This window comes from Triticum urartu, chromosome 5A (genome assembly GCF_056163025.1).
Source record: "Triticum urartu cultivar PI428250 chromosome 5A, HENAU_Tu73, whole genome shotgun sequence".
Lineage (NCBI taxonomy): Eukaryota > Viridiplantae > Streptophyta > Magnoliopsida > Poales > Poaceae > Triticum > Triticum urartu.
The window spans coordinates 455622878-455694966 of NC_141877.1; positions in this window are offsets into that span (position 1 = coordinate 455622878).

Here is a 72089-nt window from a genome sequence, read left to right on the forward strand (position 1 = left end):
CATACTACTCCGGAGACCCATACGGCTTCGGAGTCTAGTGAGCGACCCCCTGTAGGGGAAGGGGGAGTGGCGTCCTCTGTTAATCCAGAGGCGCCGAATACCACGGCGGACATCCTACAAAGTGCATCCGTCCTGGATGAGCACTGCATCCTGATGGGTACGGTGGCTGAGAAGATTCAGTCCACCAAGAGCGGGCTGAATGAAGCCTTCTCCAGCCTGCTAGCAAGCTTTGAGGTACACAATGTAATATTTTTGATCATTTTTATGAGAAATATGCATGTATATAGACAGTAGCCCCTGAGACTCTGTTCGGTTGTTTGTAAGAAAAGCGAGCGGAGGATCTATAGTCAGTTGTCAGGTGGTAACATGCTATTTTATTTGGATTAAAACATGCCTCCCTGTTAGCAGCGACTGTCCAGTCAGCAGAAATTTCCGAACTCAAACGGAAACTAGAGTGAGCTGATGAGGATCTAGTCCTTGTTAACAAGCGGCCCGACCAGGCGCAAGGTACGAAATACTCTTATTTTATGCCTATTTATGTCCCTATTTTATGGGATTTCCAGAGCTGCAATGTGTGTGTTTGTGTAGATGGTGCTGCCGTGGTTGAAACCCTCAGGGGCGAGCTTACCCAAGCCAAGGAGAAAGCTAGGGTAAGCAAGGTGGCCGCTGATAAAGTGGCTGCGGATTTAACGGCCGAACAGGCCGCTCGACACCGTTTTGAGGAACGGGTGACCGAGGTGGAGCAAAAGCTCAAGGACATCGCCCGCAAGTGCGAGTCCTTAGAACATGAAAATAAGGCGAAGGGGACCGAACTCGCCAAGGCCCTTCAAGATGCCAAGGAGGCGCGGTGTGAGTCCCGCACGGTGTGCGAGGAAATCTGTCAAGAAGGACAGATAGCGGCCAGTAAGCCCTTTCCGTTACAGGCTAAATTTGGGGATCGGGGGTATGCCATGCTTAATCGACTATGGAGTTCTCCAAACTGAAAGTGCTAGTGATCGACTAGAGGGGGGGTGAATAGGCGATTTTTATGAAAGTCTTCAAACATGTAATTTTCGAAGACAAACGATAGAAATAAACCTATTACCATGCAGCGGAAGGTAGATTACACTAGGCAAACCATAGTCAAGTATTCAATGAAGTGAAAGCACAATGACTAATAGCAGCTAGGCAGTAAGGATCAGGTAGGAATATATTGTGAAGCCAATCAGAACAAGTAATCACTCAGTGAAGCCAAATGGTGATGCAATCGTACAATGACTTCACAAGGACCAATAGTAAGTAAAGGGAAGGGAAGGAAGAAACCAGTGACTCGTTGAAGACAATGATTTGTTGGACCAGTTCCAGTTGCTGTGACAACTGTACATCTGGTTAGGGAGGCTGAGATTCAACTCAGAAGACCTCGTCTTCACCTTATTCCCCTTGAGCTAAGGACACCCAGTCCTCGCCCAATCACTCTGGTAAGTCTTCAAGGTAGACTTCCAAACCTTCACAGACTTCGTTCACCGGCAATCCACAATGACTCTTGGATGCTCAGAACGCGACGCCTAACCGGCTGGAGGATTCACAGTCCTCAAGTGTAATAAGTCTTCAGATCACACAGACAGGAAGACTTAAGTGATGCCTAACACTCTTTGGCTCTGGGTGGTTAGGGCTTTATCCTCTCAAGGAATTCTCTCTCAAAGGCTTCAAGGTGGGTTGCTCTCAAACGACAAAAGCCATGCTTTAACTCTGAGCAGCCAACCGTTTATGGTTGTAGGGGGTGGGCTATTTATAGCCACTGGGCAACCCGACCTTATTTGTCCGAAATGACCCTGGGTCACTAAGGAACTGACACGTGTTCCAACGGTCAGATTTCAAACACACATGGCAACTTTACTTGGGCTACAAGCAAAGCTGACTTATCCAACTCTGGACAAGATTTGCTCTCAAAGTCTTCACTCGAAGACATAGGATTTTGGTTAAGCATCACTTCAGTCATTCTGACTGGTTCTCTTGGACCCTACTTAACAGTACGGTGGTTCCTATGACTCAACAAAGAAAAACACAGAATGACGAAACTGCTAAGTCTTCGCGCTCCATAGTCTTCACGCGATATCTTCTCTTGTCATAGTCTTCAATGTGAATGTCTTCACATACCACCTTTGACTTCAATGTCTTCATACATTTTTACGGGTCATCTCTGGTAGGAAAACCGAATCAATGAGGGACTTCTACTTGTGTTATCCTGCAATTCTCACAAACACATTAGTCCCTCAACTAGGTTTGTTGTCAATACTCCAAAACCAACTAGGGGTGGCACTAGATGGACTTACAATCTCCCCCTTTTTGGTGATTGATGACAAACTAGTTGAAGTTTTCAACGGGGAATATACTATGTGAAATTGTAAAGGATAGGGAATTGTCTTCATAAGTTGCAAGGGCTCCCCCTAAAGATGTGCATATAAGTAATTTGCTTTTGGAATGCAAATGCACATGGCAGGTTGTACTTGTGGAGATCCTCTTCAACTTATGATGACAATTCATCATGCATGAAAAGTATGTGAAGATAATGACATGCATAATGAAAAATGGACGTCTGCAAAATGATCTAAGTGCGGAATTTATCGTCGCACATGCGGAATTTATCATCGCATCACAGAATAGCAAATAAGTAGCAGACGACCATCGAGTTTAAGTGTTACAACTCAAAGAACCAAATGTATCAAAATGAGAGATGTAAACACTAGGCAAAACATAAAGCAACCGCCCATATGGACCCGCTTGAAGACTATCAAACTCATATGCTTCTCCCCCTTTTGTCAGTAAGGACCAAAAAGGTTTGAAGACATAGAGCATCTACTCGTTCCCATGAGGAGTAGGTGAAGCAGCAAGGTCGTCGGTGTTGTTCGGTGGTGCAGACGAACTCGGGGCAGTGTCGATGCATGCAGAAGTAGTGAGCGGTGAAGTGGCATCGTCTTCGTCCTCGATCACTCTGGCATTCACAGTTGCCGCGGAGGAAGAGAACTCAGAGTCTTCATGAGACGGAGTTCGTCGCAGCACAATCCTTCTTGGAGGTGTGGAGTCAAACTTGAAACATTCAGAGAAGCCATCCTCTTGAAGATCATCCTCAAAACACATAAGCGTCAGCCCTTTCCATGTACGCCGACAGGTTTCATGGGCAACAAAGGCATTCTTGGTGGCAAGATTGCGAATGCGGTTGACATCCACCAAGAGGCTTTGCATTTGGCGTTTCAGCCAGTCATGATGCCTATCCTGTTTTTGATGAAGGGCAACCAGAAGCTCTCGGTCATTGAGAACACGAGATCGCTTCTTGGGCCGTTGGGCAATAGTGCTTTCAGTGGCTTCAGTGAGGGCACGATGAGGTGCACGTGTAGTACCAGCCAGAGGATAAACACGAGTGACTGCTTCAACTCCTTCAATGTTTTGAGAGAAACTTTGATGCTCAGCATTCAGAAGACTAAGAGGCTCCTTGGCAGGCTCTAGATAGATGGCTTCAATGGACATATCAACGTCAGGCAGAAAGATCCGACGATGGCGAGCAGAGGGCTGATATGAGACAACTGAGTGTAGTTTGATCAGCCGCATTATCCATGGAGCGTAAAACTTCAAGCCAAAAAGATCAGATCCTGATGCAGCAAGTTGGCAGATGAAGAAGTCTTGTGCATTGAAGCATTTGCCGTGAAGAATATAAAAGACCAAAGTCTTCATTGCACCTTCCAGCTTTGCATGCGGAGAATGTCCTTTGATGGGCTAGAGAGTTTGCCTGATAATGTGATAGATAGTGCGTGGGAGATACTCATGGTCTTCAACAAAGAACTCCTTAGGATATGTAGCATCTGGAGGCAAAGGCTTCATCATGCTAAGCGTCTGACTCATGTTCGGTTCAGGCTTCTGAAAGATGCTCTCTATAGCTGCACTGTGAAGCTAACAACCAGGTTCATAAAGATCTCCATGAGTGGGCAGACCAGTGAGCTCAATGATATCAAAGGCTTTGGCTTCGTGATGAACATTGCCGGTCATCCACTCAAGGACCCAAGTCTTCAGATCTCTGTTGTAGCCACGAATGAGAAGAGTGGCATAGAATTGGAGCAGCAACTCTTCGTTCCAGTGCTCTTGGTCGGTGACGAAAGGCAACAATCTGGACTCTTTGAAGCAATCCAAAGCTTCTTCCAAGTAGGGCAGACCAGTTATGGCTTCGGTGTCAAGACACATATGAGGGAAAATGCGACCTTGATTGTACAGAATGCATGAGTAATAACTTCGCTGCGGATAGCTCCAGAACCGATCAGAAGAAGGTGTTGTCTGCTTTGAAGCCGTTGACATTAAAGGATCTGGGCGCTGATGCAGGACCTGGAAACCTGGGCAACCTTGGCATTGGCTTCTGTACCTGAGGCTTGTGCTCAACGTGATAGTCAAACTGAGGACCAGCAGCAGGCGCAGGAACAGGAGCAGTAGCATCATTGGCTTCACTGACTTCTAGCACATTGGTTGGTGCAGGCTCCACATTTGCTTCAGCCATGACAACGTCATTGGCTTCATTTGTGTTGGTGGTGGCAGCCTCAAGATTCTCAACCTCCACTTGATGAGCTGGAGGGTCGGGCACAGACACGTTCTCCTCGAGAACAGCTTCTTCAGTAATGGGGGGAGTAGGGACATGTTCTTCTTCTCGTGTGTCGTCGGCTGATGCAGCCGGAATGTCTTCAGCAGCTTTAGCCTCAGACTCGGAGACATTCACAGTAGGAGTGGCATCTGGAAACACTTGATGTGCAACAGATTGGTGGGGAACTTCTCCTTCTGGAACGCTCGAAAGAGGGACTTGAGACCTTGGTCCTTTGCGAAGCCTGTGTAACGCTGGCGACGCCTCTGGAGACGGAGTTGGCTGGGCCTCAAAGTCATCTTCTTCTGCTTGCCGGGGTAGTGTGACTTGTTGTTGTGGGTGATCAGCCCATGATGCATCCTGAGCAATTGGCGTCAGAGGACGACCAATGCTGATGAGTTCGCTGTGCGTAAGCACAGGCGATGATACCAAGTTGTGCTCGATCTGAGGAAGAACTACATCATCTTCAACATTGTCATGGTGACCAATGTCTTTAGCAGCGGTGGGATCAGCTGCTGGAATGTCTTCAACTTCATGAGCCTCTGTGGAAGCAGGCTCATGGACAGTCAGTTGGCGCTCTTGATGTTCAGCTATAGGGCGAACCATGGAGATAGGTTCAAAAACTAAGGGCTCTGTGGGAGCAGCCTGATCCTTCTTGGTCTTGCGCTTCTTCTGGGAGGGAGCAGCATCAGAGGCTTCAGGATGTTTCCTCTTTCTCGCTTCAGCCTCAGCAGTCCTCGTCTTCTTCAGTTCTGAAGCGGTTGACCTGACCTTTGGCTTCGAGCCAGTCATGCTGGCTGGGAAGACAATGGGATGTGCTTCCTGCCTTGGTGCTTCGGGTTCAGCCACAACTGCCTTCTTCTTCTTCTTCTTCTTTGCAGCCAGCCTGGGATCGATGCCAGGACGACCAAGGGCCTTGTGCTTCTCAGCCTCATTGTAGGCTTGCACACACTTGTCAGCCAGGCTCTTCATGCGCTCACGAGAACCTTGAGCTTCTTCACGCTTCTTGAGAAAGGCTTCTTTGAGTTCGTGCAGCATGATCTTGAAATTTTTGACCTCTTGCACGCTGAGCTTGGCCATGTGCTTCTTGAACTGAGCTTTCTCAAAGTCGATCTTTTGCTTCAGTTTAACGATGCGCTGAGCTAGAGCTAGCTCTGAAGCAATGGCGTCATGGAAGGTGACACTGAGGCCAATTGGAAGTTGCAGATCTTCAAAGCTGAGGTTGGGCGTGTCAAACCACTCATCAATGAAGTTGTGGATGATTGCCACGTCAAAGAGAGGCAAATCATTGAAGATTTCTGCTTCTTCTTTGCTCTTGATCAGTTGCTCAAGTGCGTCATCTGCAAGATCTTCATCGCTGGACAGATCAATGGCATCGTTGCGCAGAATACCAGTAGCAGTCAGTTCTTGGCTGGTGTGTTGCAAAGGCATCTTTACTCTTGAGGGCTTGGAGATGCGTGACAAATCTTCAGACTGCACATTGTCTTCAGGAGGTGCAGTAGCCAGTGGCTTCGCCCGTGAGATTTTTGGTGCTGAGGCAGGCATTGAAGCTTTAGGCTTCTTCAGTTTCTGTGGCTTCGGTGGTGCAGGCGCTTCATCAAATTCAGCGTCATCTGCAGGCTCATCCAGGGCTATCCCTTGAACCATGATATGAGTGATGAGACCTTCCAGGTTGTAGAAGGGCCCAACAAGATTGGGTTCAGCTTCGCGGGTGCCATCGGCACGGGGAGCAGAAGGGCCAGGGTTGAAGTCTAGTCCCAATGACTTCTTGTTTTGCTTAGACGAATTCTTGGCAAATTGGAAGTTGCATTTGAACAGATTGTCATCACGACACCATAGCAATGACGATGGGTGAGCATCCGCAGGCTGTGGTCCACGGACCATGCAGGGATAGAAGCCTTGTTCAATGGCTTCATCTCTGGACCTGGGTTGAAGATTTCTGTATAGGATGTCTCCCCAAGGTCGCTTGATGGCATTTTTCTCAGCATATTCCTGGGTCACAAACCGGTACTTGAACCATTGTTCTGCCCAATATCTTCGAATCCATTGGATTCGGGTCTTGCGCTGATTGTAATCCTCTTCAGGATCTATCTTCTAAAGCTCTGAGAGGTCATCAGGCAAATCTCTTGACATTCCCCCACGTTGCTGTCTGCCACCCTTCCTTACTGATTTCTCTGCAGCCATGAACTTCAAACTGAATGGCTTCAACACGTTCAAAGGTTTCAAAGGCTTTCGCTTGCTGGACAAATAGGAACTGGCTTCGGGAGAATTTATATGATGCTGTAAGAATTCCGCAAATGGATGCAGACTATGAGAACCAAGGGATTCTCCCACGGACATGTACCTGTGACAGCATTAAGGTGCGAGGGAAGGGGAAGAGGTCATATGCATTCTCAGAAGATTTTGAAGATAAATCAGTTTAGAAGACTTGACCTCATCGTGCGAAGACATTCACTCATAGATAAGGAGTTGGTTCCAGATTTGTACGAATCCACAGATCAGTACAAGTGAGGAATCTAACTACTTTGTGAAGCATAAGTGAACATACTAGGCATATTATGAGATGCAGTATGAAATAGATCCAACTTGTGTGAACAGAAACTGCTTGTGGTAGAAAGTGATGAATCTATAGGATCAAAGGGGCCATAAAAAGGAAGTTTTATTTACCACACGAAGAACTGCTAGACGGAGTGGAAGAGGAGGCCGAGTAGTTCGATCGTCCATGCCCTAACTTGGCGACAGAGGACATCTACGGTGATGGCGGAGAAGACGATGTCCGCGGCCGACGTGAAGACGGCGTCAGAGAGGTCGTGGCAGCTTAGAGCTTCGTCGCCGGCGTCGTTGAGGGCTAGCGGTTGTCGCGACCCGATCCGAATGGATCAAGCGCTCTGTGCTCAGGTGTCATCCCTGGATCAGTAATGCTGACACCACACAGTACATCAAAGGATTTATAGCAGAGTGGCAATCACACACTTATTACATCGTTGTCTCAAAGAGAACTTATTACAATAAACATGGCTTAAGGCCATCTAATAACGATAACAGCGGAAGACTCGGAAGATAAATGGGTCCATCAACTCCAACGGCATCACTGAGTATAGAACCACGACCTAAAACACCTTACTCGTTGTCTGAAAAGTCTGCAACATGAAAGTTGCAGCCCGAAAACGGGTCAGCACATGGAATATGCTGGCAAAGTAACACATAGAGAGTAATGGAATGAAACAGCTATACTATATGCATATATGGCTGGTGGAAAGCTCTATTGTTACAATTTTGCATAAAGCCAATTTTTCCCTACTGCAAAGGAATAAATTTATTTAACTATCATGGTAGTTGTTAAACATCGAGAATGGTTGACAGCATTCCAATCCCAATTAAGTGAACAATTAAACCCAACAATATTAATTAGAAGTAACATGATGAGATTCACATGATATTCAAGTACTAGATACTCAAGTTGTCCATAACCGGGGACACGGCTAATCATGATTAGTTTGTACACTCTGCAGAGGTTTGCGCACTTTTCCCCACAAGAGTCGATCGCCTCCATTTGGTTTCTCGCACTGTAGGGTGTTTGAGAAGACGGATGACCGAGACACAGTCTTTCAGAAGCGCTAGCACCTTACATGTGGGTAGACCGGTACACCTACTTTCCCCTACATCTGCTAGTCTACCCGTAAGAGTTTGCACGACTTAGTCAACTATGCCAGAGCCCATAATGGCTTGTGGCTGCACACGGAAGTTTCTAGCATGAAAGATCTTATGATCCCTTTGAGCCTGGGTGGCGGTCCGAAATAAAAACAGGCAAGTCCTGATAGACATCAGGTGCCTCAATCCACCCAGATGTGTGTTTAAGTTGCCACCTTAGATAAACCATTAAAATTATCAACTCACATCTGTCATGGATATCACTCACCCAATCCACGTCTACTAGCATAGCATGGCATAAATAGCAAACGTAGAAGTAACTCCCAAAGGTTTGATAATAATACAGGTAATAGGTACTACCTCATCTACTTCCCATCCCACAATTTAATTAGATCCTAATCATGCAATGTGTGAGGATTGATCTAATGCAATAAAACATGGGTTGTAGAACAGGTATGATCAAAGTGTTACTTGCCTTGCTGAGAATCCGCGAGTCCTAGGGTTTCGAAGTAACAAGCGGCGCAATCCGGGTGATCTAGCGCAGACAAACAACAAGCATACAATAAGTACTCATCTAATGCACAGGTAAAACTCGAACAAGAGAACGAACCAGAAAGTTCAATTTAAGAACTCTGGTTGCGAACAAAGAAACGGAAAACAAACGGCGGAAGAAAACAACTCGGTTCTAGCAAGTTAAATCTTGGTCAAATTTTACCGGGGCAAAAACTTGTTTAAGTTGATTAGACGGAACGGCGGTTTCGAAACGAAACTCCAGGCGCTTAGATCACCTGATTCTGATAAACGAGCGAGAAGAAAGACTAGAACGAAGATCGGATCTGAGATCACGATCGCGGAATAAAACCGACGAGAAAGAAAACGAAGAGCGGTTAAACGAACGGACGTCGTTAACCGGGAAAGAATCGGTGATCACGTTCGTTGAGACGAACGGTCCGAAAGAAGAACGAAAACCGATCTAGGGTTTTCGGAAAAGAAACGGAAAACCGATCTAGGGTTTCGGAAGAAAACCAAAACAAAAACCGGAAGGAAAAGAAAAGAAACGGGACGGTTCTTTTAAGAAAAACTGGACCGGGGAAAAAAGAGAGGCGCTGCTACCTCGGGAGGCAGGCTCCGGGCGGCGGCGGCGGCTTAGGCGCGGGGCGGCGCGGCTAAGGCAGCGGCTAAGGGCTGCGCGCTGTTGCTTAGGAGGAGAGAGGCTTGGGGTTTTGATGTGAGGAGAGGGGGGGGGGTTGGGTATTTATATAGGAGGGGGGCTAGAGACTTGGTGAAGGGGCAAGGGGCAAGGGCGGCGGCGGCCTGGAGTCCTTCCAGGACTCGGGCGAGGCTGGCGGCTGGCGCTGGCGCGCAGGGCGGCTGGCGGCTGGGCCCTTGGCCCAGGCGGGGCGCTGCTCCTTTTTTTTTAAATAGTTCCGTGCGCAGAAAAACAAAGAAAAGAAAAACTAAACGAACTCCAAAATTTCTAAAGTAAATTTTCCCCGACTCGTGACAACGAGTCGAACAAAATGAACTTTACTCCGGGCCTAAAATGCAATTTTTGAAAACGCGCATTTTTCCCTATCCAAAGAAAACAAACAAACTCCGGCAAAATCAAATTTTGATTTATTCATTAAATCTTCATTTTTCCTAAATTTGGGAAAGTCATATTATTCCCTCTCTCATATTTTTGATGTTGGAAAAATAATTGAAGATGAAATAAATAAATCAAATGATCCTCTTTTCAAATTTGAGAAAACTCTCAAATATGAAAATAACGAAATCTCCAACTCTCTCCGAAAGTCCTTGAGTTGCGTGAAATTTCTAGGATCGACCAAAATGCAAGAAAATATGATATGCATGATGATCTAATGTATAACATTCCAGATTGCAAATTTGGGATGTTACAGCGGTGGCGCTAGGGTTCGTGCGAGAGCGGAAGAAAGGATAATGACTATGGTGAGGTGTGTATTTATAGGGATAGGGACGGCACAGTGTTATTACACAGGTGCCCCTGGCGATTCACATCTGAAGGACACGTGGCCATCATGCAACATATCGGAGGTTGTTCCACGGTCCCACGCACGCCTGGATTGTCGGGTGGTCATTCCCACTTCTCCGGTTTTCAGGTGAAGGAATTAGCATTGAAAGCGGACTTAATGTTTGTCTCTGTATCTTCTGTTGACAAGGACGCAGAGAAGACATTCGACAGTTTCAAGAGAATGCATATGATTTGGAGAGATAGAGTTTGAGATAGAAAGCATAGAGAGGTTAGGGTCCGATCACATTCACTTAGTTCAAAAGATTCAACAAGAAGACATAGCTATAAGTGAATGTTGTAGAGGACAGAACACTAGTATATATATATATAATCAACATAGTGAAGATAATCATGAAGACAGGTTTAGATTGAAGCCAACCAAATGTGAAGACATAGCAAATGCAACGCATGGGTGCAACACTTCAAACAGAAGAATTTGGTGGTGGTGTTACCTACCATATAGGAAGTATTAGACCCAGACACAGCGCACAATTATCGTGGTGCTCCAAAGTCAAATTCCACATTAATGTATTCACACTTAGAATGTATGACTTCATTGATTGAAGATATACTTTACTTCGTGTATTGCACATCTAGGTCATCAATATGCATAAGTGTTAGGATGTGTGCCTGATCACAGGACATTTGAGGATTCCAAGATATTTAGCTCACACCGTAACTTGCAAAATCTCTTCTCATCCAAGGGCTTGGTGAATATATCTGCCAATTGCTCTTCAGTGTTGACGTGTATGATATCAATATCTTCCTTCGCAACATGATCTCTGAGAAAGTGATGACGAATTTCAATGTGCTTTGTCTTTGAGTGCTGAACTGGGTTGTTGGCAATCTTGATGGCGCTTTCGTTGTCGTAGTAGAGTGGCACTTGCTTCAGATGAATGCCATAGTCTTTGAGTGTTTGCTTCATCCACAGAAGCTGAGCGCAGCAAGATCCAGCAGCAATGTATTCAGATTCAGTAGTGGAAAGAGATACACATTTCTGCTTCTTTGAAGACCAACATACAAGTGATCGTCCCAGAAAATGACATGTGCCTGATGTAGACTTGTGATCCACCTTGTCACCAGCATAATCAGCATCCGAGAATCCAACCAGATCAAACTCTGAGCCCTTTGGATACCATAATCCTAGTGTTGGGGTGTAAGCCAAATATCGAAGAATTCGCTTCACAGCTAAGTGATGCGATTCCTTTGGTGCCGCATGGAATCGAGCACACATGCAAACACTAAGCATAATATCTGGCCTAGATGCACATAGATAAAGTAAAGAACCAATCATGGAGCGGTATACCTTTTGATCGAACTCTTTACCATTATCATTGGGACCCAGATGATGTTTGGCTGGCATTGGCGTCGTGAAGCCTTTGCAGTCTTGCATACCAAATTTCTTCAGGCAATCTTTGAGGTACTTCTCTTGAGATATGAAGATGCCATTGCATTGCTGACGTATTTGAAGACCAAGGAAGAACTTCAGCTCACCCATCATGGACATCTGATATTGCTCTTGCATCATATATCCAAACTCTTCACTTTATTTCTGATTGGTGCAGCCGAAGATAATGTCATCCACATATATTTGGCACACAAACAGTTCACCATCATATGTCTTCGTGAAGAGAGTGGGGTCGAGCGAACCAGATTTGAAGCCTTTGCTCTTTAGGAAGTCTTTGAGTGTGTCATACCAAGCCCACGGGGCTTGTTTGAGGCCATACAGTGCCTTGTTGAGCTTGTACACCATGTCAGGATGTTTTGGATCTTCAAAGCCAGGCGGTTGTGCAACATACACTTCTTCTTCAATCTTGCCATTGAGAAAAGCGCTCTTCACATCCATTTGATATAGAAGTATGTTATGATGATTTGCATAGGCCAGCAGTATGTGTATGGCTTCAAGTCTAGCCACAGGAGCAAATGTTTCATCGAAGTCAATCCCTTCAAATTGAGTGTACCCTTGAGCAACGAGACGAGCTTTGTTTCTAACAACTTGACCATGCTCATCTTGCTTGTTGCGATATATCCATTTGGTGCCTATTATATTGTGTTTGGGAGGATCAGGACGCTTAACCAGTTCCCATACATTATTCAGCTCAAAGTGTTGAAGCTCTTCTTGCATAGCTTGAATCCATTCAGGTTCCATCTAGGCTTCTTCAACTTTCTTGGGTTCAGATACTGAGATGAATGCGAAGTGCCCACAGAAATTTGCTAGCTGTGTTGCCCTTGAACGAGTGAGTGGACCTGGTGCATTGATGCTATCAATTATTCTCCCAATCTGTGCTTCATTTGCAACACGAGGATGTACAGGACGAAGATTTTGCTCTTGCTGATCATTGTCATCGTTAGAGGGATTGTCTTCAGGCTGAGCATTGTCTTCAGGTTGATCAGGTGTGGAGATGATAAGTTCCTCTTCAGGTTGAGCTTCAGACGGTATGATTTCTCCAGTTCCCATAAGTTTGATTGATTCACTGGATGGAACTTCATCTAGCACATTTGGCAGGTGCTCTCTTTGTGAGCCGTTCGTCTCATCAAACCGCACATCCACTGTTTCAACCACTTTATAGTGAAAAAGGTTGAAGACTCTGTAGGAGTGTGAATCCTTTCCATGTCCAAGCATAAAACCCTCATGTGCTTTTGGTGCAAATTTTCAAGTGTGATGTGGATCCTTGATCCAGCACCTGGCGCCAAATACTCTGAAGTAACTGACATTTGGCTTCTTGCCAGTAAGGAGCTCATAGGATTTCTTGTTCAGAAGCTTGTGAAGATAAACATGGTTGATGATATGGCATGCAGTATCAATGGCTTCCGGCCAGAATTTTCTTGGAGTCTTGTATTCATCAAGCATCGTCCGGGCCATCTCAATAAGTGTTCTGTTCTTGTGTTCGACGACGCCATTCTGCTGTGGCGTGTACGGAGCTGAGAATTCATGTGTGATGCCTAAGGTATCAAGATATGTATCTAGGCCAGTGTTCTTGAATTCAGTGCCATTGTCACTTTTGATGTGCTTTATCTTGGCGCCATAGTTGTTCATTGCTCGACTGGCGAAGCGTCTGAAGACATCCTGCACTGCAGTCTTGCAGAGGATTATATGCACCCAAGTATATCTTGAATAATCATCAACAATAACAAAGCCATAGAGACAAGCAGTAGTAGTAAGAGTTGAGTAATGAGTGGGACCGAAAAGATCCATGTGGAGCAGTTCGAAGGGTTGAGTCATTGTCATGATTGTCTTCGAGGGATGCTTGGCCCTCGTCATCTTTCCTGCTTCACAGGCACCTCATAAGTGATCCTTCTTGAACTTGACACCCTCGATGCCTATGACATGCTTCTTCCTTGCAAGGGTGTGGAGGTTCCTCATGCCAGCATGCCCTAGCCTTTGATGCCAGAGCCAGCATTCAGAAGCTTTTGATAGAAGACATACTGCAATTTGTGGTCCTACTGAGAAATCTACCACGTACAAATCATCTTTCCGATACCCTTCAAACACTAGAGACTTGTCAGATTCCATTAGTACAAGGCAACGATATTTTCCAAACATCACAATCATGTTTAAATCACAAAGCATTGAGACAGACATTAAGTTGAAACCAAGGGATTCAACAAGCATGAATTTATCCATGTGTTGATCCTTTGATATTGCAACTCTACCTAGACCCAATACCTTGCTTTTACCAGTGTCAGCAAATGTGATGTGACTTTTGTCAGATGGACGTAAAGTTGAGTCCATCAGAAGGCCTCGCTTGCCAGTCATGTGATTTGTACACCCACTATCAATAATCCATTCTGAAGCAGCTGGTGTCATACCCTACAGTGCAGTTAGGGGGATAGGCTTCACGAACAGAATTGTGAAGCAAAAACATTTGACGAAGCAGTGGATTATTAAAGCTTAGATCGAGATTAGGACTGATAGGGCAAGTAGCAAGCGATTCAGGAACAAAGTACATAATAAGACCATTTGGGCATTTGATCTTGCGCCCTACAAGATGTTTAAGGTCCCCAGCAATAGTGTCAGATGATTTTGGTTTTCGGTTGTGAATGTGCGTTATATCGACTAGGGGGGGGTGAATAGGCGATTTTTATGAAAGTCTTCAAAACGTGGGAGTTTCGAAGACAAACGATAGAAATAAACCTATTACCATCCAACGGAAGGTAGACTACACTAGGCAAACCATAGTCAAGTATTCAATAAAGTGAAAGCACAATGACCAATAGCAGCTAGCTAGTAAGGATCAGGTAGGAAGATATTATGAAGCCAAACGGAACACGCAGTCAGTCAGTGAAGACAAAAGATAGTGCAATCATACAATGACTTCACAAGGACCAACAGTAAGTAAAGGGAAGGGAAGGATGAAACCAGTGACTCGTTGAAGACAATGATTTGTTGGACCAGTTCCAGTTGCTTTGACAATTGTACGTCTGGTTAGGGCGGCTAGGTATTTAAACCTGAGGACACACAGTCCCGGACACCCAGTCCTGAACACGCAGCTCAGGACACCCAGTCCTCACCGTATTCCCCTTGAGCTAAGGTCACACAGACCTTGCCCAATCACTCTGGTAAGTCTTCAAGGTAGACTCCCAAACCTTCACAGACTTCGTTCACCGGCGATCCACAATGTCTCTTGGATGCTCAGAACGCGATGCCTAACCGGCTGGAGGATTCATAGTCCTCAAGTGTAATAAGTCTTCAGATCACACAGACAAGAAGGCTTAAGTGATGCCTTAACACTCTTTGGCTCTGGGTGGTTAGGGCTTTATCCTCGCAAGGAATTCTCTCTCAAAGGCTTCGAGGTGGGTTGCTCTCAAACGACAAAAGCCGTATTCTAACTCTGAGCAGCCAACCGTTTATGGTTGTAGGGGGTGGGCTATTTATAGCCACTGGGCAACCCGACCTGATTTGTCCGAAATGACCCTGGGTCACTAAGGAACTGACATGTGTTCCAACGGTCAGATTTAAAACACACACGGCAACTTTACTTGGGCTACAAGCAAAGCTGACTTGTCTGACTCTGGACAAGATTCGCTCTCATAGTCTTCACTCGAAGACATAGGTTTTGGTTAAGCATCACTTCAGTCATTCTGACTGGTTCTCTTGGACCCCACTTAACAGTACGGTGGTTCCTATGACTCAACAAAGAAGAAAAAGAACTACGAAAGACCTAAGTCTTCGAGCTCCATAGGCTTCATGCGATGTCGTCTCTTGTCATAGTCTTCAATGTGAATATATTCATATACCACCTTTGACATCAATGTCTTCATACATTTTTAGGGGTCATATCTGGTAGGAAAACCGAATCAATGAGGGACTTCTACCTGTGTTATCCTGCAATTCTTACAAACACATTAGTCCCTCAACTAGGTTTGTCATCAATACTCCAAAACCAACTAGGGGTGGCACTAGATGCACTTACAATCTCTCCCTTTTTGGTGATTGATGACAAACTAGTTGAAGTTTTCAACGGGGAATATAATATGTGAAATTGTAAAGGATAAGGAATTGTCTTCATAAGTTGCAAGGGCTCCCCCTGAAGATGTGCATATAAGTAATTTTCTTTTGGAATGCAAATGCACATGGCAGGTTGTACTCGTGGAGATCCTCTTCAACTTACGATGACAATTCGTTATGCATGAGAAGGTATGTGAAGATAATGACATGCATAATGGAAAATGGACGTCTGCAAAATGATCTAAGTGCAAAGTTTATCGTCGCACATGCAGAATTTATCATCGCATCACGAAGTAGAAAATAAGTAGCAGATGACCATCGAGTTTTAGGTGATACAACTCAAAGAACCAAATGTATCAAAACGAGAGTTGTAACCACGAGGCAAAATATAAAGCAACCGTCCATGTGGACCCGCTTGAAGACTATCAAACTCATATGCTTCTCCCCCTTTTGTCAGTAAGGACCAAAAAGGTTTGAAGACATAGAGCATCTACTCGTTCCCATGAAGAGTAGGTGAAGCAGCAGGGTCGTCGGTGGTGTTCGGCGGTGCAGAAGAACTTGGAGCAGTGTCGAAGCGTGCTGAAGGAGGTGGCGGTGAAGTAGCATCGTCTTCGTCCTCGATCACTCTGGCATTCACAGTTGTGGCAGAGGAAGAGAACTCAGAGTCTTCAAGAGATGGAGTTCGTCGCAGCACTGCCCTTCGAGGAGGTGTGGAGTCAAACTTGAAGCGTTCAGAGAAGCCATCTTCTTGAAGATCATCTTCAGAGCACATAAGCGTCAGCCCTTTCCATGTGCGTCGAGAGGTTTCATGGGCAACAAAGGCATTCTTGGTGGCAAGATTGCGAATGCGGTTGACATCCACCAAGAGGCTTTGCATTTGGCGCTTCAGCCAGTCTTAATTCCTATCATGTTTCTGATGAAGAGCCACCAGAAGCTCTCGGTCATTAAGGACACGAGTGCGCTTCTTGGGTCGTTGGGCAATTGTGCTATCGGTGGCTTCAGTAAGGGCAGGATGTGGTGCACGTGTAGTTCCAGCCAACGGATAAACACGAGTGACTGCTTCAACTCCTTCAATGTTCTGAGAAAAGCTTTGATGCTCCGCATTCTAAAGACTAAGAGGCTCATTGGCAGGCTCAGGATAAATGGCTTCAACGGACATATCCACCTCAGGCAGAAAGATCCGATGATTGCGAGCAGATGGCTGATATGAGATAGCGGAGTGGAGTTAATGAGCCGCATTATCCATGGAGCGTAGAACTTCAAGCCAAATAGATCAGAGCCTGATGCAGCAAGTTGGCGGATGAAGAAGTCCTGTGCATTGAAGCATTTGCCATGAAGAATATAGAAGACCAAAGTCTTCATTGCACCTTCGAGCTTGACATGTGGAGAATGTCCTTTGATAGGCCAGAGAGTTCGCCTTATGATGTGATAAATAGTCCTTGGCAGATACTCAAGGTCTTCAACATGGAACTCCTTAGGATATGCAGCTTCTTGTGACAATGGCTTCATCATACTAAGCATCTGACTCATGTTTGGTTCAGGTTTCTGAAAGATGCTCTCCATAGCTTCACTGTGAAGCTGACAGCCAGGTTCGTAGAGATCGCCAGGAGTGGGGAGACCAGTGAGCTTAATGATATCAAAGGCTTTGGCTTCGTGATGAACATTTCCTGTCATCCACTCCAGGACCCAAGTCTTCGGATCTCTGTTGTACCCACAGATGTGAAGTGTGGCATAGAATTGGAGCAGCAACTCTTCATTCCAGTGCTCTTGGTCGGTGACAAACGGCAACAATCCAACCTCTTTGAAGCAATCCAGAGCTTCTTCCAGACAGGGCAGACCAGCTATTGCTTCGATGTCAAGACGCTTATGTGGGAAGATGCGACCTTGATTGTATAGAATGCAGGAGTAATAGCTTCGCTGCGGATAGCTCCAGAACCGATCAGAAGATATTCTTTCCCTTGAGTAGGGGTTCTTGGAGCTATTGAAGAAGGTGTTGTCTGCTTTGAAGCCATTGACATTGAAGGATCCAGGTGCTGATGCAGGACCTGGAAACCTGGGCAATCTTGGGATTGGCTTCTGTACCCGAGGCATGTGCTCAACATGATAGTCAAACTGAGGACCAGCAGCAGGCGCAGGACCAGAAGCAGTAGTATCATTGGCTTCGCTGACTTCTGGTGCTTTTGTTGGTGTAGGCTCCACATTGGCTTCAGCCATGACAGAGTCAGTGGCTTCATTGGTGTTGGTGGTGGAAGCCTCACGATTCTCAACCTCCACTTGATGAGCTGGAGGGTCGGTCACAGTCACGTTCTCCTCGAGAACAGCTTCTTGGTGAGACGGGGGTGTAGCAGCGCTTGGGGTTTCTTCTTCATTGGCTGATGCAGCCGGAATGTCTTTAGCAGCTTTAGCTTCAGACTCAGAGACTGGAGGCCTTGGTCCTTTGCGAAGCCTGCGTAACGCTGGTGACGCCTGTGGAGTTGGAGTTGGATGGGCCTCAAAGTCATCTTCCTCTTGTGCTTGTGGGCGATCAGCCCATGATGCATCCTGAGCAATTGGCGTTAGAGGACGACCAATGCTGATGAGTTCGCTGTGCGTTAGCACAGGCGATGATACCTGTTGGTGCTCGAGCTGAGGAAGAACTGCATCATCTTCAACATGGTCATGGTGACCAATGTCTTCAGCAGTGGTGGGATCAACTGCTGGAAAGTCTTCAGCTTCATGAGCCTCTGTGAAAGCAGGCTCATGGACAGTCAGTTGACGCTCTTGATGTTCAGCGTCAGGGCGAACCATGGAGATGGGTTCAACAATTAAGGGCTCTATGGGAGCAGCCCGTTCCTTCTTGGTCTTCCGCTTCTTCTTGGAGGGAGCAGTAGCAGAGGCTTCAGGATGTTTCCTTTTTCTGGCTTCAGCCTCAGCAGTCCTCGTCTTCTTCAGTTCTGAAGCAGTTGACCTGGCCTTTGGCCTCGAGCCAGTCATGCTAGTTGGGAAGACAATGTGATCTGCTTCCTGCGTTGGTTCGTCGGGTTCGGCCATAGCGGGCTTCTTCTTCTTCTTTGCAGCCCTCCTGGGGTTGATGCCAGGACGCCCAAGGGCCTTGCGCTTCTCAGCCTCATTGTAGGCTTGCACACACTTGTCAGCTAGGCTCTTCATGCGCTCACAAGAACCTTGAGCTTCTTCACGCTTCTTGAGAAAGGCTTCTTTAAGCTCGTGCAGCATGATCTTGAAGTTCTTGACCTCTTGCACGCTGAGCTTGGCCATATGCTTCTTGAACTGAGCTTTCTCAAAGCCAATCTTCTGCTTTAGTTCAACGATGCATTGAGCTAGAGTTATCTCTGAAGCAATGGCGCCATGGAAGGCGACACTAAGACCAATGGGAAGTTGCAGGTCTTCAAAGCTGAGGTTGGGTGTTTCAAACCACTCATCAATGAAGTCGTGGATGATTGCCACGTCAAAGAGAGGCAAATTGTTGAAGATTTATGCTTCTTCTTTGCTCTTGATCAATTGCTCAAGAGCGTCATCTGCAAGATCTTCATCACTGGACAGATCAATGGTATCGTTGCGCAGAATAGCAGCAGCTGTCAGTTTTTGGCCGGTGTGTGGCAGAGGCATCTTGACCTTCTGGGGCTTGGAGATGCATGACAAGTCTTCAGACTGCACACTGTCTTCAAGAGGTGCAGTGGCCAGTGGCTTCGCCCGTGAGATTTTTGGTGCAGAGGAAGGCTTTGTAGCTTTTGGCTGTTTCAGTTTCTTTGGCTTCGGCGCTGCAGGCGCTTCATCTGATTCAGCGTCATCAGCAGGCTCATTCACGGCTATCCCTTGAACCACGATATGAGTGATGAGACCTTCCAAGTTGTAGAAGGACCCAAGAAGATTGGGTTCAGCTTCACGAGTTCCATCGGCACGGGGAGCAGAGGGACCAGGGTTGAAGTCTAATCCCAAAGACTTCTTGTTCTGTTTCGCTGAGTTCTTGGCAAACTGGAAGTTGCGCTTGAATAGATTGTCGTCACGACACCATAGTAGTGACGATGGGTGTGCATCTGCAGGTTGTGGCCCACGGACCATGCAGGGATAGAAGCCTTGTTCAATGGCTTCTTCTCTGGACCTGGGTTGAAGATTCTTGTATAGGATGTCTCCCCACGGTCGCTTGATGGCATTTTTCTCAGCATATTCTTGGGTCACAAACCGGTATTTGAACCATTGTTCTGCCCAATATCTTCGAATCCATTGGATTCGGGTCTTGCGCTGATTGTAATCCTCTTCAAGATCTGTCTTGTAAAGCTCTGGGAGGTCATCAGGCAAATCTCTTGATGTTCCCCCACGACGTTGTCTGCCTTCCTTCCTTGCAGATTTCTCTGTAGCCATGAACTTTAACCTGAATGGCTTCAACACGTTAAAAGGCTTCAGAGGCTTTCGCTTGCTGGACAAATAGGAACTGGCTTCGGGAGAATTTATATGATGCTGTAAGAATTCTGCAAATGAATGCAGACTATGAGAACCAAGGGATTCTCCCACGGACATGTACATGTGACAGCATTAAGGTGCAAGGGAAGGGGAAGAGGTCATATCCATTCTCAGAAGATTTTGAAGATAAATCAGTTTAGAAGACATTGACCTCATCGTGCGAAGACATTCACTCATAGATAAGGAGTTGGTTCCAGATTTGTACGAATCTAGAGATCAGTACAAGTGAGGAAACTAACTGCTTTGTGAAGCATAAGTGAACATACTAGGCATAATATGAGATGCTGTATGAAGTGCATCCAACATGTGTGAACATAAACTACTTGTGGTAGAAAGTGATGAATCTGTAGGATTAAAGGGGCCGTAAAAAGGAAGTTTTATTTACCACACAAGGAACTGCCAGACGGAGTGGAAGAGGAGGGCGAGCAGTTTGATCGTCCGTGCCCTAACTTGGCGACGGAGGACACCTACGGCGACGGCAGAGAAGACGATGTCCGCGGTCGGCGTGAAGACGGTGTCGGAGAGGTTGCGGCAGCGAAGCGCTTCGTCGCCGGCGTTGTCAAGGGCTAGCGGTGGCACTAGGGTTCGTGCGAGAGTGAAAGAAGAGATAATGATTGCGGCGAGGTGTGTATTTATAGGGACAGGGGCGGATTAGTGTTATTACACAGGTGCCCCTGGCGATTCACATCTGAGGAACACATGGCCATCATGAAGCATGTCGGAGGTTGTTCCACGTCCCACGCACGCCTGGATTGTCGGGTGGTCGTTCCCACTTCTCCGGGTTTCAGGTGAAGGAATTAGCATTGAAAGCGGACTTAATGTTTGTCTCTGTATCTTCTGTTGACAAGGACGCAGAGAAGACATTCGACAGTTTCAAGAGAATGCATATGATTTGGAGAGATAGAGTTTGAGATAGAAAGCATAGAGAGGTTAGGGTCCGATCACATTCACTTAGTTCAAAAGATTCAACAAGAAGACATAGCTATAAGTGAATGTTGTAGAGGACAGAACACTAGTATATATATATAATCAACATAGTGAAGATAATCATGAAGACAGGTTTAGATTGAAGCCAACCAAATGTGAAGACATAGCAAATGCAACGCATGGGTGCAACACTTCAAACAGAAGAATTTGGTGGTGGTGTTACCTACCATATAGGAAGTATTAGACCCAGACACAGCGCACAATTATCGTGGTGCTCCAAAGTCAAATTCCACATTAATGTATTCACACTTAGAATGTATGACTTCATTGATTGAAGATATACTTTACTTCGTGTATTGCACATCTAGGTCATCAATATGCATAAGTGTTAGGATGTGTGCCTGATCACAGGACATTTGAGGATTCCAAGATATTTAGCTCACACCGTAACTTGCAAAATCTCTTCTCATCCAAGGGCTTGGTGAATATATCTGCCAATTGCTCTTCAGTGTTGACGTGTATGATATCAATATCTTCCTTCGCAACATGATCTCTGAGAAAGTGATGACGAATTTCAATGTGCTTTGTCTTTGAGTGCTGAACTGGGTTGTTGGCAATCTTGATGGCGCTTTCGTTGTCGTAGTAGAGTGGCACTTGCTTCAGATGAATGCCATAGTCTTTGAGTGTTTGCTTCATCCACAGAAGCTGAGCGCAGCAAGATCCAGCAGCAATGTATTCAGATTCAGTAGTGGAAAGAGATACACATTTCTGCTTCTTTGAAGACCAACATACAGGTGATCGTCCCAGAAAATGACATGTGCCTGATGTAGACTTGCGATCCACCTTGTCACGAGCATAATCAGCATCCGAGAATCCAACCAGATCAAACTCTGAGCCCTTTGGATACCATAATCCTAGAGTTGGGGTGTGAGCCAAATATCGAAGAATTCGCTTCACAGCTAAGTGATGCGACTCCTTTGGTGCCGCTTGGGATCGAGCACACATGCAAACACTAAGCATAATATCTGGCCTAGATGCACATAGATAAAGTAAATAACCAATCATGGAGCAGTATACCTTTTGATCGAACTCTTTACCATTGTCGTCGGGACCCAGATGATGTTTGGCTGGCATTGGCGTCGTGAAGCCTTTGCAGTCTTGCATACCGAACTTCTTCAGGCAATCTTTGAGATACTTCTCTTGAGATATGAAGATGCCATTGCGTTGCTGTCGTATTTGAAGACTGAGGAAGAACTTCAGCTCTCCCATCATGGACATCTGATATTGCTCTTGCATCATATATCCAAACTCTTCACTATACTTCTGATTGGTGCAGCCGAAGATAATGTCATCCACATATATTTGGCACACAAACAGTTCACCATCATATGTCTTCGTGAAGAGAGTGGGGTCGAGGGAACCAAGTATGAAGCCTTTGCTCTTCAGGAAGTATTTGAGTGTGTCATACCAAGCCCGAGGGGCTTGTTTGAGGCCATACAGTGCCTTGTTGAGCTTGTATACCATGTCAGGATGTTTTGGATCTTCAAAGCCAGGCGGTTGTGCAACATACACTTCTTCTTCAATCTTGCCATTGAGAAAAGCGCTCTTCACATCCATTTGATATAGAAGTATGTTATGATGATTTGCATAGGCCAGCAGTATGCGTATGGCTTCAAGTCGAGCCACAGGAGCAAATATTTCATCGAAGTCAATGCCTTCCACTTGAGTATATCCTTGAGCAACGAGATGAGCTTTGTTTCTGACAACTTGACCATGCTCATCTTGCTTGATGCGGTATATCCATTTGGTGCCTATTATATTGTGCTTCCGAGGATCAGGACGCTTAACCAGTTCCCATACATTATTCAACTCAAACTGTTGAAGCTCTTCTTGCATAGCTTGAATCCATTCAGGTTCCATGAAGGCTTCTTCAACTTTCTTGGTTCTGTTATTGAGACGAATGCGAAGTGCCCACAGAAATTTGCTAGCTGAGTTGCCCTTGAACGAGTGAGCGGACCGGGTGCATTGATGCTATCAATTATTCTCTCAATCTGCACTTCATTGGCAACACGAGGATGTACAGGGCGAAGATTTTGCTCTTGTTGATCATTATCATTGTTAGAGGAATTGTCTTGGGGCTGAGCATTGTCTTCAGGTTGATCAGGTGCAGAGATGATAAGTTCCTCTTCAGGTTGAGCTTCAGAGGGTATGATTTCTCCAGTTTCCATTAGTTTGATTGATTCACTGGATGGAACTTCATCTAGCACATTTGGCAGGTGCTCTCTTTGTGAACCGTTAGTCTCATCAAACCGCACATCCACTGTTTCAACCACTTTATAATGAAAGAGATTGAAGACTCTGTAGGAGTGTGAATCCTTTCCATATCCAAGCATAAAACCCTCATGTGCTTTTGGTGCAAATTTTGAAGTGTGATGTGGATCCTTGATCCAGCACCTGGCGCCAAATACTCTGAAGTAACTGACATTTGGCTTCTTGCCAGTAAGGAGCTCATAAGATGTCTTGTTCAGAAGCTTGTGAATATAAACACGATTGATTGTATGGCATGCAGTGTCAATTGCTCCAGGCCAGAATTTTCTTGGAGTCTTGTATTCATCAAGCATCGTTTGGGCCATCTCAATGAGTGTTCTGTTCTTGCATTCGACGACACCATTCTGCTGTGGCATGTACGGAGCTGAGAATTCATGTGTGATGCCCAAACTATCAAGATATGTATCAAGGCCAGTGTTCTTGAATTCAGTGCCATTGTCACTTCTAATGTGCTTTATCTTGGCGCCATAGTTGTTCATTGCTCGATTGGCGAAGCGTCTGAAGACATCCTGCACGTCAATCTTGTAGAGGATTATGTGCACCCAAGTATATCTAGAATAATCATCAACAATGACAAAGCCATAGAGACAAGCAGTAGTAGTAAGAGTTGAGTAATGAGTGGGACCGAAAAGATCCATGTGGAGCAGTTCGAAGGGTTGAGTCGTTGTCATGATTGTCTTCGAGGGATGCTTGGCCCTCGTCATCTTTCCTGCTTCACAGGCACCGCATAAGTGATCTTTCTTGAACTTGATGCCCTCGATGCCTATGACATGCTTCTTCTTTGCAAGGGTGTGGAGGTTCCTCATGCCAGCATGCCCTAGCCTCCGATGCCAGAGCTAGCATTCTGAAGCTTTTGCTAGAAGACATACAGCAAGCTGTGGTCCTGCTGAGAAATCTACCACATACAAATCATCTTTCCGATACACTTCAAACACTAGAGACTTGTCAGATTCCATTAGTACAAGGCAGCGATATTTTCCAAACATTACGATCATGTTCAAATCGCAAAGCATTGAGACAGACATTAAGTTGAAGCCAAGGGATTCAACAAGCATGACTTTATCCATGTGTTGATCCTTTGAGATTGCAACTCTACCTAGACCCAATACCTTACTTTTACCAGTGTCAGCAAATGTGATGTGACTCTTGTCGGATGGACATAAGGTTGAGTCCATAAGAAGGCTTCTTTTGCCAGTCATGTGATTGGTACACCCACTATCAATAATCCATTCTGAAGACGCTAGTGTCGTACCCTACAGTGCAGTTAGGGGGATAGGCTTCACGAAGAGAATTGTGAAGCAAAAACATTTGACGAACCAATGGGTTATGAAAGCTTAGATCCAGATTAGGACTGATAGGGAGAGTAGCAAGCGATTCAGGAATGAAGTACATAATAAGACCATTCGGGCATTTGATCTTGCGCCCTACAAGAAGTTTAAGGTCCCTAGCAATAGCGTCAGACGATTTTGGTTTTCTGCTGGAGACCCTTCCCTGCAAAAGAGAGTTAAGCTTTCTTAGCCACCCACATCTTCAAGGGTGGCTTAGAAGCAATAAGTCTAAGTGCAACGTCTGAGAACTTTGGCTTTGGAGCCCTAGAAAAAAGTCATGCAGCCGGACAATAGTACTCATAAGAATAAGCAGAATAGTTCTTGGTCTTATGAACATGGCGGTTTGATGAACCGCGCTCACATTCATAGGCCTGAGTATGGTTTCCCTGCAAAACATTTGCGTTAGTGCGACTCAGGTGAGTCCTCTGTCTGTATGAAGCCTTTGGACTGTATGAAGCCTGTGGTCTGGGGTTTGTCTTCTTCACCTGTGGTGTCATGATAACATTCACAGGAAGATTCTCCAAACACGTTTTCGGCACCCAGATCTTCTTCATAGGCGGTCCATTCCTGCAGTTAGTACCAATGTACCTGGCCAACACTTCACCATTCTGATTCTTAAACAGTTTATAGTTTGCAACAAAGGATTCATCAATGACAATGGGGTTAGCACAAGTGAAGCCAGATAGAGTGGATGGATCTGCTGAAGGTTCTTTTGCAGCAACCCATGTGGTTTTGGGGTACTGCTCAGGTTTCCAGTAAGAGCCATCAACATTCATTTTCCTTACGAACCCAACACCCTCTTTCCTCGGGTTTCGGTTCAGGATCTGCCTTTTGAGGACATCACATAGTGTCTGATGCCCTTTAAGACTTTTGTACATCCCTGTTTCAAGCAATGTCTTCAACCTAGCATTCTCATCAGCAATAGCAGTGGTATCCTCAGCAGAGGGGTTAGTTCCCACATCAACAGTTGAAGATATTGCAACAGTAGCAGCAGTATAACATTCAGCAACAGAAGTAGCATTATCACGCTCAATGCATTTAAGACATGGTGGTTCAAATCCTTCTTGAGCTGAACTGATCTGTTTGGCGTGAAGCGACTCGTTTTCTTTCTGAAGATCTTCATGAGCCACTCTCAATTTCTCAAGATCTTGCTTCCTTTGAAGATAATCATAGGAAAGCCTTTCATGAGCTGTTGAGAGCGTTTCATGACAACTTTCAAGTTCCTCATACTTAACGTCAAGATTTTTTATGACTTCAATTAAGGACTGAGATCGAGTCATTTCAGCGTCTAACAGATCATCGCTTTTGTCTAACAGTTTTTGAATGTGTTCCATGGTTTTCTGTTGTTCAGTTGCAATTTTAGCGAGTGTTTTGTAGCTGGGTTTGGAACCACAGTCAGAGTCATCGTCACTAGATGTTTGATAGTGAGTAGTGCGTGTGTTTACGTTGGCACCGCGTGCCATGAAGCAGTAGGTAGGAGTGGAGTAGTCCTTGTCATTTGCATCGGTGTCGGTGATGGAGTCATTGTCTTCAGTGTTGAAGATGGACTTGGCAACGTATGTTGTAGCTAGACTCGCAACGCCAGAATCGGACTCCTCCTTAGACTCCACCTCCGCCTCCTCAGAAGCAGACTCCTCCTCTGAATCCATTTCCTTGCCAACAAACGCACGTGCCTTGCCAGATGAGCTCTTCTTGTGTGATGAAGACTTGGAGGAAGACTTGGAAAAAGACTTTGAGTATTTCTTCTTCTTCTTGTCGTCGGAGTCATACTCCTTGCTCTTCTTCTTCTTCTTCTTCTTGTTCTCATTGTCCCACTGTGGACAATCAGAGATGTAGTGGCCAGGTTTCTTGCACTTGTGGCATGATCTTTTCTTGTAGTCATGAGCAGAAGCTTCATCATTCCTTGAGCTTGATCGTGAAGACTTTCTAAAGCCTTTCTTCTTGGTGAATTTTTGGAAATTCTTCACAAGCATAGCAAGTTCCTTTCCAATGTCTTCAGGATCATCAGAACTGCTGTCAGGTTCTTCTTCAGATGAGGAGACAGCTTTTGCCTTCAAGGCACGAGTTCGCCCATACTTTGGACCGTAGATATCTCTTTTCTCAGAAAGCTGGAACTCATGTGTGTTGAGCCTCTCAAGTATGTCAGACGGATCGAGTGTCTTGAAATCAGGACGTTCTTGAATCATCAGGGCTAGGGTGTCAAACGAATTGTCAAGTGATCTCAGTAGTGTCTTGACGACTTCATGCTTGGTGATCTCAGTAGCGCCAAGGGCTTGAAGCTCATTTGTGATGTCAAGGAGTCGATCAAACGAGAGCTGGACATTCTCATTGTCATTTCTCTTGAAGCGGTTGAAGAGGTTGCGAAGGACACTGATTCTTTGATCTCTCTTGGTTGAGACGCCTTCGTTGACCTTGGAGAGCCAGTCCCAGACTAGCTTAGATGTTTCCAAAGCACTCACACGGCCATACTGTCCTTTGGTCAGATGACCAAAGATGATATTCTTGGCAGTAGAGTCCAGTTGTATGAACTTCTTGACATCAGCAGCAGTGACACCTTCTCCAGCCTTGGGAACGCCGTTCTTGATGACATACCATAGGTCGACATCAATGGCTTCAAGATGCATGCGCATCTTATTCTTCCAGTAGGGATATTCAGTTCCATCGAAGACGGGGCACGCAACAGAGACTTTAATTATCCCTGCAGTCGACATAGCTAAAACTCCAGGTGGTTAAACCGAATCACACAAAACAAGGGAGTACCTTGCTCTGATACCAATTAAAAGTGTGTTATATCGACTAGAGGGGGGTGAATAGGCGATTTTTATGAAAGTCTTCAAAACGTGGGAGTTTCGAAGACAAACGATAGAAATAAACCTATTACCATGCAGCGGAAGGTAGACTACACTAGGCAAACCATACTCAAGTATTCAATGAAGTGAAAGCATAATGACCAATAGCAGCTAGGTAGTAAGGATCAGGTAGGAAGATATTATGAAGCCAAACGGAACACGCAGTCAGTCAGTGAAGACAAAAGATAGTGCAATCATACAATGACTTCACAAGGACCAACAGTAAGTAAAGGGAAGGGAAGGATGAAACCAGTGACTCGTTGAAGACAATGATTTGTTGGACCAGTTCCAGTTGCTTTGACAATTGTATGTCCGGTTAGGGCGGCTAGGTATTTAAACCTGAGGACACACAGTCCCGCACACCCAGTCCTGAACACGCAGATCAGGACACCCAGTCCTCACCCTATTCCCCTTGAGCTAAGGTCAGACAGACCTCGCCCAATCACTCTGGTAAGTCTTCAAGGTAGACTCCCAAACCTTCACAGACTTCGTTCATCGGCGATCCACAATGTCTCTTGGATGCTCAGAACGCAACGCCTAACCGGCTGGAGGATTCACAGTCCTCAAGTGTAATAAGTCTTCAGATCACACAGACAAGAAGGCTTAAGTGATGCCTTAACACTCTTTGGCTCTGGGTGGTTAGGGCTTTATCCTCGCAAGGAATTCTCTCTCAAAGGCTTCGAGGTGGGTTGCTCTCAAACGACAAAAGCCGAATTCTAACTCTGAGCAGCCAACCGTTTATGGTTGTAGGGGGTGGGCTATTTATAGCCACTGGGCAACCCGACCTGATTTGTCCGAAATGACCCTGGGTCACTAAGGAACTAACACGTGTTCCAACGATCAGATTTCAAACACACACGGCAACTTTACTTGGGCTACAAGCAAAGCTGACTTGTCCGACTCTGGACAAGATGAGCTCTCATAGTCTTCACTCGAAGACATAGGTTTTGGTTAAGCATCACTTCAGTCATTCTGACTGGTTCTCTTGGACCCCACTTAACAGTACGGTGGTTCCTATGAATCAACAAAGAAGAAAAAGAACTACGAAAGACCTAAGTCTTCGAGCTCCATAGGCTTCATGCGATGTCATCTCTTGTCATAGTCTTCAATGTGAATATATTCATATACCACCTTTGATATCAATGTCTTCATACATTTTTAGGGGTCATATCTGGTAGGAAAACCGAATCAATGAGGGACTTCTACCTGTGTTATCCTGCAATTCTTACAAACACATTAGTCCCTCAACTAGGTTTGTCGTCAATACTCCAAAACCAACTAGGGGTGGCACTAGATGCACTTACAATCTCCCCCTTTTTGGTGATTGATGACAAACTAGTTGAAGTTTTCAACGGGGAATATAATATGTGAAATTGTAAAGGATAAGGAATTGTCTTCATAAGTTGCAAGGGCTCCCCCTGAAGATGTGCATATAAGTAATTTTCTTTTGGAATGCAAATGCACATGGCAGGTTGTACTCGTGGAGATCCTCTTCAACTTATGATGACAATTCGTTATGCATGAGAAGGTATGTGAAGATAATGACATGCATAATGGAAAATGGACGTCTGCAAAATGATCTAAGTGCAGAGTTTATCGTCGCACATGCAGAATTTATCATCGCATCACGAAGTAGAAAATAAGTAGCAGATGACCATCGAGTTTTAGGTGATACAACTCAAAGAACCAAATGTATCAAAACGAGAGTTGTAAACACGAGGCAAAATATAAAGCAACCGTCCATGTGGACCCGCTTGAAGACTATCAAACTCATATGCTTCTCCCCCTTTTGTCAGTAAGGACCAAAAAGGTTTGAAGACATAGAGCATCTACTCGTTCCCATGAAGAGTAGGTGAAGCAGCAGGGTCGTCGGTGGTGTTCGGCGGTGCAGAAGAACTTGGAGCAGTGTCGAAGCGTGCTGAAGGAGGTGGCGGTGAAGTAGCATCGTCTTCGTCCTCGATCACTCTGGCATTCACAGTTGTAGCAGAGGAAGAGAACTCAGAGTCTTCAAGAGATGGAGTTCGTCGCAGCACTGCCCTTCGAGGAGGTGTGGAGTCAAACTTGAAGCGTTCAGAGAAGCCATCTTCTTGAAGATCATCTTCAGAGCACATAAGCGTCAGCCCTTTCCATGTGCGTCGAGAGGTTTCATGGGCAACAAAGGCATTCTTGGTGGCAAGATTGCGAATGCGGTTGACATCCACCAAGAGGCTTTGCATTTGGCGCTTCAGCCAGTCTTAATTCCTATCCTGTTTCTGATGAAGAGCCACCAGAAGCTCTCGGTCATTAAGGACACGAGTACGCTTATTGGGTCGTTGGGCAATTGTGCTACCGGTGGCTTCAGTAAGGGCAGGATGTGGTGCACGTGTAGTTCCAGCCAACGGATAAACACGAGTGACTGCTTCAACTCCTTCAATGTTCTGAGAAAAGCTTTGATGCTCCGCATTCTGAAGACTAAGAGGCTCACTGGCAGTCTCAGGATAAATGGCTTCAACGGACATATCCACATCCGGCAGAAAGATCCAATGATTGCGAGCAGATGGCTGGTATGAGATAGCGGAGTGGAGTTTAATCAGCCGCATTATCCATGGAGCGTAGAACTTCAAGCCAAATAGATCAGAGCCTGATGCAGCAAGTTGGCGGATGAAGAAGTCCTGTGCATTGAAGCATTTGCCATGAAGAATATAGAAGACCAAAGTCTTCATTGCACCTTCGAACTTGGCATGTGGAGAATGTCCTTTGATGGGCCAGAGAGTTCGCCTTATGATGTGATAAATAGTCCTTGGCAGAACATCTGCGTTAGTGCGACTCAGGTGAGTCCTCTGTCTGTATGAAACCTTTGGACTGTATGAAGCCTGTGGTCTGGGGTTTGTCTTCTTCACCTGTGGTGTCATGATGACATTCACAGTAAGATTCTCCAAACACCTTTTCGGCACCCAGATCTTCTTCATAGGCAATCCATTCCTGCAGTTAGTACCAATATACCTGGCAAACACTTCACCATTTTGTTTCTTAAACAGTGAAGCCAGATAGTGTGGATGGATCCGCTGAAGGTTCCTTTGCAGCAACCCATGTGTTTTTGGGGTACTGCTCAGGTTTCCAGTAAGAGCCATCAGCATTCATTTTCCTTTCGAACCCAACACCCTCTTTCCTAGGGTTTCGGTTCATAATCTGCCTTTTGAGGACATCACATAGTGTCTGATGCCCTTTGAGACTTTTGTACATCCCTGTTTCAAGCAGTGTCTTCAACCTAGCATTCTCATCAGCAATAGCAGTGGTATCCTCAGCAGAGGGGTTAGTTACCACATCAACAGTTGAAGATATTGCAATAGTAGCAGTAGTAGAACATTCAGCAACAGAAGTAGCGTTATCACGCTCAATGCATTTAAGACATGGTGGTTCAAATCCTTCCTGAGCTGAACTGATCTGTTCGGCGCGAAGTGACTCGTTTTCCTTTTGAAGATCTTCATGAGCCGCTCTCAATTTCTCAAGATCTTGCTTCCTTTGAAGATAATCATAGGAAAGCCTTTCATGAGTTGTTGAGAGCGTTTCATGACGACTTTCAAGTTCCTCATACTTAACATGAAGATTTTTTATGTCTTCAATTAAGGACTGAGATCGAGTCATTTCAGCGTCTACCAGATCATCACTTTTGTCTAACAGTTTTTGAATGTTTTCCATAGCTTTTTGTTGTTCAGTTGCAATTTTAGCAAGTGTTTTGTAGCTGGGTTTGGAACCACAATCAGAGTCATCGTCACTAGATGTTTGATAGTGAGTAGTGCGTGTGTTTACCTTGGCACCGCGTGCCATGAAGCAGTAGGAAGGAGCGGAGTAGTCCTTGTCATTTACATCGATGTCGGTGATGAAGTCATTGTCTTCAGTGTTGAAGATGGACTTGGCAACGTATGCTGTAGCCAGACTCGCAACGCCAGAACGGACTCCTCCTCAGACTCCACCTCCGCCTCCTTAGAAGCGGACTCCTCCTCAGAATCCATTTCCTTGCCAACAAACACACGTGCCTTGCCAGATGAGCTCTTCTTGTGTGATGAAGACTTGGAGGAAGACTTGGAAGAAGACATGTAGTGGCCAGGTTTCTTGCAATTGTGACATGTTCTCTTCTTGTAGTCATGAGCAGAAGCTTCATCATTACTTGAGCTTGATCATGAAGACTTTCTGAAGCCTTTCTTCTTGGTGAATTTTTGGAACTTCTTCACAAGCATAGCAAGCTCCTTTCCAATGTCTTCAGGATCATCAGAACTGCTGTCAGATTCTTCTTTAGATGAGGAGACAGCCTTTGCCTTCAAGGCACAAGTTCGCCCATAGTTGGGACCGTAGATGTTTCTTTTCTCAGAAAGCTGAAACTCGTGTGTGTTGAGCCTCTCAAGTATGTCAGACGGATCGAGTGTCTTGAAATCAGGACGTTCTTGAATCATCAGGGCTAGGGTGTCAAACGAACTGTCAAGCGATCTCAGGAGTGTCTTGACGACTTCATGCTTGGTGATCTCAGTAGCGCCGAGGGCTTGAAGCTCATTTGTGATGTCAGTGAGTCGATCAAACGTGAGCTGGACATTCTCATTGTCATTTCTCTTGAAGCGGTTGAAGAGGTTGCGAAGGACACTGATTCTCTGATCTCTCTGGGTTGATACGCCTTCGTTGACCTTGGAGAGCCAGTCCCAGACTAGCTTAGATGTTTCCAAAGCACTCACGCGCCATACTGTCCTTTGGTCAGATGACCACAGATGATATTCTTGGCAGTAGAGTCCAGTTGAACGAACTTCTTGACAACAGCAGCAGTGACACCTTCTCCAGCCTTGGGAACGCCGTTCTTGACGACATACCATAGGTCGACATCAATGGCTTCAAGATGCATGCGCATCTTATTCTTCCAGTAGGGATATTCAGTACCATCAAAGACGGGGCACGCAGCGGAGACTTTAATTATCCCTGCAGTCGACATAGCTAAAACTCCAGGTGGTTAAACCGAATCACACAGAACAAGGGAGTACCTTGCTCTGATACCAATTGAAAGTGCTAGTGATCGACTAGAGGGGGGGTGAATAGGCGATTTTTATGAAAGTCTTCAAACATGTAAGTTTCGAAGACAAACGATAGAAATAAACCTATTACCATGCGGCGGAAGGTAGACTACACTAGGAAAACCATAGTCAAGTATTCAATGAAGTGAAAGCACAATGACTAATAGCAGCTACGCAGTAAGGATCAGTGTCGGTGTCAAAACCGGCGGATCTCGGGTAGGGAGTCCCGAACTGTGCGTCTAGGCCGGATGGTAACAGGAGGCAAGGGACATGAAGTTTTACCCAGGTTCAGGCCCTCTCGATGGAGGTAAAACCCTACGTCCTGCTCGATTAATATTGATGATGTGGGTAGTACAAGAGTAGATCTACCACGAGATCAGAGAGGCTAAACCCTAGAAGCTAGCCTATGGTATGATTGTTGATGTGTGTTGTCCTACGGACTAAAACCCTCCGGTTTATATAGACACCGGAGAGGGTTAGGGTTACATAGAGTCAGTTACAATGGTAGGAGATCTGAACATCCGTATCGCCAAGCTTGCCTTCCACGCTAAGGAAAGTCCCTTCCGGACATGGGACGGAGTCTTCAATCTTGTATCTTCATAGTCCAGGAGTCCAGCTCGAAGGTATAGTTCGACTATCCGAACACCCCCTAATCCAGGACTCCCCCAGTAGCCCCTGAACCAGGCTTCAATGACGAAGAGTCCGGCGCGCAGATTGTCTTCGGCATTGCAAGGCGGGTTCCTCCTCCAAGTACTTCATAGAAGATTTTGAACACAAAGATAGTGTTCGGCTCTGCAAAATAAGCGTCCACATATTGCCATAGAGAGAATAATATTTACACAAATCTAATCTGTTGACGTATTCTGTAGCGCGACACACCACGACCAAGCCTTTATCCGAATCGTTTCATTATCCCACTTCAGCACGTTATGCGAGGCAGTTTCCTTGGCACGTCTTGTCAAAGAAGAGATCGTGTCCCTTTATTCCGGGATTCTCATCAATACGGGTGTGGGTAACCCAACCGCGCCTTTGATTACGGCGCTTGGAGATAAGCGAGTTTTACCAGGCTGGTGGGGACATGTAGTTGCATCCACCCATATAAGGGGATAAGGATCCACCCTTTCACCCACGCCTTCTTCCTCCTTTGCCTATCCATTCTTGCGCACTCGAGCTCCAGCGCCCAAGTCCGCACTACCACCTCAACCTTCTCCAGTCATGTCCGGAGCGGGAGGAAAGTGGATGGTCTCCTCCGTCATGGAGGGACACATCAAAAAGCTGAGGAAGGCCGGATATCTGGCTAGCGACATCGCGCACCGGCTTCCCGAAAAGGGGCAGCTCATCCCCAGTCCTAGGCCCCATGAGAGGGTGGTATTCCTCCCCCATTTCCTCCGCGGACTGGGCTTCCCTCTGCATCCATTTGTCCCGGGGCTCATGTTCTACTACGGCCTGGATTTCCATGATCTGGCCCCGAACTTCGTCCTCAACATCTCGGCATTTATTGTCGTGTGCGAGGCGTTCCTCCGCATCCGCCCCCATTTCGGCCTATGGCTTAAGACTTTCAACGTCAAGCCAAAGGTGGTGCGCGGCAGCCAGGCAGAGTGCGGTGGTGCCATGATTGGCAAGATGGCCAACGTCCTGTGGCTCGAGGGCTCCTTTGTGGAGACCCTGAAGGGGTGGCAATCAGGGTGGTTTTATGTCACCGAGCCGCGCGACACCAAATGGATTGCACCCCCTGAGTTTCGATCTGGCCCCCTATGCGGCTCACCTCCTGGAAGGAGACAGGCCTGTCTTGGGGTAAAAAAGGGGAGCTGACCGGACTCCAAACATGCATCCAAACCCTGGTGGACAAGAAGCTCAAGCTTGTCAACGTAGTCCAGGTTATGCTCATCCGCCTGATCCTCCCGTGTCAACGACGGGCCTTCAACCTGTGGGAGTTCGACCCGGCGCAGTATCAAACTCTAAACAGGCTCTTTGACACGACGTACGAAGATGCCTGGAGGATGCTTTTCAAGGGCGCCGAGGCTCCCGCATCCGCTGCCGAGGATCGTGGATTCAGTACTCAGCATCACGCTCATGCGATAAGCTGTTTTTGTCCTTTTACAGGGTATCCGTTTTTCATAGTTTGACTCTATGCGGGATCTGAGTTCCCTTATCTTTGATAGGATTGGGTGGTGATGTCCGGACAGATCAACTGTCCGGCTCCTCTGCCCGAAGGCCCAGCGGACGCTCGCTTGGTGAAGCTGCTGGTTCCGGCGCCCTATGTGGTGCCGGAGAAGAAGGCCATGAAAAGGGCCACGGGGACTCGAAAGAGTGCCCGGCGACAGGAGGTGTCGGATTCGTCATCCGACGGTCCTGAAGCGCCTTCCTCTCGTGAAGACGAGGAGGAAGAAGAAGAGACCTCTCCCCCTCCAGCGGGAGGAGAGAAGAAAAGGAAGGCCGCCCTCTCTGAGGAGGCCGGAGGGTCCAAGAAGGGGAAAACCCTTCCTTCGGACTGCTCCACCGACGCCGCCGACGACGAAGAGGAGTGGCAGCCCAGGGCCAAGCCCCTGGCGAAATCGTAAGTATCCGGATACCGGAGTGACTCATAGTATTTGTTTATTGCACAGCTTTCCCTTATGTCGAATGTGTTTATGCATCCCACCCAAAGACCGGCTTGACGCGTCGTCGAGCTCCTCACTGGACTCGTCGGAGGTGAACTCGCTTCCGACGGCTTCCTCCCCCCATCCTACAGGCAACACCGAAGTGTTGTCCCAACAGGTTCCAAGTAGGGAGGAGGTGGTCTTGGAGGCGCCGCAAGGCGACCTCCCGGACTCCAGGAGTAAAGGGGAGGAAACCCCCTAGGGCTCCAAGTCCGGCTTAAGGCCGAACACCGCTCCGGAATCTTCAAAGGTTCCAGAGTCCAGCGGGCGACCTCCTTCCAAGAGGAGCAAGCCTACCGTGTCGGTGACCCCCGTCCAACCGGGGGCGCCGGACAATCTGTTGGAGGTGCTCAAAGGCGCCTCCATAGAAGAGGAGCACCGCACTATTATGCGTGCGGTGGTCCAGAAGGTTCAGTCCGCCAAGAGCGGACTGACTGAAGCTTGTACTAGCCTTTTGACAGGCTTTGAGGTAAGTAAATAATGTGTAAATAATATTACCGCATAGAAAGTAGCCCCTGATGCTCTATTGGGCGTTCGTGAAGAAAAGCCGGATAAAGGATCAAAAATTCGCAGGAGTCTAACAAAGGAGTCAATATGCGTATGCGGGCTTCTCTGCTGGCGTCCGCCGCACTGACTGCGGAAGTGGACACACTGAAGCAGAGCCTCAAGAAGTCCAAGCAAGAGCTCAGGCGTGCCAAGAAGCAGCTCGAGGAGAAGGAAGGTAAGAAATACCTTGGTTGAATGTGTATATAAAAAAGGTGCAATTGCAAGAACTGACAGGATTAACATGGCTATTTGTAGGGGCCACATCTGAGGTGGCGACCCTTAAGCAGGCGTTGCTCGAGGCCGAGAAGAGTGCGGCCGCGGAGCGCACCGAGCGGGAGAGGTATGAGGCCGAGGTTGGCAAGGTGCGGCAAGAGCTCCAGGTTCTCATGAAGAAACATGAGAGTTTGGAGCTTGACTCGAAGGCGCGAGCGTCCGAGCTCGCGGCGGCTATTGAAAATGCCAAGTCTTCCAAGGCCGAATCCCAGAAGACCCTCCAGGAGTTGGATGAGGTGAAGAAAATAGCGGCGGGTAAGGCAGTCTTTATGCAAAGTAAACACATAAACGTGAGTTACTTGATACTTACCCGAATCCGGAACTCTCCAGGGGCATTTGCAGATCTTCCCCGGAGTGTATCTAATGCCGCCGCATTCTATCGAGCCGAGGAGGGAAGCTCGACGGAGAAGGTGTTCTGGTCTCAGTATGCTGAGGCCGGACACCCCGTGCCCCTGAGCGACCAGCTGAAGCAGCTGGTCGAGCTCCACAAGGTGGCCGAACAGGACATGAAGGGCCTCCTAGTTCGGCTGTGGCCTGGAGAGGCTCTGCTTGGGAGCTATTTCGGGCTGGTGCGGCAGCTGGTGGAGGCCTGTCCAAGGCTCAAAGTCATCAAGCGCTCCGTCTGTATTGAAGGTGCCCGTAGGGCCTTTGCCCGTGCCAAGGTGCACTGGGGCAGGCTGGATGCGGAGAAGCTGTTGAAGGACGGGCCGCCAGCAGGGAAGGAGCATCACAAGCCCGAAAATTACTATAAGGTTGTTCTGAAGGGTGCCCGCCTTGTGGCGGATGAATGTACTAGGGATGTAATTTTTGATTAAAACTCGCTCATTTGTGTCCTGTGCGCTGAAAACTTGTTCATATGCGCTGAGCAATGCTGCTTGAATTTAAAATATTACCTTTTGTGCGGCTGTTTATCAATACTGAGAGATGGCGAGTCGTCGGCTTCTGCCCCCTTGCCACTAGTGCTGGGGTGTTCAGGGATAAATTTGGGCGCTCTTTTTCCCATGTTTGGGTCCGTCGAGGGAGGCGCTCAGCCCGACGAACGAGGCAATCGGACTATAATGCGTGAACACTCTCACTTAGCCATAGAATTATACAATTTTAAATTTCGGCGAAGCCCCTAGTATTCGGAAGACCGAGTTCGGGGCGCTATCCACGCCTTGGCCGGATAGAGCCGACTCGTCTCCCTAAGCGGCATAAGCCTTTAGGGACTCGAAAAAACCTCTCGAACAGCGACCAACTCTCGCTTCATCATGACAGTCAGTTTTAGCTTTCTCCACTGAGGTGCTCGTCCCAGCTCAACTGGGGCACAATCGCAGTGGTTCTCCTAGTGCTACTTTAGCCGATATAGCGGAACGTAAGGCACCAAAACATAGGAGCTGGGCAAACCCAACTATTGACCCAAGACATGATTCGGAGCCGATGCATATAATGCTATAAGTTCGGGGTGCGGCACTTGTGAAAGTGTTCGGACTTCTCACACCACATTGAGGGGTGCTAAAAAGCCCCTGGCGTATTTTGGCCGTACCAAGTTGTACGGGTGCAACATGTCATTAAGGAACATTTACTTATAAAAAGATAGTGCAAAAATAGACAAAAGCTATGCATTGTTTATTAGAAATAGCTGCGATCAAAGCAGAACGATACAGGTAATGCGATAAACGAAAAGTTGGACTATTTAACATGTCTGCTCCAGGGGCAAGCTGCGGAATAGTATGCGAAACAGGTATACTGCTCGTGATAGGGACCACCTGGGTTTTCCGTAATGCGGCATGGCTTGTCTGCTTCCCTAGTTCTTGCATCGTTTGTGCGGCAATTGAACTGCCGAATAGGCCTTCCGAAGAGTAGAGTCCTGGAAGTAAGAGAAAAGTAAAAAATTGGCAGCCCCTGGTGCGGTTTAAGCCGTGTTTTGGGCGTGCCGTGATGGTGCCCCTCCCCCTATGCCCATGGTATTTCTAGAGCGTAATTATGTACGCGAAGTACTGGCGTCGCCTTTTTGCTACGGTTGGGGTTGGGGACGCATTGCTACGCCTGCTCGGAACATGCCAGGTGGTCTTGTTGCAGGTTACTCCGGGCGCGCTTGACGATGTTCGGACGTTTAATGGCCAGACTGGAGAACTGCTTGGAGAGGCTGCTTTGTACTTCCGCTGCAAGGGCCGCCGTGTGCTCCTTCGTTCGGAGGGAGCGTTCGGTGTTTCCATTGACCGTAATTACTCCACGAGGGCCTGGCATCTTTAGCTTAAGGTATGCGTAGTGTGGTACCGCATTGAATTTGGCGAATGCGGTTCGTCCGAGCAGTGCATGATAGCCACTGTGGAATGGGACTATGTCGAAGACCAATTCCTCACTTCGAAAATTATCCGGAGATCCGAATGCCACTTCAAGTGTGACTGAGCCTGTACAGTTGGCCTCTACATCTGGTATTACGCCTTTAAAGGTCGTTTTGGTGGGCTTAATCCTCGAGGGATCGATGCCCATTTTTCGCACTGTATCCTGGTAAAGCAGGTTCAGGCTGCTGCCGCCGTCCATGAGGACTCTAGTGAGATGAAATCCGTCAATAATTGGGTCTAGAACCAATGCGGAAAATCCGCCATGACGGATGCTAGTGGGATGGTCTCTTCGATCAAAGGTGATCGGGCAGGAGGACCATGGGTTGAACTTTGGGGTGACTGGCTCTACCGCGTATACGTCCATTAACGCGCGCTTCTGCTCCCTTTTTGGGACATGGGTGGTGTATATCATGTTCACCGTCCGCACTTGTGGGGGGAAACCCTTCTGTCCATTGTTGTTCGGCGGCCGGGGCTCCTCGTCGTCATCGCTATGCAGCCCCTTGTCTTCATTGTCGGCACTTAGCTTGCCTGCCTGCTTGAACACCTAACAATCCCTGTTGGTGTGATTGGCCGGCTTTTCGGGGGTGCCATGTATTTGGCACAAGCAGTCGAGTATTCGGTCCAAGCTGGACGGGCCCCTAGGATTCCTTTTGAATGGCTTTTTCCGCTGACCGGGTTTAGGGCCTCTGAATCCGGCATTAACTGCCGTATCCTCAGCATTGTCGCCGTTAACGTGGCGCTTCTGCTTGTTGCGACGCGACCTGCCACTAATGTCCCTAGTGTCCGAACTACCAGGGTTCTTGGTCATATTGTTGCTGCGAGCGAGCCAGCTGTCTTCTCCCGCGCAAAAGCGGGTCATGAATGTCGTGAGTGCTGCCATGGATATCGGCTTTTCCTGTTCAAGGTGCCGGGCCAGCCACTCATCACGGATATTGTGCTTGAAGGCTGCTAGGGCCTCAGCATGCGGACAGTCAACTATTTGATTTTTCTTTGTTAGGAACCATGTCCAGAATTGCCTGGCCGATTCCTCTGGCTGTTGAATTACGTGACTTAGGTCATCGGCGTCTGGGGGTCGCAGATAAGTGCCCTGGAAATTGTCGAGGAATGCGGCTTCCAGGTCTTCCCAACAACTGATTGATCCTGTTGGCAAGCTGTTGAGCCAATGCCGAGGTGGTCCTTTAAGCTTGAGTGGGAGGTATTTGATGGCGTGAAAATCGTCGCCGCGGGCCATGTGGATATGAAGGAGATAATCCTCGATCCATACCGCAGGGTCTATTTTGCCATCATATGATTCGATGTTTACGGGTTTGAAACCCTCGGGGATTTGATGATCCATTATTTCGTCTATAAAGCACAGTGGGTGTGCGGCGCCTCTGTACTGGGCGATATCATGACGTAGCTCCAATGAGTTTTGTCCACTGTGTTCGGCCCTGCCGAATTTGTGGCCGGCGTGACAGTTACCGTCTCGAGCCATGGGGTGCCCACGCGATCCGTAGATCGATCGTGTTTGCCTTGCCTTGTCCTCCAGCATGTCTCGTAAGTCCAGCGCATATTGCCGTGCCTTGGTACGGGGTGCGGCTTGAGTGGAGGGCCGGGAGGCCTCTCTGTCGCGGCCATGAGGTGGCCGTTCGGCCGTATCAAGTGCTTCCTCCTCTAATTGGGGTAGCAACCTGCGCTTTGGGTAACTCTTGGAGGGGCGTTCGAGTTTATGCTCTTCGGCCGCAAGGACTTCGGTCCATCTGTCAACCAGCAAATCTTGATCAGCTCGGAGCTGTTGCTGTATTTTCTTGAGGCTTCTTGCCGTGGCCATAAGCCTGCGTTGGAAACGCTTTTGCTCGACGAGATCCTCTGGCACGACGAATTCGTCGTCGTCGAGGCTTGCCTCGTCTTCGGAGGGAGGCATATAATTATCGTCCTCGACCTCCCTGTCTGCCGCTCTCTCATGAGGGCTGGTTTATCCATCCTCCTGTGCTAAACCTTACTAGAGGGGGTTTTCTTCGGCACTCTCCGGAGTATTATTATCTCCCGTGCTGGAATCACCGTTTTTGTGTTGGCGGGATTTTGAGCGGCACCGCTAACGCTGGCGCTTGGGCTGTTTCTTCGAGGGGTCATCCTCCGCTTTTCCGTCGCCCTCTCCCTCTTTGGGGGTGTCCACCATGTATATGTCATATGACGAGGTGGCTTTCCAGGGCCTAGTAGGCGCTGGTTCTTCATCATCTCCTTCATCGGCATCCATACCATCGATGTCTTCGGAGTCGAAGTCGAGCATGTCGGTTAAGTCGTCGACAGTGGCTACAAAGTGGGTGGTGGGTGGGTTTTGAATTTCTTCATCGTCCGTACCCCAACCTTGCTGACCGTAATCCGGCCAGGGCTCTCCTGATAAAGAGAGAGACTTCAGTGACTTCAGGATATCGCCGAAAGGAGAGTGCTGGAAGACGTCCGCGGCAGTGAACTCCATGATCGGCGCCCAATCGGATTCGACCGGCAGGGGCGCGGAGGGTTCGGAGTTCGGAGAAGAATCCGGCTCCGTGGAGTCACGAGTCTCGCAGAGTACGGGGCTGGTGTTCGGCTCAACCGCCGTTGGGATCACAGCCCCCGAGGTGGCGTCCAACCGCCCATCCTCGATCGGCGCGGTCGGCTCCGAACTAAGGGTCAGAGCCGATGCGGGTGCGGCCTCTAGGGCACTGTTCGGCGGCAGAGCTAGATCATGCTTGTCATGACAGTGTGGCGCGCTCGGCGGTGGTTCGAGTCCGTCGAAGATCAAGTCCCCGTGGATGTCCGCCGTGTAGTTTAAATTTCCGAATCTGATCTGACGGCCAGGGGCGTAGCTTTCGATCCGCTCTAGATGGCCAAGTGAATTGGCCCACAGTGCGAAGCCGCCAAAGACGAAGATCTGTCCGGGGAGGAAGGTCTCACCCTGGACTGCATCGCCATTGATGATCGTAGGAGCCATCGGGCCTGACGGCGACGGCACAGAGGAACTCTCAATGAAAGCACCAATGTCGGTGTCAAAACCGGCGGATCTCGGGTAGGGGGTCCCGAACTGTGCGTCTAGGCCGGATGGTAACAGGAGGCAAGGGACACGAAGTTTTACCCAGGTTCGGGCCCTCTCGATGGAGGTAAAACCCTACGTCCTGCTCGATTAATATTGATGATGTGGGTAGTACAAGAGTAGATCTACCACGAGATCAGAGAGGCTAAACCCTAGAAGCTAGCCTATGGTATGATTGTTGATGTGTGTGTTGTCCTACGGACTAAAACCCTCCGGTTTATATAGACACCGGAGAGGGTTAGGGTTACATAGAGTCGGTTACAATGGTAGGAGATCTGAACATCCGTATCGCCAAGCTTGCCTTCCACGCTAAGGAAAGTCCCTTCCGGACACGGGACGGAGTCTTCAATCTTGTATCTTCATAGTCCAGGAGTCCGGCTCGAAGGTATAGTTCGGCTATCTGAACACCCCCTAATCCAGGACTCCCTCAATCAGGTAGGAAGATACTGTGTAGCCAATTAGAACAAGTAATCACTCAGTGAAGCCAAATGGTGATGCAATCGTACAATGACTTCACAAGGACTAACACTAACTAAAGGGAAGGGAAGGAAGAAACCAGTGACTCGTTGAAGACAATGATTTGTTGGACCAGTTCTAGTTGCTGTGACAACTGTACGTCTAGTTAGGGAGGCTGAGATTCAACTCAGAAGATGTCGTCTTCACCTTATTCCCCTTGAGCTAAGGACACCCAGTCCTCGCCCAATCACTCTGGTAAGTCTTCAAGGTAGACTTCCAAACCTTCACAGACTTCGTTCACCGGCGATCCACAATGACTCTTGGATCCTCAAACGCAATGCCTAACCGGCTGGAGGTTTCACAGTCCTCAAGTGTAATAAGTCTTCAGATCACACAGACAGGAAGACTTAAGTGATGCCTAACACACTTTGGCTCTGGGTGGTTAGGGCTTTATCCTCTCAAGGATTTCTCTCTCAAAGGCTTCGAGGTGGGTTGCTCTCAAACGACAAAAGCCGCGCGTGCTTTAACTCTGAGCAGCCAACCGTTTATGGTTGTAGGGGGTGGGCTATTTATAGCCACTGGGCAACCCGACCTGATTTGTCCGAAATGACCCTGGGTCACTAAGGAACTGACACGTGTTCCAACGGTCAGATTTCAAACACACACGGCAACTTTACTTGGGCTACAAGCAAAGCTGAATTATCCAACTCTGGACAAGATTTGCTCTCAAAGTCTTCACTCGAAGACATAGGATTTTGGTTAAGCATCACTTCAGTCATTCTGACTGGTTCTCTTGGACCCCACTTAACAGTACGGTGGCTCCTATGACTCAACAAAGAAAAACACAGAACTACGAAACTGCTAAGTCTTCGCACTCCATAGTCTTCACGCGATATCTTCTCTTGTTATAGTCTTCAATGTGAATGTCTTCACATACCACCTTTGACTTCAATGTATTCATACATTTTTAGGGGTCATCTCTGGTAGGAAAACCGAATCAATGAGGGACTTCTACCTGTTTTATCCTGCAATTCTCACAAACACATTAGTCCCTCAACTAGGTTTGTTGTCAATACTCCAAAACCAACTAGGGGTGGCACTAGATGCACTTACACAAACGCATAGGCGGATATGCCGAAGAGTGTCACGGATGCCGCCCAATTCTTTCGGGCCTAGGAGGGGTACGCAACGAAGAAGCTGTTCTGGTCGCAGTTTGCGGGGCATGAGCGTCCTGCACTGCTAAATGACCAGATGGCACAATGGGCGGAGCTGCACAAGATGTCCAGCGCGGCCATGAAGGACGTAATAGTCCGGTTGTGGCCGACCTAAGCCGTTCTGGACAGCTACTTCGGCCTTGAGCAGCATCTCATCGATGCGCTGCCCCGAATCGACGCCGTCAAGATGTTGTCCTGCGTAGAAGGAGCGCGAAGGGCCTTCGCCCATGTTAAGAGTGCACAGGGCGAAGATGAAGGCCGAAAAGGTGGCAGTTGAGGGCCCGCCCGAGAGCAAGGACCATCGCACATCGGAGCGCTATTTTGAGGACGTACTAAAAGGTGCATGCCTTGTAGAAGTCCAATGCTCAAAGGATGTAGTGTCCGAGTAAATGAGTCCGAACTATTCGGGAGTTTGTATTATGAACTAAGGCTTTTGTAATATATTCATGCCTTTATGAAAGGTTGTATCCTCCTGTGCGGACGTTTTTATATCTGAGAGTTCCCAGTGTTCGGCTTCAACCCCCATGTAGATACTACTGGGGTGTTCGGAATTGCGCATGAGTACACTTATACCAACGTCTTGGTCCATGAAGGAGGTGTCAGTGCGGTGAACCAGGCAATCACACTATGCGGTTTTATTGCTCCCACTTAGCCATAGGAGTTTGACAATGGGTCTACAATGTAGCCCCTGGTGTGTACATGGCTATCCCAATGCGGATGCGTTGCATATGTGACCGGAGAACGGTCCTTCGTGTAATACGGAAAAAATCGCTAAAGATTTTAACAAGTCACCGAGTGGCTGACCAGCTCTCTCCGCATCATGACAGTCAGTTTTTGGCTTTCTCTACTAAGATGCTTAACCGGACAAACTAGAAACACAATCGCAGTAGTTCTCCCTTTACTACCCTAGCCGATCAGATGGAATGTAAGGTAGCAAACACAGGAGCCGGGCAACCCAACTATTGACCAAAGACATGATTCCGAGCCGATGCATATAGTGACGAGCTCGGGACGCCGAATTGTGCTATGAAGCTATTCGGACTTTTTGTTTGGCAACATATGTGTTGCCATATAGAGCTCCTGGCAATTTGTGCCGAGGTGTGTTCGTGAGACAACTAAAAAAGACGTAATAAAGTCTATAAGTAAAGACGATACCAAAGAAGAATTTGGTTTACCGGAATCTAGTTGATACGTCAAAACGTAATCTTACAGAGGGTACCATAATCACCAAGGTCATTTTACATGCCGGGGGTCTAAGGCTAAGGAAAAAGCTTTATACAGGTTCTTGAGTGAAGTTGTGGTCTACAAAGTCCTTTGCACCTTCCTACTGCACGTCTGCGCCGCTCTCGCCTGAGTAAGAAAAGATTCCTTGAGAGGAATGGTTTTCAACTATTTGTACGGAACCGGGCTTGGAGAGAGTCCTTAATTATGAGTCCGTAGGATGAGTAGGTTTTAATGCACCTATGGTAAAAAATAAAAAATAATTAAAGAAAAGGGGAAGGCCGTATAGGGCCATGCCGTACTATAGGCATGTTCATATTGTGCCTCCGCTGATGCCCAAGGTACTTTGAGTGCGTAATTATACATGCGCGGTACGGCTTTCATGGATATACATGGTGATCGACGGAGGCAAAGCTACTAATCCAGCTCTGGAATTGCTGAGCTGTTAGTATGCGGAATTGGCTGGCCTTGTGTAATAGAGTCCGGCGGCTTAATAGCCGATGAGGTGTGCGGCTTGACAGGGCCGCTTTGTACTTCGGCCACAATGGTCGTGGTATGCTCCTCAGTATGGAGGGAGCGTTCCGTGTTTCCATTGATTGTAATGACGCCACGTGGACCGAACATCTTAAGCTTTAGATAGGCGTAGTGTGGGACCGCGTTGAAGCGGGCGAAAGCGGTTCGTCCGAGCAGTGCATGATAGCCACTGCGGAACGGGACGACGTCGAAGGTCCAGTCTTCGCTTTGGAAGTTGTCCGGCAAACCGAAGACGACTTCCAATGTGATTGAGCTTGTGCAGCGGGCCTCTACACAAGGTATTATTTCCTTAAAGGTAGTTTTAGTGGGCTTGATTCTTGACGGATCGATGCCCATTTTGCGGACAGTGTCTTGATAAAGTAGATTGAGACTGCTGCCGCCGTCCATGAGGACTCGCGTGAGATGGAATCCATCGATGATTGGATCGAGGACCAGAGCTGTCGAACCTCAGTGACGGATACTGGTTGGGTGGTCCTTTCGATCGAAGGTGATCGGGCAAGCCGACCATGGGTTGAATTTTGAGGTGACCGACTCTATGGCGTAGACGTCCCGTAGTGCATGCTTACGCTCCCTCTTAGGGATATGTGTGACATATATCATATTCACTGTTTTTACCTCGGGGGGAAATTGCTTCTGTCCCCCTTTGTTCGGTTGACGAGGCTCTTGGTCATCGTCGTCGCTGGGCGACCCTTTCCCCTTGTGTTCGGCGTTGAGTTTGCCGGCCTATTTCAAGACCCAACAATTTCTGTTGGGTGTGATTGGCGGGCTTATCGGGGGTGCCATGAATCTGGCAAGGCCGATCAAGTATTCGGTCTAAACTGGATGGGCCATCTCTATTTGCCTTGAATGGCTTCTTCCGTTGACCGGGTTTGGAGCCACTGAATCCAGCGTTGACCGCTGTGTCTTGGGTTCCTTCGTTACTATTTTGATGCTTGTGCTTGTTGCATCATGGCTTGCCATTGCCATCCCTAGGTTCGGAGGTACCAGGGTCGCTGGTGCTATTGCTTCTACGAGCAAGCCATCTATCCTCTCTCGCGCAAAAGCGGGTCATAAGTGCGGTAAGGGCTGCCATGGACTTCGGTTTTTCTTGGCCGAGGTGTCGGGCGAGCCACTCATCTCGAACGCTATGTTTGAAGGACGCGAGGGCTTCGGCGTCCGAACAATCCACAATCTAGTTCTTTTTGATTAAGAACCTAGTCTAGAGTTGTCGGGCTGATTCTCTGGGTTGCTAGATTATGTGACTAAGATCATCGGCGTCTGGGGGCCGAACATAGGTACCTTGGAAGTTATCTCTGAATGCGTCCTCCAAGTCTCCCCAGCTACCAATAGAGTTTTCTGGTAGGCTGTTCAGCCAGTGTCGTGCTGGCCCCTTGAGTTTTAGGGGGAGGCACTTGATGGCATGTAGATCATCATTGCATGCCATGTGAATGTGGAGAAGAAAATCTTCAATCCATACTACAGGATCTGTTGTGCCATCGTATGATTCAATGTTGACGGTTTTAAACCCTTCTAGGAACTGGTGCTCCATTACCTCATCGGTGAAGCATAGGGGGTGTGCGGCGCCTCTGTATTGGGCGACGTCACGGAACAGTTCGGATGAAGTCCGTATGCGGTTTTCGGCCCTAGTGGGGTTGTGTTTGTCACGCCAGGCTTGATGGCCGTCTTCTCGCGCTTGGGCACGCCCCCCTTGATCCGTAGATTGACCTGGTCTGGCCGGCTCTACTATCCAGGTCCTGACATAGGTCATAAGTGTATCCCCGAGCTGTTGTTTCTCTGCTTTTACAGTGAGGTGGTGCGGGTTGGTGTTCGGTTTGAGTTCCCGTTCTGTCTCGGCCCCATGGTGGTTGGTCAGGTCTGTCAGTCACATTACGCACAGGTGGTATGGGCTCCAACGCCTCATCGTCGAATTGGGGTAGCATTTTACGCTTCAGGTAACTCTTTGTTGGGCGTTCCAGGCCGTATTCTTCGGCTGCCAGGAATTAGTCCATCTATCGTTGAGCAGATCTTGGTCAGCTTGGAGCTACTGCTGCTTTTTCTTTAGGATTCTCGTAGTGGCTATTAGCTGGCACTTAAAGCGCTCTTGTTCGAGGGGTTCCTCTGGCACGATGAAATCTTCATTGCCGAGGTTCACGCCGTCCTCGGAGAGTGGTAGATAGTTGCTATCCTCCGAGTCTTTGTTCCCTGCTTGATCATCAGGGTCAATTTGCCCGTCCTCCTGATCATCCTGTTCGGATGTTGGTTCGGTGGGGTCTTCTTGGTCTTTGGCGTTTTTCGGAGTGTCATCATCTCTGGTGCCGGTGTTGCTGTCTTTTTCGCGACGCGATTTAGAGCGGCGCTGCTGACGTCGATGCTTTGGTGGTATCTCAGGAGGTTCGTCCTTGACTGGATCCTTTTCATCATCACCGTTGCCTGCTTTAGGTGTGCCCACCATGTACACGTCGTATGAGGAAGTGGCCGTCCAACATCCAGTGAACGGCAGGTTTTGGACCTGCTCCTCTCTGGCATCGTCGTCCATACCGTCGATGTCTTCGGAGGCATAGTCGAGCATGTTGGTTAGATCGTCGACAATGGCTATGAAGTGGGCGGTGGGTGGGAAGTAAAATTCCCTATTTTCAGCCCCTAGTCTGGGCTGTGCGTTATTCGGAAGTGGTTCCTCTGTGATAGCGAGGGATCTCATTAAGTCCAGAGCCTCGTTCAAGAGCGAGGTTTGTATAGGGACAGAAGTTCCCGGGCCGAGCTTGCATGACACAGACTTCGAGGATACAGAGCCAGTGTCCGGAGAAGAGCTCGGTCTTGAGATGACCATCGGTGACACTATTCTCTACGGTTCTCCTGTGTTGAGCCCTGTGGCCGTAGAGGGTATGGCGGGCTCTAGACTCCCGTCTTCGGACCTGGTGACGCGCTCCGGATCTAAGGCCGAAGCGGTGGCTGGGGCCGCAAATCCTTGGAGGATCAAGTCTCCTCGGATATCAGTGACATAGTTCAGATTTTCGAAACTGATCCGGTGACCAGGGGTGTAGCTATCGATCTGCTCCAGGTGGCCAACTGAGTTGGCGCGCATTGCGAAGCCGCCAATATGAAGATCTGGCCGGGGAGAAAAATCTCCTTCCCGGCAGCATTATTGTAGATGATCGATGTGAAGGAAATATGCCCTAGAGGCAATAATAAAGTTGTTATTTATATTTCCTTATAGCATGATAAATGTTTATTATTCATGCTAGAATTGTATTAACCGGAAACTTAGTACATGTGTGAATACATAGACAAAATAGAGTGTCCCTAGTATGCCTCTACTTGACTAGCTCGTTAATCAAAGATGGTTAAGTTTCCTGACCATAGACATGTGTTGTCATTTGATGAATGGGATCACATCATTAGAGAGTGATGTGATGGAGAAGACCCATCCATTAGCTTAGCATAAATGATCGTTTAGTTTTATTGCTACTGCTTTCATCATGACTTATACATGTTCCTCGGACTATGAGATTATGCAACTCCCGAATACCGGAGGAACACCTTGTGTGCTATCAAACGTCACAACGTAACTGGGTGATTATAAAGATGCTCTATAGGTGTCTCCGATGGTGTTTGTTGAGTTGGCATAGATCGAGATTAGGATTTGTTACTTTGATTGTCGAGGAGGTATCTCTGGGCCCTCTCGGTAATGCAGATCACTATAAGCCTTGCAAGCAATGTGACTAATGAGTTAATTAGAGGATCTTGCATTATGGAATGAGTAAAGAGACTTGCAGGTAACGAGATTGAACTAGGTATGGTGATACCGACGATCGATTCTTGGGCAAGTAACATACCGATGACAAAGGGAACAACGTATGTTGTTATGCGGTTTGACCGGTAAAGATCTTCGTAGAAAATGTAGGAGCCAATATGAGCATCCAGGTTCCGCTATTTTCTATTGACCAGAGATGTGTCTCGGTCATGTCTACATAGTTCTCGAACCCGTAGGGTCCGCACGCTTAATGTTTGATGACGATTTGTATTATGAGTTACGTGATTTGATGTACCGAAGGTTGTTCGGAGTCCCGAATGAGATCACGGACATGACGAGGAGTCTCGAAATGGTGAAGACGTAAAGATCGATATATTGGAAGGCTATATTCTGACATCAGAAAGGTTTTGAGTGATTTGGGTATTTTTCAGAGTACCGGAGAGTTACGGGAATTCACCGGGGGGGGGTCAATGGGCCTTCATGGGCCTTGGTGGAAATAGAGGGCAGCAAGGGATCTGTGGTGCGCGCCCCCTCTAGGCCCAAACCGGATTGGTTTAGGGCTTGGGGGCCCCTCTTTCCTTCTCCCCTCCTCCTCTTTCCTTCCCCTCCTAGTTGCACTAGGAAAGGGGGAACCTACTACGAGTAGGAGTAGGATTCCCCCCTTGGGGCGCACCCTATGAGGCCGTGTGGCCCCCTCCCCTTGCTCCTTTATATACGGGGGTAGGGGGCACCTTAGAATTCGCAAGTTGATAGTTGTCTTAGCCGTGTGCATTGCCCCCTCCACCATATTCCACATCGGTCATATCGTCGTAGTGCTTAGGCGAAGCCCTGCGCCGGTAACTTCATCATCACCGTCGCCAGGCCGTCGTGCTGACGAAACTCTCCCTCGGACTCAACTGGATCAAGAGTACGAGGGACGTCATCGAGCTGAACATGTGCTAAACATGGAGGTGCCGTACGTTCAGTACTGAGATCGGTCGGATCGTGAATACGTACGACTACAACAACCGCGTTGTAATAACGCTTCCACTTTCGGTCTACGAGGGTACGTAGACATACTCTTCCCCTCTTGTTGCTATGCATCACCTAGATGGATCTTGCGTGTGCGTAGGATTTTTTTTGAAATTACTGCGTTCCCCAACACGATGGAGCCAGCGAGCCTTTCGACAACAGCACAGTGGAACTCTGAATGAAAGCACCAATGTCGGTGTCAAAACCGGCAGACTCGGGTAGGGGGTCTCAAACTGTGCGTCTAATGATTGAAGGTAACATGAGACAGGGACATGGTGTTTACCCAGGTTCGGGCCCTCCTAACGGAGGTAATACCCTACGTCCTACTTGATTGACTTTGATGAGTATAGGGGTTAGAAGAGTTGATCTACCACGAGATCGTAATGGCTAAACCCTAGATGTCTAGCATGTATGATTATGATTGCCTCCACGTACTAAACCCTCCGGTTTATATAGACACTGGAGGGGGCTACGGTTGTACAGAGTCGGTTTATAGAGAAAGGAATCTTCATATCCGTATGCCAAGCTTGCCTTCCACACCAAGGAGAGTCCCATCCGGACACGGGGGAAAGCCTTCTATCTTGTATCTTCGCAGCCCATTAGTCTGGCCCATGTTACATAGCCCGGACGCCCGAGGACCCCCTAATCCAGGACTCCCTCACATGGCACTTCCTCAAAGTTTTTCATAATCTCTTTTCTTCATGCTCTGAAAGGTTAGCACTAATAATAAAATGATATATATTCTTGTCATCAAGATAAGCATATTTCAAAGTATTAGGCAATTGTTTCAATTCAAACACAGGATCACCCTTTGGTGGTGGAGGGCCTCCAAGAGTTTCAATAGGCATATTGTATTTAAGGATGGGTGGTTGATCAAAGAACATCTTATCTAGATCATTTCCTTGGTCTAGCAAATATTGTTCTAACGGATCAGTAGGAGGTACGACAATAGAAGCAAGATCAATAATTTCATCTTTACTAGACTATTCCTTATCATGAGGTTGTCTATGAAACTTAGAGAAATTAAACTCATGAGATATATAGTGAGTGTTGTTCACATCAATGGATGAGAAATAGACTTGTATCTTGAATCACTCACTATTAATTATGAGATATATTAATTTGAGTGGGAGAAAAATTATGTATTAATTAAGTTTAATAACTAGTGCAAATTAATTATGAATAATGTCTATGTGTAGTTTGCACTATAGTTATAGAATTATGGCTCACAGTTCCACCTTTGTTGTTGAAACTTATTGACTATTATTTATCTGGTTGAAACTTTATATTTGAGAGGATCCTCCTCTAAAAGTGCCAAGAAGGATTTTGTCCTACTGCATGTCTACAATACTCTCTTGTTGATGCGATGGATGAAGAGACTCGTGTCCTTCGATCCAAAAGCTAGAATTGTATTATGGCATGCTTGCTTCCGAGATACCCGAACTTCAAAATGTTTGGGATAGTTATGTGATATTCTTGGACCTGGAAATTGTTTTAGAAACAAACAAAGGTTAAAATATATGTGATATCTAAAGAAGTGTTTTTGTTTGCAAGTTCTGGTGAAGTGTTCAAGTATGACTGACATGCGGAAGATCCGGAAGAACATTAGTCATGTGTTGATAGTGAAAACTTATAGAGAAAGAACAAAAACTGAAGGTTGTAATGAGACTTACGCGCCTAGGGATGTTCAGGGCACATGACACTCTTAAAGTTGATGTTACTTCTAAGAGTAAGAGAAATATTGAAATAAAACTATAAGAGTAAAAGGCAGAAAAAAAGAAGACTGGAATGTCCAGCCGAGGTACGAATGCCATACAAGTTATGAGATGTGGAGATTGTTGGTCAAGTAAAGTGTGATTCTTGAGAATTCTGATTAAATTGTTAAACACTAAAATATTCGAGAATTGTGGTTAAAGGTTGATCAAAAGGATACCAACTCGATTGCATGTTGTTGCGAATCGATGCAAGAATTACTACGGCCTAATAACCAACAAATTAATGAGGTTAAAATATGTGTTGAATTTTTTAATAGTTATTATACTTTTTCATCGATATATCACCTCTAAATTTATTGTCATAATTGATTTTAGAGTTTTTTTACACTCTAGCCCATTGCATAGAAGTTGCAAGGAGCTTGTTCATAAGAGAACAATAGTTGTTCGATGTGATGAACAAAAGGGCCATACTCCTATTGAGAATAGGATGTAAGTTATGAATATTGATGATAGGATTGAACATCCAGAACACTGACGCTAAATGCCGCAAGACAAAAAATACCACATATGTGTGCGGCACTGCATTTAGTCACATTGGGGAAACCCGCATGGAGAAATTCCATAGTGATGGATTTTGGAGTCATAGGATTATGAATCATCTGACACTTGTAACTTTCGTCCAAATAGTGAAGTAAACTAAAATACCGCTCATAGGCCATAAAGAACGAGCAACAAAAGTAATTGGAAATATGCATATTGAGGTATGTAGTCCAATAAGTGTTGTTGCAACCAGCGGATTTATCTATCTTCGAGGATGACTCAAGTAGATATTTCTATTTACTAACTGAGACATAAATCTGGATCTTTTAAAATGTTTCAAAAGATTTTTAGAATGAAGTAGAAATTATTGTAACGAGAAAATTGCATTTCTAGAATTGGATTGCAGATAAGAATTTTTGAAATACAAATTTAGCGAATGTTTGCTGAGCTATAAAACAATTTTATAGCTTGCACCTCCTAGAAATACCACTAGGAATAGAGTGTTCTGAGTAGATGTAATCAAGCTATGTATGACATGGTGAGATCAGAGATAACATCAATTGTTCCAGCAATATACTTTTAATGTGATTCTTTAGAGACTATGGCTTTTTACACTGAAAAAGAGTGCCATCAATTTTTTTGAAATAAGTGCTACTTTGTAGGTTACCCCAAATGGTTGGGCATTCCTCTATCACTATGCCGAGGCAAAGTGTTCTGTCACAGAGTGCAGGAATTTTGATGAAAATGTTTTCTGCAAAAGAGTGAGTGGGAGGATAGTGCAATTCGATGAGATTACATAATCTTTGTGATCAAGTCAAAGAAAAGAAACACTAGAAGTGGTACTAAAATTTCTTACCGTGACTGATACAGAAGGATATAGACTTCGGACGAACATGCAGCTGAACTATACATGTTGGAAAATTCGTACATACCTTCACAGTATGCAAATGAAATAATGTTGAAACAAAGAATGAACCTATAATGCACAGAGAAGCGTTGATGGGCCCTGACTCTGGAATTCGCTATACGCCAAGATAATTCGAGATAGTATACATACACATAATTCTAGTTCAGAACTTGATAGACCCTCTGAAAGACTTAAATTCTAAACTATAGTGATGGATCTATAAATTGACAACGATAAAAGGGAAAAATGCAATTTTGCCCTTAGTCGGAATCACCCCATGGGTTTTGCCCTTACTTTTCGGCTCTGCTCAGTTTTTCCCTTAGATTTGTCCCTGAGGCCGTCTGAGTGCCCTTTGACCATGTGACTAATACTTCAAAAATTCATAAAAAATTCACATGAAACCGCAAAAATGAAAATAAGGTATCAAAATGTTTAGAAAGACGCTACCTTTATGTGCAATGCATTTGCATTAAGGAAACAAGTAATGTTTAAACTACCCGAGGTTATTAATGTTATTAACATTATTAAAAATATAAAGATAAAACAATACTTTTTCATCAATAAAAATTACATCAAATGTAGGTGATGTTTTCTGAACATCCTCATATCTCATTTTCCTTTTTCTGAGTTAATATAACCTTGTTATGAATTTTCAAATGACTTTGTTCATTATTTTGAAACTTCATAACAACTTGGTATGAATTCACAATAGTGCAAATAAGATATCAAAATGTTCAGAAAACATCACCTATATTTGCCTAAAAAAATTTCATGAAAAAAGTATTGTTTATACCTTTATATTTTTATAATGTCAATAATATTAATAACCTCAAGTTGTTTAAACAATACCTTTTTCCTGAATGCAAATGACATGCACATAAAGGTAATGTCTTTCTAAACATTTTGATACATTATTTTCATTTTTACGGGTTCATATGAATTTGTTATGAATTTTTGAAGTATTGGTCAAACAGTCAAAGGGTACTTGGACGACTTTTGGGACAAATCTAAGGGCAAAACTGAGCAGGGCCAAAAAGTAAGGGCAAAACCCATGGGCTGGCACAACTAAGGGCAAAAGTGTAATTGTCCCAAGATAAGGATGTTTTATAATGCTTGACTTGTTGCAAATGGTTTATGACAAGATGAAGGAGTTGATTATGACGAGATTGTCTCATCATAATAATACTTAAAGTCAGTTCGGAATAAACTAGCAATTAATAAATATTTCGGTTATGCGATATAACAGATGGATGTTGATACGTCCATTTTGCGGTTTTATCCATAATAATGCTTTTTGGAGTAATTCTAATGCCTTTTCTCTCATAATTTACAAGGTACACACAAAGAGGGAGAATTCCAGCAGCTGGAAATCTGGACCTGGAAAAGCTACGTCAGGCCACCTATTCTGCACAATTTCAAACAAGCTGAAACTTCACAGAGATTTTTTATGGAATATATAAGAAATATTGAAGCCAATAACTACCAAAGGGGGCCACCAGGTGGGCAGAACCCACCAGGGCGCGCCAGGGCCCCCTGGCGCGCCCTGGTGGGTTGTGGCCTCCTCGGCCCACCTTCGGTGCCCATCTTTTGGTATTGAAGTCATTTTGACCTAGAAAAAATAAGGAGAAGGCTTTCGGGATGGAGCGCCGCTCTTTCAAGGCGGAACTCCAGCGGAGCGATTCCACCGGGGGAACTTCCCTCCCGGAGGGGGGAATCATCATCAGCATCATCACCAACAACTCTCCCATCTTGGGGAGGGCAATCTCCATCAACATCTTCAACAACACCATCTCATCTCATACCCTAGTTCATCTCTTGTATTTAATCTTGTTACCGGAACTATAGATTGGTGCTTGTGGGTGGCTAGTAGTGTTGATTACATCTTGTTGTTGATTACTATATGGTTTATTTGGTGGAATATTATATGTTCAAATCCATTATGCTATTCATTACCCCTCTGATCATGAGCATGTTTATTATTAGTGAGTAGTTACTTTTGTTCTTGAGGTCATGGGAGAAATCATGTTGCAAGTAATCATGTGAACTTGATATGTGTTCGATATTCTGATAGTATGTATGTTTTGATTCCCTTAGTGGTGTCATATGAACATCGACTACATGATACTTCACCATATTTGGGAACGCATTGTGGAGTAGTAAATAGATGGTGGGTTGCGAGAGTGACAGAAGCTTAAACCCCAGTTTATGCACTATTCCGTAAGGGACCGATTGGATGCTAGAGTTTAATGCTATGGTTAGAATTTATTCTTAATATTTTTCTCGTAGTTATGGATGCTTGTGGGAGGGTTAATAATAAGTAGGAGGTTTGTTCAAGTAATAACATCACCTAAGCACCGGTCCACCCACATATCAAATTATCAAAGTAGCGAACACAAACCAAACCAGCATGATGAAAGTGACTAGATGAAATTCTCGTGTACCCTGAAGAACGCTTTGCTTATCATAAGAGAACGTTTTGGCCTGTCCTTTGCCTCAAAAGGATTGGGCTATGCTACCTCTTGAGCACTGCGTTGGTTTTCCCTTGAAGAGGAAAGGGTGATGCAGCAAAGTAGCGTAAGTATTTCCCTCAGTTTTTGAGAACCAAGGTATCAATCCAGTAGGAGATCACGCTCAAGTCCCATGCACCTACACAAACAAATAAGAACCTCGCAACCAACGCGATAAAGGGGTTGTCAAGCCCTTCACGGTCACTCACGAGAGTGAGATTTGATAGATATGATAAGATAATATTTTTGGTATTTTTATGATAAAGATGCAAAGTAAAATAAAAGGCAAAGGAAATAACTAAGTATTGGAATATTTATATGATGGAAGATAGACCCGGGGGCCATAGGTTTCACTAGTGGCTTCTCTCAAGAGCATAAGTATTACGGTGGGTAAACGAATTACTGTCGAGCAATTGATAGAATTGAGCATAGTTATGAGAATATCTAGGTATGATCATGTATATAGGCATCACGTCCGAGACAAGTAGACCGAAACGATTCTGCATCTACTACTATTACTCCACACATCGACTGCTATCCAGCATGCATCTACAGTATTAAGTTCATAAGAACAGAGTAATGCTTTAAGGAAGATGACATGATGTAGAGGGATAAACTCATGCAATATGATATAAACCCCATCTTTTTATCCTCGATGGCAAAAATACAATACATTTCAGTTCCCTTTCTGTCACTGGGATCAAGCACCGCAAGATTGAACCCAAAGCTAAGAAATTCTCCTATTGCAAGAAAGATCAATCTAGTAGGTCAAACCAAACTGATAATTCGAAGAGACTTGCAAAGATAAATCAATCATACATAAAAGAATTCAGAGGAGAATCAAATATTGTTCATAGATAATCTGGATCATAAACCCACAATTCATCAGATCTTGACAAACACACCGAAAAAAAAGATTACATCGAATAGATCTCCAAGAAAATTGAGGAGAACTTTGTATTGAGATCCAAAGAGAGATAATAAGCCGTCTAGCTAATAACTATGGACCCTTAGGTCTGAAGTAAACTACTCACACATCACCGGAGAGGCCATGGAGTTGATGTAGAGGCTCTCCGTGATCAATGCCCCCTCCAGCGGAGCTCCGAAAAAGGCCCCGAGATGGGATCTCTTGAGTACAGAAGGTTACAGCAGTGGAATTAGGTTTTCATGGTGCTCCTGGATGTTTGGGGGGTACGTGGACTTATATAGGAGGAAGAAGTATGTCGGTGGAGCAACGGAGGGCCCACAAGGGTGGAGGGCGCGCCCCTGCCTCGTGCCTTCCTCCCTTGTTTCTTGACTGCCACTCCAAGTCTCCCGGATCACGTTTGTTGAGAAAATCATGTTCCCGAAGGTTTCATTCCATTTGGACTCCGTTTGATATTCCTTTTCTTCGAAACCCTAAAATAGGCAAAAAAAATAGCAATTTGGGCTGGGCCTCCGGTTAGTAGGTTAGTCCCAAAAAAGATATAAAAGTGTAAAATAAAGCCCATTAAATCCCAAAATAGATAATATAATAGCATGGAGCAATCAAAAATTATAGATACGTTGGAGACATATCAAGCATCCCCAAGCTTAATTCATGCTCGTCCTCGAGTAGGTAAATGATAAAAGAAGAATTTTTGATTTGGAATGCTTTCTAACATATTTCCCAATGTAATTTTTCTTTATTGTGGCATGAATGTTTAGATCCGAAAGATTCAAGATAAAAGTTTAATATTGACATAGAAACAATAATACTTCAAGCATACTAACTAAGCAATTTTGTCTTCTCAAAATAACATGGCCAAAGAAAGTTATCCCTACAAAATCATATAGTCTGGCTATGCTCTATCTTCACCACACAAAATATTTAAATCATGCACAACCCCGATGACAAGCCAAGAAATTGTTTCATACTTTTGATGTTCTCAAACTTTTTCAATCTTCACGCAATATATGAGCGTGAGCCATGGATATAGCACTATATGTGGAGTAGAATGGTGGTTGTGGAGGAGAAAAAAAGGAGAAGATAGTCTCACATCAACTAGGCGTATCAACGGGCTATGGAGATGCCCATCAATAGATATCAATGTGAGTGAGTAGGGATTGCCATGCAACGGATGCACTAGAGCTATAAGTATATGAAATCTCAACAAAAGAAACTAAGTGGGCATGCATCCAACTTGCTTGCTCACGAAGATCTAGGGCATTTTGATGAAGCCCATCATTGGAATATACAAGCCAAGTTATATAATGAAAAATTCCCACTAGTATATGAAAGTGATATCATAGGAGACTCTCTATATGAAGAACATGGTACTACTTTGAAGCACAAGTGTGGAAAAAGGATAGTAGCATTGTCCCTTCTCTCTTTTTCTCTCATTTTTTGGACCTTTTTTATGGCCTTTCTTTTTTTCGTCCGAAGTCTCATCCCAACTTGTGGGGGAATCATAGTCTCCATCATCCTTTCCTCACTGGGACAATGCTCTAATAATGATGATCATCACACTTTATTTACTTTACAACTCGAGAATTACAACTCAATACTTAGAACAAAATATGACTCTATGTGAATGCCTCCGGCGGTGTACCGGGATGTGCAATGATGCATGAGTGACATGTATGAAGAATTATGAACAGTGGCTTTGCCACAAATAGGATGTCAACTACATGATCATGCAAGCAATATGACAATGATGGAGCGTGTCATGATAACGGAACGGTGGAAAGTTGCATGGCAATATATCTCGGAATGACTATGGAAATGCCATAATAGGTAGGTATGGTGGCTGTTTTGAGGAAGGTATACGGGTGGTTTATGGTACCGGTGAAAGTTGCACGATACTAGAGAGGCTACCGATGGTGGAAGGGTGAGAGTGTGTATATCCATGGACTCAACATTAGTCATAAAGAACTCACATACTTATTGCAAAAATCTATTAGTTATCGAAACAAAGTAATACGCGCATGCTCCTAGGGAGATAGATTGGTAGGAAAAGACCATCGCTCGTCCCCGACCGCCACTCATAAGGAATACAATCAATAAATAAATTATGCTCCTACTTCATCACATAACGGTTCACCATACATGCATGCTACGGGAATCACAAACTTCAACACAAGTATTTCTCAAATTCACAACTACTCAACTAGCATGACTCTAATATCACCATCTCCATATCTCAAAGCAATTATCAAGTATCAAACTTCTCAAAGTATTCAATGCACTTGTATGAAAGTTTTTATTATTGCCATGTTGTTCTAAAGGACTCTCAACATAATATAAGTGAAGCATGAGAGAACAATAGTTTCTATAAAACAAATCCACCACCGTGCTCTAAAAGATATAAGTGAAGCACTAGAGCAAAAACTATATAGCTCAAAAGATATAAGTGAAGCACATAGAGTATTCTAATAAATTTCAAATCATGTGAGTCTCTCTCAAAAGGTGTGTACAGAAAGGATGATTGTGGTAAACTAAAAATCAAAGACTCAAATCATACAAGACGCTCCAAGCAAAACACATATCATGTGGTGAATAAAAATATAGCTCCAAGTAAAGTTACCGATAGACGAAGACGAAAGAGGGGATGCCTTCCGGGGCATCCCCAAGCTTAGGATTTTTGGTTTCCTTGAATTTTACCTTGGGGTGCCATGGGAATCCCCAAGCTTAGGCTCTTGCCACTCTTTGTTCCATAATCCATCAAATCTTTACCCAAAACTTGAAAACTTCACAACACAAAACTCAAAATAGAAAATCTCGTGAGCTCCGTTAGCGAAAGAAAACAAAACACCACTTCAAGGTACTGTAATTAACTCATTCTTTATTTATATTGGTGTTAAACCTAATGTATTCCAACTTCTCTATGGTTTATAAACTCTTTTACTAGCCATAGATTCATCAAAATAAGCAAACAACACAAGAAAAACAGAATCTGTCAAAAACAGAACAGCCTGTAGTAATCTGTAGCTAACGCAAGTTATGTAACCCCAAAAATTCTAAAATAAATTTATGGACGTTAGGAATTTATCTATTAATCATCGTCAAAAAGAATTAGCTAAATAGCACTTTCCAAATAAAAATGGCAGCAATTCTCGTGAGCGCTAAAGTTTCTGTTTTCTACAGCAAGATCAAAAAGACTTTCCCCAAGTCTTCCCAATGGATCTACTTGGCACAAACACTAATTAAACACAAAAAACACAACCAAAATAGAGGCTAGATAAATTATTTATTACTAAAAAGAAGCGAAAGGCAAGGGATAAAAATAAAATTTGGTTGCCTCCCAACAAGCGCTATCGTTTAACGCCCCTAGCTAGGCATAAAAGCGAAGATAGATCTAGGTGTTGCCATCTTTGATTTTAATTTTCTTAACAGAGTCATGCTCGAATCCAGGAGGTTCCTTACGTTTCCCTTCATATTCGGAAATTTTTAGATCTAAAGAATCCAGGCGCGTATTCATGCGGTGGAGATTTCCACTAACGCTCTTGAGAGGTTCAAGAGATTTTTATAAAATTTTCGTTACTTCGAAAATCTTCTCAAAAACTTGTGTCTCTTCTTGGGTATTATGTGGCCCCTTTTGTGAAGGTAGTGTTCCCACTATTCCCTCTAAAATTTCATGAGCAATACTGGGATCTGTTTCAACAAAATTTCCTTTGGCAACGCAATCCAAGAGTTGTCTATGGGACATGTTTAATCCAACATAAAAATTGCGAAGCAAAATTCTAAAATTCACCTCTAGGGTGCAATTACGATAAGATTCCATTATCCTAAACGACGCATCTCTTAAATTTTCTCCTTGCCTTTGTTTGAAGTGAAGAACTTCAAACTCAGGAGACAAAGGGGCAGATAAAGGACTAGCCATAACGACGAAGCAAGGGAAAAAGGCAAAAAGAGAAAGAGAAGGGGAACGGAGAGAGAGGGCGAATAAAATGGCAAGGCTGAAGTGGGGGAGAGGAAAACGAGAGGCAAATGGCAAATAATGTAATGCGAGGGATAAGAGTTTGTGATGGGTACTTGGTATGTCTTGACTTAGCAACGACACCTGAAATGACTCGTTGTTGGGAGTCAAATCTTGACTTGACTTGGCGCGAATCTCCCCGGCAACGGCGCCAGAAATCCTTCTTGCTACCTCTTGAGCACTGCGTTGGTTTTCCCTTGAAGAGGAAAGGGTGATGCAGCAAAGTAGCGTAAGTATTTCCCTTAGTTTTTGAGAACCAAGGTATCAATCCAGTAGGAGATCACGCTCAAGTCCCATGCACCTACACAAATAAATAAGAACCTCGCAACCAACGCGATAAAAGGGGTTGTCAAGCCCTTCACGGTCACTTACGAGAGTGAGATCTGATAGATATGATAAGATAAATTTTTGGTATTTTTATGATAAAGATGCAAAGTAAAATAAAAGGCAAAGGAAATAACTAAGTATTGGAATATTTATATGATGGAAGATAGACCCGGGGGCCATAGGTTTCACTAGTGGCTTCTCTCAAGAGCATAAGTATTACGGTGGGTAAACGAATTACTGTCGAGCAATTGATAGAATTGAGCATAGTTATGAGAATATCTAGATCATGTATATAGGCATCACGTCCGAGACAAGTAGACTAAAAACGATTCTGCATCTACTACTATTACTCCACACGTCTACCACTATCCAGCATGCATCTGGAGTATTAAGTTCAGAAGAACCGAGTAATGCTTTAAGAAAGATGACATGATGTGGAGGGATAAACTCATGCAATATGATATAAACCCCATCTTTTTATCCTCGATGGAACAATACAATACGTGTAGGTTCCCTTTCTGTCACTGGGATCGAGCACCGTAAGATTGAACCCAAAGCTAAGCACTTCTCCTATTGCAAGACAGATCAATCTAGTAGGCCAAACCAAACTGATAATTCGAAGAGACTTGCAAAGATAAACCAATCATACATAAAAGAATTCAGAGGATAATAAAATATTGTTCATAGATAATCTGGATCATAAACCCACAATTCATCGGATCTCGACAAATAGACCGCAAAAGAAGATTACATCGAATAGATCTGAAAGAAAATTGAGGAGAACTTTTTATTGAGATCCAAAGAGAGAGAAGAAGCCATCTAGCTAATAACTATGGACCCGTAGGTCTGAAGTAAACTACTCACACATCACCGGAGAGGCCATGGAGTTGATGTAGAGGCTGAGGGAGTCCTGTATTAGGGGGTATCCGGAGAGCCGAATTATATCCTTTGGCCGTACTGTTGGACTATGAAGATACAAGATTGAAGACTTCGTCCCGTGTCCGGATGGGACTCTCCTTGGCGTGGAAGGCAAGCTTGGCAATACAGAGATATAGATCTCCTTCCTTGTAACCGACTCTGTGTAACCCTAGCCCCCTCTGGTGTCTATATAAACCGGAGGGTTTAGTCCGTAGGACCAACAACAACAATCATACCATAGGCTAGCTTCTAGGGTTTAGCCTCTCTGATCTCGTGGTAGATCAACTCTTGTATCACTCATATTATCAAGAACAATCAAGCAGGACATAGTGTATTACCTCCATCAAGAGGGCCCGAACCTGGGTAAACATCATGTCCCCTGCCTCCTGTTACCATCCGCCTTAGACGCACAGCTCGGGACCGCCTACCCGAGATCCGCTGGTTTTGACACCGACATTGGTGCTTTCATTGAGAGTTCCTCTATGTCGTCATCGTTAGGCTTGATGGCTCCTTCGATCATCGATAGCGATGCAATCCAGGGTGAGACTTTTCCCCCCAGACAGATCTTTGTATTCGGCGGCTTCGCACTGCGGGCCAACTCGCTTGGCCATCTGGAGCAGATCGAGAGTTACGCCCCTGGCCACCATGTCAGGTTTGGAAGATTAAACTACATGGCCGACATCCACGGAGACTTGATCTTTGACGGATTAGAGCCCCTGCCTAGTGCGCCGCACGATCACGATGAGCATGATTTAGCTCTACCATCGGACAGTGTTCAGGAGACCGCACCGGCAACCGCTCAGACCCTCAATTCGGAGCCAATTGCACCATCCATGGACGGGTGGATAGACCCCGCCACGGAGGCCTCATTCTCAGCGGCGATCGAGCCAAGTATCGACCTTACCCTTCACGAGAGCCGTGGCGCCAAACTGCCGGATTCTTCCCCGGCCACGGACTCCGAACCGCCTGCGCCCGTGCCTATCGAATCCGACTGGGCGCCGATCATGGAGTTCACCTCCGCGGATATCTTCCAGCACTCGCCCTTCGGCGATATACTGAACTCATTAAGGTCTCTCTCCTTGTCAGGAGAGTCCTGGCCGAACTATATCCGGCAGGATTGGGATGCGGATGACGAAGAAATTCGCCGCCCACCCACCATCCACTTAGTAGGCACTGTCGACGATTTGACCGACACGCTCGACTTCGACTCCGAAGACATCGACGGTATGGACAACAATGCAGGAGACAAATAGGAACCACTGCCCACAGGGCACTAGACAGCCACCTCATCATATGATATATACATGGTGGATACACCCAAAGAAGGCAATGGCGACGGGACAGCGGAGGATGACCCCTCCAAAAAAGCAACCCAAGCGCCGCCGACAGTGGCGCCGCTCTAAGTCTCGCCAAAGCAAAAGCGGTGATACCGGCACAGGAGATAATAGCACTCCGGACAGTACCGAAGATAACGACAATCCCCTCCAGCAAGATTTAGAGCAGGAGGATGGAGAAGCCAGCCCTCCCGAGAGAGCGGCAGATGGAGAGGCGGAGGATGATAATTACATGCCTCCCTTTGAAGACGAGGCAAGCCTCGACGATGACGAATTTGTCGTGTCTGAGGATCCCGTCGAGCAAGAGCGCTTCAAGCGCCGGCTTATAGCCATGGCAAATAGCCTTAAGAAAAGAAACAACAGCTTCAAGCTGATCAAGATTTGCTAGCTGACAGATGGACTGAAGTCCTTGCGGACAAGGAATATGAACTCGAACGCCCCTCCAAGAGTTACCCAAAGCGCAGGTTGCTACCCCGACTAGAGGAGGAAGCATTAAAACCAACATCTCCAGCGTATGATGCGGCTGATCGGCCACCTCGTGGCCGCGACAGAGAGGCATTTCAGCCAAAAGCTCAGCCCGCACCCCGACGCCACTCAAATAAAAATGTCAAGGCACGGGGAAACACGCTAGACTTGTGAGACGTATTGGAGGACAAAGCAAAACACGCAAGATCAATCTACAGATCACGAGGGCGCACCACTACGCGAGACGACAACAGTCATGCCGGATACAGTAAAAGTAAATCTGGCCGGGCCGAACACAGCGGACAAGACTCATTTGAGCTGCGTCGCGACATAGCCCAGTACAGAGGCGCCGCACACCCCCTATGCTTCACAGATGAAGTAATGGATCACCAAATCCCAAAGGGTTTCAAACCCGTAAATATTGAATCATACGACAGTACAACAGATCCTGCAGTATGGATCGAGGACTTCCTCCTGCACATCCACATGGCCCACGGTGACGATCTAGACGCCATCAAATACCTCCCACTCAAGCTCAAAGGACCAGCTCGACATTGGCTCAACAGCCTGCCAGCAGAATCCATTGGCTGTTGGGAAGATCTGGAAGCCGCATTTCTCGACAACTTCCAGGGCACTTATGTGCAACCACCAGATGCCGATGACTTGAGCCACATAATTCAGCAGCCAGAGGAATCGGCCAGGCAATTCTAGACACAGTTCCTGACAAAGAAAAATCAAATCATCGACTGTCCGGATGCAGAGGCCCTAGCAGCTTTTAAGCACAACATCCGCGACGAGTGGCTCGCCCGGCACCTTGGCCAGGAAAAGCCGAAATCTATGGAAGCCCTCACGACACTCATGACCCTCTTTTGCGCGGGAGAGGACAGCTGGCTGGCTCACAGCAATAATATATCAAAGAACCATGGTACTTCGGATACCAAGGATAGCAATGGCAGGTCACGTCGCAACAAACACAAGCGCCGCATCAACAACGACAATACCGAGGATACGGCAGTCAATGCGGGATTCAGAGGCTCTAAACCCGGTCAGCGGAAAAAGCCATTCAAAAGAAGCACTCCGGGCCCATCCAGTTTGGACCGTATACTCGATCTCTCGTGTCAAATACACGGCACCCCCGACAAGCCAGCCAACCACACCAACAGGGAATGTTGGGTGTTCAAGCAGGCCCGCAAGTTAAATTCCGAAAACAAAGACAAGGGGTTACATAGCGATGAGGAGGAGGAGCCTCGACCTCCGAACACCAGAGGACAGAAGAGGTTCCCCCCACAAGTGCAGACGGTGAACATGATATATGCAACCCATATCCCCAAGAGGGAGCGGAAGCATGCGCTAAGGGATGTATATGTGTTGGAGCCAGTCGCCCCAAAGTTCAACCCATGGTCCTCCTGTCCGATCACCTTCGATCGCAGGGACCACCCCACTAGTATCCATCACGGCAGATTCGCCGCACTGGTCCTAGATGTAATCATCGATGGATTTCACCTCACTCGAGTCCTTATGGACGGCGGCAGCAGCCTGAACCTGCTTTATCAAGACACAGTGCGCAAAATGGGTATAGACCCCTCAAGGATCAAACCCACAAAAACAACCTTCAAAGGCGTCATAGAAGGCGTAGAGGCCCATTGAACAGGCTCAGTCACACTAGAAGTGGTCTTCGGATCCCCGGATAACTTCCGAAGCGAGGAGTTAATCTTCGATATAGTCTCGTTCCGCAGTGGCTATCATGCACTGCTCGGGCGAACCGCATTTGCGAGACTCAATGCATTACCGCATTATGCATACCTCAAGCTCAAGATGCCAGGACCTCGGGGGGTCATCACAGTCAATGGAAACACAGAACGCTCTCTCCGCATGGAGGAGCACACTGCGGCCCTCGCAGCAGAAGCACAAAGCAGCCTCTTTAGGCAATCCACCAATTCGGCGATTATACACCCAGACACCGTCAAGTGCGCCCGAAGTAATCTGCAACAAGACCGCCTGGCACGTACCGAGCTCCCATAGCAATGCGGCTGCCACCCCAGTCCCAGCCAAACGGCGAAATCTGCGCCACACGTACATAATTACGCATTGAAAATACCATGGGCATATGTGGGGGGCACGACTAAGGCACGCCCCAAAACGCGGCTCAACCGCACTAGGGACTTCCCGCTTTGTTATTTTCTCTCTTTCAGGACTTTACTCTCTGGAAACCCCGTCCGGCAGTACGATTGTCGGACACACGGTACAACAACCATGGAGGCAGAAAGCTACGTCGCACCATGGAATTCCCAGGTGGTCTCTGGTAACGAGTGAAATACCTGCTTTAAATACCATTCCTCAGTTTGCCCTTGGAGGGGACATGTCAAATAGTCCTACTTTTTGCTTATTGCACTACTTGTATCATTCTGCTTCGACGCACCGTTTTTTGAATAAACAATGCATAGCACTAGACTATTACCGCATTCTCTATTCTTTTATATATATATATATATATATATATATATATATATATTCATTCATGACATTCCGCACCCGTACAGTCTGGTACGGCCAATACGCCAGGGGCTTAAGAGTACCCCATAATACGGTGTGAGAAGTCCGAACACTTTCGACAGTGCGGCACCCCGAACTTATTGCATTATATGCATCAGCTCCGAATCATGTCTTGGGTCAATAGTTGGGTTTGCCCGGCTCCCATGTTTTGGTACCTTATGTTCCGCTATATCGGCTAAGGTAGCACTGGGAGAACTACTGCGATTGTGCCTCGGTTCATCTGGGCAAGCACCTCAGTAGAGAAAGCTAACACTGACTGTCATCATAAGGTGAGAGCTGGTCGCTGTTCGAGAGGTCTCGAGTCCCTAAAGACTTATGCCTCTTAGGGCGAGGAGTCGGCTTTGTCCGGCTTAGGCGTGTATAGCGCCCCGAATTTGGCCTTCCGAATACTAGGGGCTTTGCCAAAATTTAAAATTGCAGACTTCTATGGCTAAGTGAGAGTGATAAAGCATTATAGTCCGATTGCCTTGTTCATTGTGCTGAGCACCTCCCTCGAAGGACCCAACAATGGGAAAAAGGGTGCTAAGATTTATCCCGAACACCCCAGCACTCGTGGAATGGGGGCAGAAGCCGACGACTGGCCATCTCTCAGATTTGATAAACAACCGCACAGAAGGTAATATTTTAAATTCAAACCAGCATTGCATAGCGCACATGAACAAGTTTTCATAATACAGGATCACACGAGCAAGTTCATTCAAAAATTACATCCTTCGCACACTTGTCCGCCACAAGACGGGCACCCTTCAGGACACCCTCATAATACATTTCAGGGTGGCGATGCTCCTTGCCCTGCGGCGGCCCCTCCTTCACCAGCTTCTCGGCGTCCATCTTGGCCCAGTGCACCTTCGCACGGGCAAAAGCCTGGCGTGCACCTTCGATGCAGACGGACCACTTTATGACTTCCAGCCGTGGGCAGGAATCTACAAGCCGCCTCACCAGGCCGAAGTAGCTATTGGGAAGGGAGTCGCCAGGCCACATCCAGACTATAAGGCCCCTCATGGCCTGTTCGGCCGCCTTGTGCAGCTCGACCAATTGCTTCAGCTGGTCGCTCACACGCATCGGGTGTTCGGTCCCAGTATACTAAGACCAGAACAACTTCTCTGTCGAGCTTCCCTCCTCGGCCTGGTAGTACTTTGCGGCATCCGACACGTTGCGGGGCAAATCTGTGAATGCTCCTGGAGAGCTCCGGACTCGGGTAAGTAACAAGTAATTTACTTTCACATGCTTGCTTTGCATAATGAATGCCTTACCCGCCGCTATCTTCCTCATCGCCTCAATTTCCTGGAGGGCCTTTTGGGCTTCAGCCTTGGCATGCTTTGTGCTCTCGAGGGCCGCGGCAAGCTCAGACTCTCGTGTCTTCGAGTCAAGCTCCAAGGTCTCGTCCTTCTTCACGAGAGCCTGGAGCTCTTGCTGCACCTCGCTCACCCGTGCCTCTTGTTTCTCCCGCTTGGTGCGCTCCTTGGCCGCTTTGTTTTCGGCCTCGGACAACACTTGCTTCAGGGTCGCCACTTCGATCGTGGCCCCTGGCACATCCATGATGATCCTATCATTTTGCAACCACATCTTTTTTATACATATAGACAAGGTATTACTTACCTTTGTTCTCCTCGAGCTGCCTCTTGGCAAGGCTGAGCTCTTTCTCGGACCGCTCGAGGTTTTGCTTCAGTGCGGCGACCTCCACAGTCAGTGCGGCAGAGGTCAATAGCGAAGCCTGCATACGCATATAGACATACTTGTATTAGACTCATGCAGATATTATTTGATCCTCTATTCGGCTTTTCTTTGTGAACACCAAACAGAGCATCAGGGGCTACTGTCTATGCGGTAATATTATCCTATATTTTAAATACTTACCTCAAAGCCTGTTAGAAGGCTGGCACAGGCTTCAGTCAGTCTGCTCTTGGCGGACTGAACCTTCTTGATCACCGCACTCATAATAGTGCGGTGCTCTTCGTCAATGGAAGCGCCGCGAAGCGCTCCCAGTAGGTTGTCCGGTGCCTCTGGATGGACAGAGGTCACTGGCATGGGCGGCTTGCCCCTCTTGGAAGGGGGCTGCCCGCCGGAGTCCGGAACCATTGGAGGTTCCGACGCAGTGTTCGGCTGAGGGCCGAACCTGGAGCCCTTGGGAGTCTTGCTCCCTTTGCGCCTGGAGTCCGGAAGGTCGCCTTGAGGCGCCTCCAGGGCTACCTCCTCTCGGCTCGGTGCCCCATGATACAATACCTCGACATTGTCTGTAGGGCGAGGAGGCGGTCGGAAGTGACTCGCTATTCATATCCGACGAGTCCAAGGAACCGTCCGACGAGGATACGTCGATGCGGGCTCGGGGCGGACGGCATGATCATATTCGATGTTTGGGGAAGCAGTGCAATAAAAGTATGCTATGAGTTACTCTGGTATCCGAATACTTACGACTTCGCCAGGGGCTTGGCCCTGAGTAACCACTCGTCTTTGCTGTCGGCGGTGGTGGTGGAACAGTCCGGAAGGAGAGTCCTTCCCTTCTTGGACCCTCCGGCCTCCCCGGTTGGGGCAGCCTTCCTTTTCCTGTCTCCCCCGGCTGGAGGGGGAGAACCGTCATCTTCCTCCTCCTCGTTTTCGCGGGAGGAGTGCGTCTCGGAGTTATCGGACGATGAGTCTGATACCACCTGGCGCCGGGAACTCTTTCGGGTTCCCGTGGCCTTCTTCTTGATCCTCTTCTCCGGCACCTCATAAGGAGCCGGAGTCCGCATATCCATCAGGAGAGCGTCTGCAGGGTCTTCGGGCAGAGGGGCCGGATAGTTAATCTGCTCCGATGTCTCCACCCAGTCCTGTCAAAGGCATGGGAGCTCAGACCCCACATATGGTTAAACTATGGAAAATAAATACCCTACGAGATGTACAGAACTTACCGGATTCGCAGGGCGCGTCGCGCTTAGCCCGCGGTCCTCGGTAAGGGGAGGGGGGACCTCGGCGCCCTTGAATAGCACATTCCAGACGTCCTTATGCATCGTGTCGAAGAGCTCGCGTAGAGTCTGGTGCTGGGCCGTGTGACGCCAGGGTAATCAAGCTACAGTAACCCTCTGGTAATGATGCCACATCACCTCAATTATTGTTGATAAATTCGCGTTAGTTCAAAATGATTCAAATTCAAATTTAAAATATAGGCAAACAACAAAAGTTTTCAAATATTAAAACTAAAATGTTCGGAGTGAACCAAATATTGCATAGGTTATTATGGTAGGGGAACCATACTTTTATAAAATGCTTAAATACTCTGCGATGAATAAAGCAACAACATAACCAATTTAATAAATGCCTTTTATGATTTATAAAATCTTAGACTATTTTGTTTAGGGTTTGATCTTTTTGTAGCTAAGGTATAGTTAGTGATACTAAATTAGGTTCAACTTTTGTGATTTTATAAAACTGAAATCAGAGGTAACTAGAAATTAGAACAGAAAAGAAAATAAGTAAAAAAGGTAAAAACAAAAAAATAAGAAAAGGAGAAAACCCTCCCCCCCGCTGGGCCTTTTGGCCTAGCTGGCCGTCCACACAGACCACGGCCGCATGAATGGGCCGGCCCACCCCCACTCCCTCTCCGCAACCCCCCCACTCCACGGTCAATCCCCCACCGACACCCATTTTCCCTCCCCCACATTCTCTCTCTTCCACTCCCGATCCAACCGGGACCGGGATCGATCCCGCCCGACGCTGTCCATCGCCGCCGCCCGAAGCCACCTTGCGGCGCCCATCCTCAACGCCGCTCCGCCTTGTCACCGCCTCCTCCTCACCTCACCCCCCGAGTCGCCCCGACGCCCATCCGTGCGCCGCCCTTGATCTGGAGCTGGGACTCGGTCCCGACGCCACAGCCGCTTGGAGTCCCCCTCGTCGGAGCCACGATGCCGCCGGACCGCGCCCTCATCCTCCTCCACGCCAGCCGCCATCGCGCCTCGCCGACCCTGTGCCCCTGCAACGCTGGTGAGGCCGTCGGCCTCCGCCTTACCCTTCTCCCCTTCCGTCGCCGGCAACCCACGCGTCCGCCTCTCCCTATTCTCGCCGCTGTCGCGCTCGGGCGCGCCCTCGCCACGGCCACACATGTTCGCGCATGGCAGAGCCCCCTCACGCACGGCCCTCGCCCTGCCCCCCCAACATCGGTTGCCGCGCTCTACGGCCTATGACGCCCGCCGTCGACCACGGTGCCCCGACCTCCGCCTGCGGCTTGCCGCCCGCCTTGCTGGCTTGCCCCGCTCCGGTGCCGCCCGCGCAGCCTCACTGCGCTGTTGCTGCATCTACACTCCATGGTCGCGTCTGTGCCGCCGCATCCTGCTGCGCCGCTCTGCCGGGGCCGCGCCCGTCTGACCTCGCAACCACCTTCACCGCTGCTGCCTAGCACCATCGCGCCCCGCACCAGCACGGCCGTGCTGCTGTTCCCTTCTCCTACGGCTGCTGCAGCTTGCTGCGGTGGCCGCCGGCGCTCTGCTGCGCCGCGGATGGCCTGGGCGAGCGCCTAGCCAGGCTGGCGCCCGCGCTCGTAACCCGACGCCCGATAGGCCCCCTGTGCCTATGACAGATGGGGCCCACACCCAAAAATAAAAAAGGATTAATTAAATAATAATTGTTAATTAATTAGTTAGTAAGTTAATTAGTTAACTAAAATAACCTACTTAATAAGCTAATCAACCAGATTAGTTAAGCAAATGTTGTTTAGTAAAACATGTATCAATGACATGCGGGTCCCATAGGCCCTTTTGACCAGTCAACGGTCCAGTCAAACGCTGACTGGACATTTGACCAGGGCCCCACCTGTCAGCCCCTTAGACACACTCTGGGTACACTTCCTGTGTACCCATAGCATCTAAATACAAATTTAATTTCGAATTAAATTAAATCTAGAAATTAGAAAATCATTTTTAAATCTTTTAAAATTAATATAAAATAAAGCGTAGCTCGGATGAAAAAACTTTGTACATGAAAGTTGCTCAGAACGACGAGACGAATCCAGATACGCGGTCCATTCGTCCGCCACGCATCCCTAGCATAGCAAACACGCAACTTTCCCCTCTGGTTCGTCTGTCCGAAAACGCTAAACACCGGGATATTTTCCCGGATGTTTCCCCCCTTCACTAGTACCACCTCATACCACGTTAGGGCACACCTAGCATCACGCTTTGTCATGTCACGCATCGTCATGCATCTGTTAGCTTAATATTTATTGTTTCTCCCCTCTCTTCTCTCGCTAGACACCGAGACCGATGTCGCGGCTACCCAGTACGACTACGGTGTTGATGACCCCTCTCTCTTGCCAGAGCAACCAGGCAAGCCCCCCCCCTTTGATCACCAGATATCGGCTACTCTCCTCTATACTGCTTGCATTAGAGTAGTGTAGCATGTTACTGCTTTCCGTTAATCCTATTCTGATGCATAGCCTGTCATTGTTGCTACAACTGTTGATACCTTACCTGCAATCCTAAATGCTTAGTATAGGATGCTAGATTGTCATCAGTGGCCCTACATTCTTGTTCGTCTGTCATGCTATACTACTAGGCCGTGATCACTTCGGGAGGTGATCACGGGCATATGATATATACTTATACTGTTACATTACTTATGATACTGTTCGGATATGGGGGCTGAAGGGGCAGGTGGCTCCATCCAGGTAGTGGTGGGCCTGAGTTCCCGACGCCCCCGACTGTTACTTTGAGGTGGAGCGACAGGGTAGGTTGAGACCACCTAGGAGAGAGGTGGGCCTGGCCCTGGTCGGCGTTCACGGATACTTAACACGCTTAACGAGATCTTGGTATTTGATCTGAGTCTGGCTACTGGCCTATACGCACTAACCATCTACGCGGGGACAGTTATGGGCACTCGACATCGTGGTATCAGCCGAAGCCCTTGTGACGTCAGCAACTGAGTGGCGCGCGCCGGATTGGACCATAAGCCTGCTCTTGTATTAAGGGGGCTAGTTCTGCTTCCAGCCGCGTACGCAACGTGCAGGTGTGCAATGGGTGATGGGCCCAGACCCCTGCGCCATAGGATTTAGACCGGCGTGCTGACCTCTCTGTTGTGCCTAGGTAGGGCTGCGACGTGTTGATCTTCCGAGGCTGGGCATGACCCAGAGAAGTGTGTCCGAACAAAGGGGATTGAGCGCGTTGGGTTATGTGGTGCACCCCTGCAGGGAAGTTAATCTATTCGAATAGCCGTGATCTTCGGTAACAGGACGACTTGGAGTTGTACCTTGACCTTATGACAACT